Raw genomic sequence first — 70,849 nt, 5'->3', positions numbered from 1 at the left:
GCAGTTGGTAACAGCATCGTCCTACTGCAGGCTCCAGGCCAGGGAGTGCAATGGATCTCATCCTGGTTCCACAGGCAGGAAGGATGATGCCCACACACGCACATGCCAAGCATGGCCAGTGAGAAAGCACTGAGGGAACCTGGACTGTGTGGTATAAGGAGTGAAGACCATGGCCATGAAATTGCTAAAAATCTCTTCCAAAAACCAGAGGTGAGCTGCCTCACAGAATGGAGCAAACTGCTTCCTCTGCACTGTGAACGGGAAAGCGAGGGGACCTGCAAGGCAGGTGAGGCAACAACATAGATGAATGCTAAAATTAGTTGCTGGGGGAGGATTTGGACTCTTTATTGCTGAGATTTAAGCTGGACACAGATGTAAGAGGAACTCACTGGGTCATTTCTGGTCCTGACAGGCCCCTCACCATCTGAATGCTGTACTCGATGAACATCTGAGGCAGGTGGGGAGTTCATACCCTTGGTTGCCCGGGCCCTCTCTGAGCCATCACCCTCTGCATGTCTCCAGGGCCGGGGGATTTGGTTTTTCTTTGTATCTCTCAGTTCTCAAATAGTTTTGTTATAAGGCTCAGTAGAACGACAGCATAGTGTTCTTATGCCTCCTCTTCCATCCACAAGTGTCAGTAATGCCTACTACCGGGAGCAGAGATGGTGTAGTTGGAAACACGATCTCCCACAGCTTGCTTACAAAGCTGCAGTCTGTCCACGACCATGGAAACCAGCCACTCAGGATGAGGCCAAGGGTGAAGACGGGGGATGCAAAAGCTGATTTTTAGGCACAGGATTTTAACCTCCAGTGTAAAATTCGGATTGCTTAAGGATATTCCTCCTCTCAAAACATAATTTTCTCACTTATAGCAGTGAAATGGGACAGCTGTACAAAGGCCTCACTCTCCTGTACTGTGCAAATATGTGGAAATGCTTCAGATGCAGTTTTTGGGATGCAAGGTCTTCCTGGAACACTTACCTGACTGTCCAGCTACAGGTATCTGTGCTGTCCAATGCTCCTAAGGGGTATTTCTTTCTCAGGAAAATAAAGTGGTTGGAAGGAAACTCTTGCCTCAGAACAAATGAGGTACCAGATTAAGAGAACACAAAGGAGATGCTTTGAAGTGTAAAAGTCCCAACTTTGCTACTACACAGATTTTCTATGGAAGTAAGGAGAGTTACTGCAGCTGTACAGAGAACAAGGACTGATGTTTAAGCCATGAAAAAAACAAAAATAACCTGAGAATCTGTACTTGGGATATCAATCCACTCACTGCTGAAGGAAAAACAACAGTTCACTGTGTTTACTTTGAATCAGTCATGTCCACAGAGAGGCTGGACTGTTACAGTAAGAAATCCAAGCCCACTTGCTCTCAAACTGCCCTGGATTTACTTGCCATGGGATGATTACCAAATAAAGGAAACCATCAGCCAAGCCAAGACACTATACAAATACATTTTATTTAGAGATACCCATAGTAAGATGCACAAATACTTTCTGTTCACCAATTTTCAGATCACGCAACTTCAAGAAGTGGAAAAAAACAAACTGCAGTGAATTACAATTATCTATATAACAGGGCAGTAGTAAAAGATCCATTTGTCAGACTACAGCGTGGTTAACAATACTCAGATGAGAATGTACAGACCAGGTATTTAAAAAGTGCATGGGGCATTGCCACATACACTAACATGCTTTTTCAAAGAGCAACATCTTTCTGGCATGTGAACACAGTAACCCGGTTATGCAAGAGGGAAAATTAGGCTCATAATTTGATCTGGAAACTTATCTATTAACAGTTTTCCTCCAAACAGCAAATTAAGAATTATTTGTGACTGACACATGGAAAAAAAATCACTGTTATATTGTCCATGTAGTCAAGCAACACACAGATGACCTAAAATTATCAGTTCCAGTCTACACCTTCACAGCTTTTCCACAGTCCTCTTCAGAAGAGTCCGGAATACTTAACTGCATGTAACAACCTGGCAGAAGAGCTGTAATCTGAGATCTAAGCTCTTACACCCAGGACAAGTTCTTCCACAAGAGAAATCTCAGTCTTCAAATTTAACAGAAAGTCCATGTTTCACCTGCAAGTACATCAACTGGATCAGGTATTGCTCGGTTTACTTTTAAATTCCCATCTAAATGGAGGGAAAGGCAGGAAGCGGTGCTGGTCTGAGAGAATAGCTGCACTGCTTTAAAGTTCTGTTAAAACACATGGAACCTGGACTCTTCTCTCCAGTGTCTCTCTCAAACCAAGGAAGTTTATCAGGTTACACTGCTCAACACAACACCTATTTTGCTTTCAAATAGGGATAGTGCTGAATAGTGCTTGGGAAAGACCAGCAAGGACTGTTGTATGGAGGATTACACATAAGAGCAAGAAACACATTAAATCAGTCTTCAGTTAAATTTCTATCACTGCAAACAGAGAATGACAGAGACTGACTTCGCATTCTACTTAAGAGGCACATTTTGCATTGATGAAAAAAACAACCCAGTTTACATTGCAGCTTTCTCTGGATTAAAACACCACCTAATTTCCCGTTAAAGGAATTTTTACAAAAGAAACAAAACCCAAATCAATTGCAGTTCTTATACTTAAAATTCTTAAACTGCTCCCTCGCCTATTCTACCCAGAGATACCTTTCTACTTATGTGTATGCAGCTGCTTTTCCTTCTTAAAACTTGTCTAAGAGACCCTTGTTTCTGTGCATTTTGGGAGTAGAAAAATAATTCTGATGCCTCACAGGTTGGCCCCTGTACTATGTTCAGGAGTTGAGGAAGTCAGAATGGTTTTGTACATTTGTAGTGAACTCAAGAATAAAAACATGAAAAATAAAAGCCACCAAATTGCAATAACCAGCAGTACAGGAATCAACTCCTTCATGGACCACGAATGACCTTGAAGCAAACTCTTTCAGACTGAATGGGGAATGGAAGTCCAAGAAGATATCTAGGGCTGAGTAAAATAAATAGGGAGATTGTGAGCAAGGTCCCAGTTCAGTGAGCCTAAGCAAGTGTAGAAGTTTCAGACTGTAGCAGGGCTCTAACAGGTGCCCCCAGGCTGTCCCCATGAGAGGACAGGGAACTTGCTCAAGTCCCAAGCAGCAGAGTGCAGCAAGATGTGAGCGAGTCTGGGATGACAGGCCAAGACTGGAGACAGCATTTTGAACAACACTGACAGAGCCCACCAGAAGTTACTTATCCAGTCCTTTTCATAATAGCCCCACTATTACACTGTGAAAGATGCCCAGAGCAACCAGCTGAAGCCGTAAATCCCAGCCGGCCTGTTACAACCCTGCACTGTCAACAACCAGCCAGATGGAGGATGACGCAGACAAGGCCCTTCCACTCCATCATCCCAGCACAAAGCATATGGAGGTGGCTGGTGGCAGCTGTAAAGCACATTAGTCACAGTCAGTCATGAAAACAAAGACACAAGTGCACTGGTAAACTTGAGTGTTGAGGGGAAGACTGAGTGACCACTGGGAGAACAGGTTCTTCCCCATGCCATCTTCACTCCTCACATCAAGAGGGATGAACATGAGTTTCGAAAGCTCTGGGAGCAACTAATCTGCAGTGATCTAAGGCACGGAGCAAACCCTCAAGGCCTACCCTTCAAACAGTCCATTGCCAGCTCATCTCTTGACTGTAGCCAGCCTTTGTCATTACTGCTGGCCAAAGTTCACTAGAATAACTTTGAGCACAGGGTTATTGTTTAGCTGATATCCCTACTCTTTTTTAATCCACCAACTATGCAAAAGACAAAAAGCCAAAAATCTGTGGAGAAAGCCTTTAAATGGTATCAAGTCAGCAATTCACCCTCCTGGCTTTACCCTCACTGAAACCTTTAGTTCTTTGAGTAGCAGCCAAAGGTGCCAGTTCTCTGGCTAAACCACCACAGATCAGTCTGATAAACTCACTTGGGGGCCAATGCAGGGCACCTCCACTTCCTGATCCACCGAACTATATGGATGCAAGGGAATTTCAGCTTCTGCAGCCTGTGCAGCAGTGGAGTCTCCACTTGCAAGGCAGGCAGCCAGCTGCAAAAGTTTATGGTAAAAGCACACAGTGATCCTTCCACGTTGGGTTATAGGTTTTCTTTTTATTATGGACTTGATAATTTTCAGAGTAGGCAGACAGCTTTGAACAGATTGTTACAGGTGAACTAGGAAAAAATGGGAGAAGAGGAAGATGCTTAAAATAGAAAACAAAGTTAAATCCATTTGTTCTACTCTGAAAAGTTACCGTCATGAAAACAATTTAAAGGAACTCTGAAGTCAGCAAGAGGTAAAAAGAGAACTCCAGAGTAAGTCTGCTCTGGGTTACAGAGAGAACAGATGCAGTCAGCACAGGAAATACACATACCTTGGAGCTCCATGACCCTGTATTAATGTCAATGCATCAATGAGCAATCGTGCTGATTCTAAATAGAAAGGTATCCTCACGTATCAAGAGTGCAGTACTGTAATTCAGTTAATTATGGATAGGCATGCCCATGGAAGGCCACAGTGAGGATGTGTTCCTGTTTCCATGCTTTTATGAGACATCATGTATCAACTGCACCATCTGCATAAGACATGGAAACTCAGCCCAAATTCCAGATGTTGGTTTGAGGCTTTAAACAAAGATACTCTTGGAAAAGTAAGCCAAAAGTGTAATGTCTTTCTATCAAAAAAAAAATAAAAATCACTTTTCAGAGAGAAGAAACAATTTGCAAAGTAACAGAACACTAAGCCCGATGTGCAGACAGGTTGGTTGCACATGCTATCTGCAATTTCCCACTGTTCCATTTGCAAGCTGCGTCATAACTTCTAAGTTTCATCTTAGAGTTAAAAATGTGCACTGTAATATTTGAAGAGAGCTGTTACTACTGCACTTGACAGCTTCTGTGATAGTTTAGGATCCAGTGCCATTTCTGACACAGCTCAATACAGAAACAAGCTGAGAAAGGCTCTGTTAGATGGGTTGACTTGCAGGAGTTGTTAACAAACATCAGACCCTGGTTTCAGAACAAAAGCCAGCAAGTATCAGCAAGTCTTGATTTTTTTCCCCCCTCTCAAGGCTTTGGATCTTATTAAATATATTTGGGAAAAAAAACCCCAAACATTAAAAACAGTTTACTTTACAAAATCCAACCCTCAGGCAACAAGTTAAAACACCTTGTGTATTTTGTGCACCATATGCACCACAGGCAGTGAGGAAGATCCAGCACCAGTGTACACATGAACACACAAGCAAGCACTGACAGATGTCACTGGTAAGACTGATATGAGACCAACCAGTGCATTGATTTGTGTCTACACATCCTAAGACAAATGGAACAAGTCACAAGTAACAGTACAAACCTGTTGCAGTTTCAACACACACATCTTAGAAAAAGACAATGCATGTACCCAGCCCTAGGACATGTACCCAGGGCTGCATGTACAATGCATGTACCCAGCCCTAGAAGGGAAAAGTTTGTGAGATAACTTCACAAAGATCAAGGTACCAGAAGAGGAAGGCACATTAACCTCTGGTTGGTCCGTTTAGGTACTATTTGGATGAGTTATAGTGATTTATATACCCTGAGACTGTGGGAGGCCTTGGAAATGAAGAGAGACCACGTAGATGGGCAAATAAAAAGTACAAGTTTAATGAGATAAGAATTCAGCACCTGAATTTTCCCTTTTAGTAAGGGAATCTAGAAAAGCAGTTCCTAAGAAATCAATGTATTGACCCCTAGATTTTTGTTCTGAAGGCAAAAGAACCAACATCTAGGACTAGAGACATTGCACTGTGTTGCAAGGGTTTGTATACACCCTCTCAGTTTCAGTCCAACGACCGCAATTTGTACACAATCAAGTGTTGGTGGTTTTTTTGGGAACACAAACAGTCAGGCAGCCCACATTTTCCCAACTCTGCCAACTCTGGCACCCTGTTTCAAATCTGTGTGCACTTTCTTAGACTATACTGCTCCCAGCAGGATACCAGTGGGAAAGGCTGTTATGAAATGGGAAGATTCCTTTCTGCAAGAGCATTCTTTCAATTAGCCAAGTACCATATGGTTTTCCTAAAGAAACACAGCAATCACAAGCAAAAAGATACATCCTAATTTTATCACTGAAACAAGAATGACAGGGATATATATTTGATCTCTCTGAAGATGTTTCTGATTGACCCCTTTCAGGTATCCCCTCTATGTTTTTAAATTCCTGTGGAGTCCCAGGAGCCATATCAAAGTTTGCCTTTCACTGCTTCTCTGGTGCCCCTTGCCCATCCTCACCACACAAAGTGCTCACCTGGAGGGGCAAAGGAGAGCACGCGCAGGCAGAGATTCCTTCACACAAGATGTGGCTGTATTCTCCTTTCCACTCTACCTTGTTCCGGGTGCCTGTGCTTCAGAGACTTTCAAATAAGTTACTGAGGACACTGCAACAGTCAGAAAGGCATTTTAAGTTGAGGTCACACCACAGGCTCAGACTGTGGGATGGCCAGTGGGGCACACGGGGATTTTCACTTGGCTTTAAGGTAGAAAGTGTGTGCCTGGCACGGACAGGAGTCTCAGACTCAGCACAGGCTGGTCAGAGGATCAGCTCCACCTGCATCCCACACAGCTCTGCAAGTGTTCCTTAAGAACAAGCTGTACCCCAGTCCAGTATTTCAGTCATAGCAGCAATTGCAAAAGAATTAAGAACATATCAGACACCTTGGAAAATTGGGTTTATGGAAAATAAGGGTATCAGACCACCACAAACAGACCTCAGAGCTCCCACCTGGCTACTTTTCCAAGATGCAACTGACAGCCCACCTGTTCTTGGTTTCTTGCAAACAAAGCAAACAAGTGACCTCTGTGAAGGGGTCACCTTCAAGCCTGCTTTGTTTCACACCTGCACCAGGTGAGGGACAACACTTCACAAGGTCTGTAAGTGCCTCTCAACCGAGGGACAGAAATTAAGACACCAAAGCACCACTCGACATAGGTGGATGATAACTTTTAATCTGTTAACTCTGCAGCTGCAAGCTATATACAGAGCAAGCGCTCTGGTGAAGGAAGAGGATGAAATTCTGGAGGAGAACGATCCCCAACTATCTTAATCCTTGAGATATAAAAAGCTGCCAAAGACCTGAAATGGAGGCAGCAAATATAAACCCTACAATGCAGTTCAGGAGCTCCCCTCATGAAGAGAGTCACAAGAGTCATCCACAGTGTCATGTGGACCGACTACGTTCAGAAAGCCCACTGGGCACTCTACCAATGACCTTAAAAATGGATCTATGAGAAAAGTTAACAACTGAGACTAGGAACAAACACCTACTAACTATTCTTTGGTAATTTACTCACCTTGAGCTAACACACCAGCAGCACTGTGATGAGGGAACCAAATAAACGAACTCACTTCTTTACTGCAATCCCAGAAAGTGCCAGAGGAGAGCACCAGCAGTTCTCCCTACCAGACTTGACTGTACAAGGGAGAAAGCTGGAGGAATTACAGGAATAAGGTGTTTGGTGAAGAGGGAGAGCACCACCCTCATTGCAGCTTCTGATTCCTCAGGAATGTCCCATCACATAACACCCAGCTATTACTGAGAAGTTGCTACCCAGTGCTCACAAGCCAGGTATTACCAAACCCATAATTTAGTCACTGGTTTGATTACCTGTTATTATGAATACTGAAAATACAGTACCCAAAGATACCCAAATTAACATGGTAGTCTATTGAAAAAAGCTGAGCAGCAGCAGGTTTGAAGGCATGTTATGATTTAAGTTCTTTTCTTTCCTTCAAGTGAGATAAACCAGAGTGTCTTCCCTCCAAGGAACAGATTGTTACTGTGTAATCCTGTCAGTCAAAGAAATACAAGGACAATTGCCCAGTTCCCGAGTCTGACCCAGCCTCCAACTTCTACCCAGTTTAAGCAAATTGAAGGTCTTGAGTACATCGCTTTTCTCTGCCTCAATTTCTAACACTGATTGGAACAAAATATGTGACCAACCACAAAATATTCTGAAACTCAACAACTGTATTGCTACAAGCATTTAAAACCACTGAAACAGGCTAGAAATTAAGTTTTCTCAGGCCCAATTTGCTTGTGTGCTTCCAGCACTACCTACTTTGTTTCCCTTTTTGGGGGGTATTCATACAGCAACAAAGATGGCTCCCTTCCCATGAGAAATTACCTTTGCAAGAAAGCACCCTGAAAGCAGAAGCATGTGAGACTAGAGGAATTTTACATCATTGTCCAGATCTATCTGAGAATTGTCCAGGGCTTCCCATGTAGAAAAAAAAAGGAGGAAGAGGGCACTCACAATACCAGGCTTTAAGACCACCTATCGAGGTACTTGTGGAGATCAGAGTCAGCAAGGACTGACAATTTCCAGTGGCGCCTCTTTAGTAACTTATAATAATAATAATAATGGCCAGTCTTCGCAAGCGAAGATTTGGGAAAGGTCATTAACCCTTCGAGCCTGCGCAGTGGATTTTTTAGGTGAGACACAGCGTGCGCTGAACTGAGCCCACCCTTTAATCCTGAGGTTCATCTGCCGGGGCCGAGCAAGCTTGGACAGTGGCAGTGAGGTCCCCAGGATGTAGGTTTGTTTAGAGTGACCTTCTCTTAGATGGATTGCCTTACAGGGCTGACGAGCTCCATCTGCCCGGGGGGCTGGGAATCGAACCCGGGTCGCAGCGGTGAGAGTGCTGCACCCTAACCACTAGACCACCAGAGGCCCCTTAGTAACTTAGAGACTGCAGAAAAAGCAGCCTCCATGTTTGAAGGCTGAAGCTCTGTCCATTCAAATACCCTTTTTTCCCTCCTCATCATGACCTGCTTCAATCAATAGATCAACATCAGGGCTAGAATTTCCAGACCAGGAGTTGTCCTTTGGCACTGTAGACACAAAGTGCCTATCTATTATCTGCTGTTGTTTTCTGGAGGATGCTCAAGTAGAGTCAACTGTCTAGCTTCTTCAGAAAAACAAAACAAACTTCAAACCAAGCTCGAATAAAAAAAGCAGAACATGTGCCCTGTAAGAGTGATCTTACACAGTAGCTGCAGGAGTAATCCAAGAAATACAAACCCTGCCATACTTGACCAAGACTTGTTTTTCTTTGTATACTTCCACTTTTCTAAATCAAAAAATATCCAAAGCAGTAAGTTGCCGTCAAAGAACAACACAGGCACCATTATGACAGCTTTAAAATGAAACGATGAACAACTCTAAATAAAATGTGCAACCCTAACTCTCCACTACCCCATGGTATAAAATTTGCCCTTTTCAGAGAAAAGCCTGGCTAGCTGTACACACAGCATCGTGGACTGCTGCAGTTTAAGCAGCCCACAAGGGAAGTACAATTATAAAACACTGGAAGATGATGTGTTTGTGAAGCACCTGTGTCAGTGCAAATTATACTTCTGGGACAGGTGCACATCTGGGAGAGAGCTCTTCTCTTGCCAGAATTTCCACTCGGACAGGAGGGAACTGCATTCTTTGGAGGATTTCCATGCAGGTCTCCTTGCCAACTGGAAATTAAGCCTGAGGCTCACTGCTTGGAATTATTGAAGAAGACACTGAGTATGAAGACAAGAGGGACTGCAAAGGCAGGTACAGACTCGCTCTGGGCTGTCAGCAGGAACTGCAGCAGTAGCTGTGATCTCCACAGAGACAGGAGAGCAGAGCGTGTCCCAGCCTTGTCTTCTTCCTCAGCTTCAACCAACTCCGTCTTTGTCACCAAAGCAGTGAGGTCCAGGCACACTTTGTTCCACTAGTGTCAGGGGAAAGGCATTCATCCCAGCAGAAGAGAGAGGCATCAGCAACAAGCTGAGAGTTTGGTGCCTGCCAAAAGGAGGAGCACTGGAGACCTGCATTTTAGCTGGGTATGGAGTAAGACCACCACCCTGGGATGCACATGCTTCATAGCTGCACCTGAAGGACACTGCACCTGTTCTCCCCTCCCAGTCCCAGGTGAAGTTCACAGGAGCCTGGAAGCAGAAGGCATCAGGGGATTGGGGGAAAGTCTGAGTCTCTCCTACAGCATATGTGGCACAACGTGAGCTGACACCGAGCTATCCTCCTATATGGAAAGCTTCTCACTTGCATTAGTTAAGTCCAAGATGCACTCTTTAATCTCGTAGAAAAAAAAATAGTTTATTTATTCCATTGGCTTATTAGAGGAGATGGCCAACCAGAACAGCAAAAATGGGAAAAATTTCCAGAACCCAGCATAAAAAAGGTCCTGGGTTTTAGGCAGTTTAGGAAAATCTCATGAGCTACCCCGACAGCATACTCAGAAACCATGGTTCATCTGGAAAACAGATAAGATTTAGTTCATTTTGAATAACCAGCCCCCATTTCCCCTCAGCACCTCTGCAGCCCTCAATGTAATGTCACCCTGCAACAGCCATGCTGCAGAACAGCCTTTGCAAACTCCACCTGTGCAAAAGTTGGTACCTGGGATGGGCAGTGAAGAAACAAAAGATCAATTTTTACTCCTGGCACTGCTGAAAACTACCATTCAAATACAAATGCAATTTTTAGAACTCCTGCACTTTGGACTTGATGGGCAATACCCTGGGGGAATCTGTGCCTGGGCTCCAGTGAGCAGAGCCTAAAATAACCATAATCCCTCTATGTAAAAACAGTGTCATTAGACTTGTACTTTTAAAAATAAGATCAACCCAGGCCAGGGCCAGGCTCTGCAGATAAAGTAGTAGCTTATCTCTTATAAATACTTTTAATATTTTTTAATTACAAGTAGTCCTCACTCCAGGTAATGTAACTGACACAAAGTACCTGCACACATGCAGCCCCAAGACTTTCACAGAAAGCCCAGGAGCAACCACTCTATAAGAAAGGAATCCCACCTCACAGCAAAGTAGGGGAGGGGGCACATGGCCAAGACAGCCTAAATGGGGGGGGAAAGAGTCATTTGGAGTAAATACAATAAAAAAGGATTTCAAAACCCCTTCATATAAAGGATCAAGGAGGTTAAAGGAAAAAACTGGTTCAAAAAGATGTACAAAAACTGTTGGAGACCAACAGAAAACTCTGCCAAAAAATAACTTGCGCTTAAATCAGGAATCAATGGCATCACACAATTTTGTTGTTAAAAAAGGAAAAGAAAAGTGGAAATCTGTGTAAAGATCAGCATTTATGAAGAGTTATCATTAGCTCCAGAGACCAGCGTAATTCCCATGAAGTCCTGATGGAAGGGGGCCTCCTGCCACAAAGAGTTTCGTTCCAGACGAGTCGTAGCAGTGGGTGTAAACAGCATTTGGGAAGTAATTTATATCAGAAAAATAATTCCTCCAGGTTTCATCATGGTTCTGTTAAAGGAAAGTTTAGATCATTATTGTTGCCAACCAAACCCAAAACCCTGTTTCACAAAAGCAGAAAGTATCTTCCAGAGCTTAAAAAGAGTTGTTTCCTCTGAATGCTCCTGAAACTTCATACAGATCAACTAAAAGATATCAGCTCTGAAGCTTTTTCTGTGGACATTTAGGCCAAACATTGGAACGGGGAGGTGAAGGGTAGGGACATCACAGTGATATAAATGGTAATGGAGCTAAGTTAAACAAAGCCATTAACTTGTTTATGATAACATACAGGAAACTGAACACAAGTGCCTGCCATAGCATTACCTCAGGAAGCCACAATTTCTAAAACTGCACACAATTAAATTAAATCTCTCTTGCTCTGAGTATCACATTAGAGTAGCATGGCTCTAAAGGAATACTATTTCTGTTTGAGTTTCGGAAAACTAGGAGTTAGATTACATTTGAAAATATAAAAATATACAATCTAGTTCACCTATGAATCAGTGCATAAGAACAGTAGTCAGTATGCCTCACACTCGGGCAGCTAACCTTCGGTACCCTTTCTAAAGCTTTTGTAGAAAGCAATTCTGCAGCACTTCTTGCTTCTCACTGTTAGTTGTCAGTACATGATCCCTGTTTGACTGGGGCACATTTCACACAACAGCTCCCATTACCACAAGAAGAACCAGCTCAAGCCCTACAGTATTCCTGTGTAAAGGGTCTCCTACAGTTACAACCTACTCACCAGCCAGCCTTTCCCAGTTGTCAGCTTCAAAATTTCACCTCCTCCTAATTTTTGCTTTGGGCCATAGCAGGCATGGGGGGGCTTTTCATCCAGGAACCTCTGGGCTCTGATATCGTAGAACAACAGGGAACCTTGCCCTGTTCCCACGGTGATGATGTGCTCATAGAAGCTCACTGACCGGATACCTGTCAAGCAGAGAAGGGATAGACAGAGCAGTAAGGAAGAGGGATGCTTTGTCTCTGCAGGGCTGTTATTTCATGTCTAACACTACCTTCTAGTGTTCTCCACAACTGCTACAGAGCAGTGCAGACAGATCCCACTGATGCTGCTGAAACAGCAGCTTCGATGACACACACTAATGCCCTGCTCCTCTGAGGCCATCGGCTACACCGCGGGGGCACAGTAAGAAGCCTCATCTTCAACAGGGCCCAGCTCTGCCAGATAAGCCATTTAGGGTCAAGAGCACCTTTGTTCTGTATGTAGGAATCTGCAATTTGCAAATTCTCTATTTATTGTGCAAAAGGTTTGTTCTGTGCAAGCACTCTACTCCAAACAACTCTTCAGTGCAGATTAAACTCCACCAAATCTGTGATCCTCCTTCCTGCACAGCGTAATGCCAGGTTATAAAACCTAGGCCTTTTTAAGCCCTCTTTGAAGTACCACTGAATTACAGCCTAAACAAGCATACAAACAGGAGGGGAAAAGAGTGAGTTCTGCCAGCTACATCCACGTGCCAAATGCTGTTACTGTACCAAGTGGGGCTGAACTTCTAACGTCCTGGAATACACCAGTACGCACATGGGACAGACAACACCTGGGAGCTGCAGGTACAGTCAGGGAGCTCCCCTTTCCCCTCTGCAGAGAGTCCTAACTAGAAACGCATCCTCATCCTTCTGCCTCCCCAGCCTGATGTTATATCCACAGCCACCAGCATCCATGACACACACTTGGAACAGGTAAGGCCACACTGCCCTGCTCCAGATGTGAGGTGAAGTCTTGACTGCAGGTTTAATAGGTGGGAAACCACTGTGCAAGTCACACCTGCTGAAGGAAATTTACCAGATTCATGTAAGAATCTCCACTTTAACTCACAATTACAAACGCACCTGAGCAAGCTGCAGACTTACTCCCCCCACCCCCAGCACATGGGCCTAGCTCTGGCACACACACTTCAAGCCCTCTGCAATCAGCAAAAGCAGTCACTTATCTAAGAGGAGAAAGGCACAAGAGTGGACCTCCTCTTGTTTTTGCTCCAGAAGTGCTCTTGACAAGCAATTCAGAAGAATACTTACTTCACAGAAACAGGTGATGGAGTATGAAGGCAGATGGCATACGCTTTTCAATGGAATTTGTTAATAAAAAGCTATAAAATGAAGAATATCTGTGGATATCTCTCTAACCAAAAAAAATTAAGTGATGCACCCACACTACTAACAGGATATTTAGAACAGGCTTTCAAAAACAGCTCTTCAAACTGGCTCCTAAAGGGCTGAAGTACCCCAGATTAACCATTCCTATCAAACTAAAAGCACAACCTGTGCCTAGAACTGATCACAGTAAGCTATCCTACATTCCCAGCACTCTACCTACCACCTGTGGACCTGGACAGCAAATTGAGCGCCACTCCTAAGTGGCAGATCCCAGAAGGAAATGCAGATGCAGTGGTGTGTCCTACACAGGGAGCAGACACAGAGTCTGTGCTGCATTAGCACTGCTGCCTGCAGGACACCAAGTCAAGGGCACACGACACTGCTCTGCCACGTGAACAGAGAGCAGCTGCTTTTGTGGATCAAGACCTACAGTCCAGGGCCTGCACTTCCCTGTACAGCTCTAAGAAAAGCAACACTTATAAGATGCATTAAAAAGCATTCACTGCCTTCTCATGTAGAGCAGACAGGGTTCAACCGGGGGAAAATCAGCCCCAGTTCCAGTCTTGCTAAGCCACAACCTTTCTCTGACCTGCTTTTGTGTACAACACGAGTGAACTGAATGGACTTACCACATTCACCAGGTGCACTTGGAAACTTAAAGCACATTCAGCTACTACTTCAAAGCACTTGAAGTCAGATTTTATTCCACAAATCAATAAGGAGCCTGCTTTCTAGAGGTGCTGCACCATTCCAAGCCCCAGGGAGATCAACAGAAAGTTGAAACACTCAGTATCTTGGGAATTACTGTTATTTACGTGCCTCCATCACCAAGCCAAATAAAAAGATCCAGCTACTATGCAGCACAGAAAACAGCACTAAACAAAGGCTTTCACCAGATGTGAAATGGAGATGCCCTGCAGATACTCCCCACACACAGATTATCCCCCCAGCAGGGATGGTCACATACTCGAGGCAGAATCTTTCAGCCACCATTGGAGCAAGTCAGGACAAGGCGTGTTGCTGGTAAGATGTTGAGGTGACCTTCCCTGACACAACAGATACTTCTCCCGTACATGAAAGAAGCAGACCCTGACATTGATCTAGACAAGATTGTTCTGTAACTACATAAATAAAGTTTTCCTAAATCCTTGCCTACATACATCCTCTTCTGGTAACTTGCCCGATGAAGAGATGGATGCCCAAAGCCAAGCTAAATAAGGACTGCAATTTATTAGTCTGGGGTTAATATGGCACAGGGCCTTCTCATGCCTGATAATAAAGGGTAAGTAAGAAGTTTATGGAACCATGGACCCTGCAAGCCCTCAGGCCCGGCCTGGTGAGAGGTTCAATTGCACATATTGCATTCATGTGAGAAAAGGAAACAGCAGTCAAATCACACTGAAAATCAGGAGTCTCACTCATGGCTTTAAAATTACAAAGCAAGCACAGACTCCCAGTATGATAGCAGAGAGCAGACAACATGCCTTCTTTCCTAATTCCCAGAGAAAAATGCAAGAACAGTATAAAGAGTGGCAAAACGACTAGATTTGGTCCGAGAGGAATTAAAATAGAATAAGACACAGTAAAAAATATGCTGAAGTAAAATGCACACTTTTAAAAGTCCAGTAATATTCGAATGGGTTACAATTTAGTTGATCATAAAGGCACTGATATTGCCCTTCACTAGATTTCAGAGCTGCTGTCACATTTGGTGTTGGTTGCTCACGGAATGCTGTCATAAAAGCAAAACCTATATATACACACTATTAATTATTTAGTCTATCACAGGAAAAACCCTTCCTGTTAATTAAAAGCTTGACTTACTGCAGTCTTAACAGCTACTTCTGCAAGAAAATCATTTGAAGCACCTTTTGACAGGTTTCTTACCACTGCCTCGTTCTTTGGAACAGACGGATTTAACATTGTGGGAAGGCTGCCTTGGGTCCAGGAAGGAGACGTGTGCCTGTGATCCTACTGCATACACTGACCACTCCTGACCATAAGCCAAACACACGTTCTCCCTGCAGTATGGCAACTTTGTGGAAAGTAACTGGAAAGAGAAAACATAAAAATCAATCCTTTACAAGAGTAGGATGTTAATAGAACAGTTCTGTAAGGTATGTTCAAGGAAGTTGCAGTGAAAAAAACCCAAAATGCAGCTGAAAAATAAGTTGACTGCAAAAATATAACCTGACCCAAAGAAAAACTGAAAGCAATGGGGTGCCTTATCTGAACAAACAGAAAAGCACCTTTGATAGTGTGAGCTCTGCCTTCCAAAGATGAAAATACCCATCCAGGGACACTGCTCCCAGCTCCTATTAAAAGGAGAAATAAAAAAAAAAAAAAAGAGTTAGTTTCTGTATTATAGATGTCCTTACAAACTCACTCTAAACTAGGCAAGTGGCACACTCTGGATTGAACTCATCCACAATCCTGTACAGGCTTTATCAGGATACATTTTCTTTTTACAGTGTTCTTCATAGAATACAATACGGTACAAAGATGGCAGGTAGAACAACAGTTAATAAAAGAGTAAATAAGAAATAATAACTTTTGAAACCATAAATGTTGTTAGGCAATTAAATAGTGAATTATTAGACAGTACAAGCTAGAGTTGACATGTCCCTTCAGCAGGTCCCACATTGATTCTAACCCTGAAGCACTATAGGCACTATACTGAAAAAGCTACATGAAATGTCCATCCTAGAGTAGTAACTAACTAAAGTAGCTATTGTGAAAAATACAGCCTACAGGAGCACTGTGCTTCTGAGAGCACACCACCTTTGCTTCAGACCTTCTCTGTTCTTTGAGGGCAGGAAAAACAAAAGTAATGGAGGATGAACTGCTACTCCCATTAGTAATAACGGGAGATCAGCATGGGGGAGGTTAGCATTTAGCATTGGCCAAATACCAACAAAATGACACCAAAGCAAGCACTGGTGCCTGCCCTGTGAGTCAGGCACCTCACCTGCTGAGCAATCCAGAAAGGATTCAAGCATCAAAACAGGAACTGCTAAGAGTAAGCTGGTCTTCGCAAAGGGGGAAGGAAAGTAGCAAGAGCATTCAAGAATTGAGGATTCAAGCTGCAAGAGATGTTTTGGTGTTTTATTTGCTTCTTGCAAATACTCCTTGTCTCCCCTGCTTAGGATGCAAGTCTAAAATCAAACCCACAGGAAAACTGTGCCTTCTGAAAACATCTCTTTTTTTTTTTTTTCTCCTGGATTCTCCCATTCACTTGGGCAGAAGCAAACACAGCAAGTGAAGACAAGGACGCAAAAGAATCAGAGAAAAAAAATATTAGCTTGCTTCTCCAGTATGTTCAGTTTAGATTATTTTGTTCTTTTTCTAATACATAGGGACAGTTTTGGGACTTCTCAACTGCCTTACTCATCTTACTCACCTTGTTCTTATTGTTGAAGGCCAATGCTCGGACTTTGCAGTTGTCAGGGTTGGTGTTCTCCTTGGGGATGTCCTTCAGAGCGCTGTGTGTTATGTGGGCATAGACAGGAACTTGAGAGAGGTTATGCCTAGCATCACTTTTGGACAACACATCCTCTGTGACTTCCCAGAGACCCATTGAACCATCCCGGGAACCTGATCAAATAGTCCATAAATAAACAGTCCATTTCACATACATGTAACTCCCCTCTTTAAAAAGGAAGAAACAGTAGGGTCTGAAAGAAAGGATACTATTAATTTAATCTAACTGAACACACTGTTGGTGCCCACGTATTAATTAACAAAAATGTGATTTTACTGAGCTCTGAAGTTCATAATGTTTGAACTCATTATCAGCTGTTTGTCTACAGAGTTTCCAAGCAGCTGGATCACCTCATCTGTTTTCAAACTGATTAGGATGCATCAAAAACCACAACCCTGTACAAGAATCACCATTAGAGATTCGCACACAGAACGACTTGACTCAGAAGTGACTGAATAGCCTTTGGGTTCAGCCTGAGCCTGGCTTACCAAGGCTGAGATGACAGCTTGTTAAACCAATGCAAAAAAAACCTCCAAAACTCAGTTGGATTTATGCCTATTTGGGTTCATTTGATTTCTATCTGTATGCTTATGGATAAGCACACAGTCATTCGTGAGCTGAACAGAAACAGCTATTTCAGAGCACAGTTTGTACCACTTTGAATGAAATCTATTTAAAAAATTATTTCGCTAAAATGGGCCACTTCTTAAAAGAATGTAACATAGGAACTGAGGTTAAACAAGCAAGAACTCATTTTACTTTTTTCTTACCGAATTTGATGACATTAATCCAAAACATGAATCGCTAACAGTAATAATACTGGATGAAGAAAGCTGAATGTCTTTGGTTTACAGATCAACACAGTCTTCATCCAAGGCCTTATACCCATCACTTCTGGTGTTCAGGCAACTCACTTTCATATAAGTCAGATCTGACAGATTTGACAGGTACCTCAATTTCTTCTCTACATAATGTGAAAAATATATGCCTCCTTCTGTCAAACAGAATTCATAATTAAGATGTCAGAAAAGACTAAGTATTTACACCAGACTATTAAATTTACTGTCTCTTAAGCAGAACACTGTTGCAATATGGGTTGTTTGGCACAGGAGAAGTGGCTTTGCTCCCTCATGGATGGATTCGGGTATTTGGCACTATCACCTACTACAGACAAATACAAAAGGAGCATCCTAATGCAGCAGGCAGCAGGTGACACAACATCTTGCCACTCCATTATATGCCATTGGTTTTAATGGCAGCTAATCTTGTTTGTTATGGAGGCTGAATACTCGGCAGTAGAATTTCTGAAGGTCTTGATGTACCTTAGGAAGAAGCTGTCCCTGTTAATAGCCCTGTCAGTTTCCCCTGGCAGGGGAAAAGGCCCATGTATGTTGTTCAACTGGTTAGCCCTGAAGCCAAGCAGAGTATCATTTGCTTCCCTAAGCTCATGACATCCTGGGGATTACTCATCTCATCCAGAGCTTTTGCCATGGAAATCTTTTTGCCCAGCCAGCACAGCTGAGTGGACTGTTGTATTCTTCCTCAGCTTTGGCTGCTTAGTCAAGAGTTTGACTTACAGACTAGACTTAGGGACTACTGAAATACACTGCAGAAGGTTTTAGAGTCCTGCCTCGTTCTTGTTGAAGTTAAAACAAGCACAAGGAATAATAAGCCCCTAGTCCTCTTTCAACAGCTTTGACTGCAGTGAGAAAGGCGTTGCCCAATCTCTTAACCAGATGGGTGTGATCTGCCATGGGACCAAAGGACTTTTTTCTTCCTGGGGCACTTAACTTGCCTCAAGAAAGTAACAAAAAATTTGCATCTAGTTTTTTAAATCAGATAAAAGTATTTGCCGTATCCTGGATGTCTGAAGTTCAAGTATTTCTACTCTGCACTTTCAGATACAGATGGAGTTGAAATCTATAAGATTAAAACCATGTCAGAAGTTCACTGTCTTTTTTATCTCTTAATTAGGATTGTCTGTGAGCTCTGAAGAGATCAGTTTAGCAACCAGTCTTGCTTAATTGCTTTCAACAAGTTTTCCCTGGTGTCTCAGGTCTGGAGACTGGAAGCTACATCTTGCCTGCTGTAAGGACCACAGAGCAGAGAACACAGCAGCCTTCTACTCACACATCCACCCCTGACCTTTGCAAAACATTGGGAGCTGTGCATTCCACTGGATCCTTATCCTTCCCTTGGATATCAGTAATCATCCTCTAGCTGATAGTGCAGGGGTTTTTATGTAGATATTTGGGGCAGAGACTTGCAAGGATCAACTTTCATGTTAAATTAAAAAATCAAATTCCAGGATTAACTTTTTGATTTTGGAAAACAAAACTTCCACTGAACTACACTAACAATTCAAGGACTTGACTTTTATATAAGACTGCTATGATCTTCTGTCACCTGCAGTTCAACAACTCTGTGTGCAGAACACTACTACACCCTGTCAGCACAGAAAGGCAGTGAACTACTAAATTAATGCAACAGCCTATTATTACTGCTGCCTTTATCTAACTTTATGAAGTTACACTGATTATCCAATTAGTTACTAAACAGTCAGTAACTGAGTTTTTCTATTACAGCCTTCTGGAATAATTGCCTTAGTGTAAGTGCACATGTACATACACATATATACACACACACAACTGTACTGACAGCTTGACAAAAGAGAGTTTAATTAGTCTTTCACACGACTTCAGGAAACTGATGTTGCTCTGCAGTATTCCAAAGTTATCAAATGATAATTAAAACTCCTCTTGAAATTATTCCTCTTATGTGGAACCATTTACTGTAACTCATTGTGTTTAAAGATCTCCTCATGGCAACACCTACTAGAAACACAGGAATATTCTCTCTGATACTAAAAAAATCAAAGATCTAGATCAAGTGTTTAAATAGCCTCAGTAGTTCTAAGTGGTTTCAACTGCCGTGATAGAGGTGCTTTCTGAAGACTCATAAAATGTTGTAATTCAGCATAAAATTCTGGAGAGGAGGAAAGTTTAAAACAAAAAAGGAAAGGCAAAACCCCCACCAACCAACCAGAAAAACAGAAGAAAAAGTTTGACTTTACCAGAAACAGCCATAGTATCACTGATCCATGCAATTGAAAATATCCAATCCTTATGTCCATCCTAAAAGAAGAAAGACAGATTTTTCTGTGCCATAATACTCCAGAGTAGTCTCAAAGCAGACAAATGCTCTCCACTTGGATTTTTAGTACAAACTCAGAAGGACAGACCTACACTGAAAAAAGGTTCCAGTATCAAGCTGGAGCAGTTTAAGTACCCATTAGTAACTTTCACTTTTTGGGTTTTGAACTGTATAACTAATGGAGAGAAATTAGGTGTTGGAAAAACAGGCCTTTGACCAAGGATAAATTGACCCCAGTTCTAAGGACTCCGATTTTCCATTTTGAAAGCAGCATTCTGTACTTCTGCAAGTGCACATCCTAATATAAAAAGTAACCAAAATCTTGTGTTTATGATACATGACCTACAGATTAATATTTCAAGCCTATTATTTCAAGAATCTCTTCTTTAGGAAATGAAAAACCTGTGTGTGTGGGGAAAAAAGACCATAAGGCTCTAGTTCTGTTTGAAAAGATAAAAGGTCACGTAAATGAAGAGCAAGTCATGCAAATCTTCAGAGTCAGGTCTTGCTGTAGCTGGTTATCTGCTGCTGCAGAACTCTGACCCGACCTCTGTTGTTGTAGCTAACGCCCATATGAAGTCCTGAATAAAAAGGAGAAATGAGAGAGAAGCACTCATGGGACACCACTATACTAATTTCAGATTTTTTTAAAAGACTGGATGTTTTAAAAAGGCCTCAGGACATTTCAGAAATAAAACCAGTATGAGAGTCTATCTAACTGCCAGCAGCCACTGGGTCAGAACTAACCTTCAAAGCCAAGTTTCACCTCTGGAATAATACATCTGTAAACTGCACTGGATAAGCGGAAAATCGGAACAACTTGCATCACCTTTTAAATTTCCCAAAAGAGCTTTTTCACTGTTAGTAGCTTGAGAAGTCATCACCACAATTGGACTTTAACATTCAGGATTTTGTCACATTTTCAGTGCTCAAAGGTGATCTGAAATAGATCTGAATGAGGGTGAGGAAGAAGTCTGACTCAGAATCCTGAGAATCCATTCACATGTTTATGTACTCACTCGGCTACCACGTCAAAAATGACAACTCAACTGGGAATGTTTTCAGGCTTTCAGCAATTCACTCTCCATTACAAGACTCCCAAATCTTAACCTTGCTCTGACCTTACACACTTCAAAGTAGTAGTTCTTGTAAGCGACAGAATAAACCTTCCCCAGGTTCTCCCACTTACATCTCCCACACAGACAGGATCGAGTGTAGGCAGGCGATAAATTGCAAGACTGTTGGGGTTGTCTCCACCTGTGGCCAGGAGGGTCCTCGAGGGGTTGAGCTCGATGGCATGAATGCCACATCCCTGCTGGTTCACCATGCCCGGTTCACGATCCTTCAGAATAGGAATCTTGGTAATTTGACCAGTCTGGACATCTACTACAAATAACTGGGGAAAAAAAAACAGACAAGTAAGTCGTCATGGAACAGACAAGAAAAACAAGACGGTCAAATATCCTCCTTATTTTGAACTGACATTCTTTTCTAGTTGAAATATATAAATACTTCCATTATGGCACAAATTCCTTCTCAAACCCAGTAAACTAACAATGACAGTGGGTTTTATTTCAATCAACCCATTTGGTTTTCACAGCAATGAGAGAAATCTGTCATGAGAGGCTTCCTATTTAACAAAACCCTTGAATATAAATTTTTTCCCTGTTGAGTATGAGAAAAGAGTATTTTTTTCAGGTTCTCTGTGCCACAGTGAGAAAGAGACCCACCTCAAAAGAGCCGGTAAGTCCCACAGAGCTCAGCACAAGTCTCCTGCCTCCCAGAGAAGAGATTTACTGCGAAATATTAGCTTTGGCAGACTGACACTTTATAAATCTATGTAACTGGAGTTTGTTTTCTGATGATACATGGGAAATAGTAACTAAATACAGTTCTGCCAGCATAAACACCTGAAAAAAAACGTATCTAGCTACATAACTCATCCTGTAAAAAGTCTAGAAATTGGAGCAGTATGTCACTGGCCCCTTGTCAGAAAACTCTTTTTTATAAAGCCTTACAAGTCTTCAAACAGACATTATAGCCAGAGCTATGTCAGTTCAAATATATACAACCACGGGGTTGCAGTTTAAGCCAGAACAAAGGTTTACATTGCCTGCCAAAGGGCACTTTCGTCTGGGAGGCTCTTGGGCTGGGTCATTTCACAGATGGTGTTCAGAGGGCAGCTGCACCAACAGTCAAACAGAGGACACAAAGACTGTGAGGGAACACAAGTGAAGCAAGGAAATGGTGGATCTGAAGCTGACTTGGCACTAAGGAAAGTGATGTAGAATCACAGCCCAGGATTATAATTAAATTTCACATCACCTTAAGTCTGTTCCTTCTATAACCAAAGAATGTTGTCTCAAAGCCTCTGGAAGTGAACCGAAGACAACAATAACAACAAAAAAAATCTCAATACCGTTTAAAAGATAAACATCTCCAGGAAATCATTCTGCAATTGTCAGGCATTTCTAAAAGGACAGAACAGAAATCCAGGGGTTCTCAGAGGTAAGTAATACATAACAAGCTGCTTTTGGTGAACTCTTACAGACTGTAGATCTATTCTTTAATAGAAGCATAAGAAAAAAAAAATTAGAATCATATTTATTACTTAATGTACTGAACTAGCAGAATATTAATGTCAAATAAAAGCCTAATTAAGTATGGTATGTTAAACACATTCGACAGACAAAGATTAAAATCTGTTAATTGCTATTTGTGTGTTGTGTCTAGAACTGTGCATCACCTTCAACTCACAGTGATCTGCTGTCAGCAGCAGCCTTGCACAGACTGATCCTACAGGGACTGCATTTTCATGGTTACTTCTTTACTTTGCATGCAGAAGTGGGGTATGACAGCAGGTGAGATGCAGCTGAGTTGGAAGGAGGCACTCCTCACTTTTCTCAAGCCTCACAATGCAGTTCACAGCCTGAGACAGCTGGTAAAAGGTCTGAGCAGTAACTGCTCCCCAGCTTGATAAGGGACTTGGTAAGGAACTCTGGGTAGTTTAAAAACAACCACCACCTTCCTAGAGTAAAACAAGCAAGCACTGTCTGTACCTGCGGAGACTGTTCCATCACCTGGGTCAGGACAGGAAGCCAGAAGCTCACACTTGAAAGCTGCACCACTGCCTGCCTAGAAATCTTCCCTGTAAATCCAGCACAAGAAGCCAAGAGAATCCAAACAGTTGTTAGACACTTCTAAAGCCATAAAGGCAGAAATGCTAAGAAACAAGAGAGGCACCCAGTTAAGAGTGCAGAAAATTTGAATACTGTTTCAAGAGTTTTAAAGACTCTAGAGTAAATAAAATACAAAATATTTGCTAGTCTTGAAATAAGTACATCTGCAAACAACTCCAAAGCAGCCTGGACACGATGGCTTGACAAAGTCCTGATAACCGGCAGTAATTTTCTGTGTTATCTCAAGCAGGTATAAGAACTTTTTTCACTGCTACTCATTATACAGAAACTAAAAACCAGCCCCCAAAGTCTTTCCTGGATGTAATAAACCCCCATCAACCTCCAAACACTGAACTGTGCATATTTGTCTATTGATTTCAAGCTTTGCACAAAATTCAGTTCTTCCTCCTAGTAAAACATATGCATGTTTTAAATGTTTGGCACATTAGCGTGCCAAATAACATCCAGGATTTCCCAAATCTGGATTGCTTTGGCCATCTGCCAGAAGTCCAAGGACCACACCTCATCTGGGAGAAACATCAGATTCACTATGGTGTTCTCTGCTGGACAACCTTGTTCTAACAAGGAAACAGGCTGGATGACACGGCAGAGAGAAATCCATCTTCCCTCTTTGTGTTTTTTAAAGCAGTTTAGACGCACAGCTTGCAACAGTGCTATCACTCGAGGATCAGGGTAGACAGGCATGGCCAGGTACTGCAGTTGTCAGAGCCATGCATCTTCATGATCTGGCCCTACTTTGCACACCCCTTGAGATTAATAGCTCCATGCTTACTTTTCTTTCAGCTTGCAGAAGTGGCGAGAAGTCACTTTGGCAAATGGCTCCCCTACAATTACTACATGGCTTTCCTCTTCTCAACCTGCTTATTAACAAGTTAATCAAGAGACTGCCCCACTTCATTGACTAAGGAACTTCATGAATCAGCTTGCCAAAAGTAAAGGCAGTGGCAGGGAACAGAGTATCAGAGGACCAGAGCCTGAACTGCAAAATCCACCTGTCTCTTATACTGATAGCAGAATAGTTTGATGGTTTTTCCATATTTCCATTTTTTGACTTGCCTTTTGGGGACAATAATTTAGGGGGGCAAAAAACCACCCAGAAAGCTAACAATTCATTAAAAATAAATTCCCTTCCTGTGTATCTTCAACTGAAAGCACTGACTTCAAACAGCAAGATTAAAAAAAGAGGGCTATGAAATGCCATTTCAAGGCAGCACATAGATTCTCTCATGTCTTCTGCTGCTGCCCCTGCACAAAGAACAGCAGACGAACAGGCAGCCCTATCCTATCTTTTAGTTGATTCTACAAGTTAATTGGAACAAAAATAAGGGGTGCCACCCTGTTTTTATGATTACACAGAATCACAGGATATGCAGAGTTGGAAAGGACCCACGAGCATCATCGAGTCCAATTCCTGGCCCTGAACAGGGCACCCCAAGAATCCCATTCATGTGCCTGAGAGCTTCTTGAGCTCTGTCAGCCTTGGTGCTGTGACCACTGCCCTAGAGAGCCTGATCCAGTGCCCAACCATCCTCTGGATGAAGAATATTTTTCTAATGTCCAATCTAAACCTCCCCCGACACAACTTTAGACCATTCAGACCATTCTATAGCTGGTCACCAGTGATACAGAGATCAGTGCCTGTCCCTCCTCTTCTCCTCACAAGGAAGTTGTAACTGCAATGAGGTCTCCCGTCAGTCTCCTCTTCTCCAGGCTGAACAGAACAAGGGCCCTCAGCCGCTCCTCATACGGCGTCCCCTCAAGGCCCTTTACCATCTTCATTACCCTCCTTTGGACACTCTGTAAGAGCTTAATATCTTTCTCATATTGCAGTGCCCAAAACTGCCACAATATTCCAGATGAGGCCGCCCCAGGGCAGAGCAAAGCAGGACAATCCCCTCCCTCGACTGGCTGGCGATGCTTTGCCTGATGCCCCCCTGGACACGGTTGGCCCTCCTGGCTGCCAGGGCACTGCTGATTCATGGCCGAGTGGTCATTGACCAGGATCCCCAGGTCCCTTTCCCAGCACTGCTTTCCAGCATCTCTTTCCCCAGCCTGTGTGAACATCCAGGGTTGCCCCACCTCAGGTGCAGAATCTGGCACTTTCCCTTTTCGAACTCAAGCAGGATGAATGGAGAGTTACAAGGCACAGAGAACATTCATGGAAGAGCCTTGCTCATTCTTCATCCAAGAAGTGCTCTTCACACACTGCTCACAGAAGTCACAGGCACATTCTTGTCATTCATACTAATGTCATTCACACATTTGAAAGAAACCCAAGATAAGCACACTGTCCTGCTAAAAATAGTCACTAAGAGAGAATCAATCATGGTCAAGTTTCACAATTGGCTTAAGCCAATCTTTGAAAATTCAAGTGCCTCCTCCTCACCCACCCAAACAGTCTGATCACCCTTTTGACAGCAACTAATGCTCAGGTAGCTGCAGGGTCAGCTGGATCATATCTCCACCTCTGGTGAAACTAACCCTACAGGAGAACCTGTCTGCTCACAAAGTAGCAAGCTGACCCAGCTGACTCCCCTGCCACAGGCACATCAGTGCCAGCCAGAACGAGCAGGTGGGAACACCCAGCGCTGCAACAGGACAACTCTGGACCAGCTGAAGCTGCTCACAGAAAGACCTCACCCCCAGCCAAGTTGGAAAATTAGTATTTGTCCTCCTTCAAATAAATTTTTTGCTAACAAAACAACAAAAGCAAGACAATGCTTATCGTGTCATTGTATTGATGCTAAAGCTGGTCACATCTGAGTAGCACTGATCGGTTTTTCCCATTTCTCAGCCTTAACTCTTATTCAGAGTGTAAACATCTCTCCTTTCTGTTCATAAAATACTTGGTATCAGGTTCCTCTGTTTTGTGGCAATACAGACTTTCTAATATATGCCAAGTCCCAAAGAAACACGGACTCTTTAAAGACTAAACTATCAAACTGGTATCATATGTCTGCTTTCTGGTGAAGATCAAAACATAGAACCATAGGATGGTTTAGGTTGAGAGGGATCTTTAAAGGTCATCTTGACCAAGCACTCAGCAGTGAGCAGGGACATCTTCACCTAGAGCAGGTTGCTCAGAGCCCCATCTAACCTGGCCCTGAATGTTTTCATGGATGGGGCATCCAGCAGCACTGTGGACAACTCATTCCATTGTGCCACCAGCCTCATGGTAAAGAACGACTTTCTTGTATCTAGTGAGAATCTGCCTTCTTTTAGCTGAAAATCATTACCTCTTGTCCTGCTGCTACAGGCTCTGTTCAATTTGTCTGTCCCCATCCTTTTTACATCCCCCTTTAAGTACTGGAAGGTGCTATAATGTCTCCCTAGAGCCTTCTCCAGGCTGAACAACCCCAACAACAGTCTTTCAGCCTCTACCCACAGAAGAGCTGCTCCATCCCTCTGATCATCCTGGTGCCTCCTCTGGACTCACTCCAACAGGTCCATGTCCTTCCTGTGCTGGGGACCCCAGAGCTGGATGCAGCACTGCAGGTGGGGTCTCACCAGGCAGAATCCCCTCCCTCACCTACTTCCCACCCTGCTTTGGATGCAGCCCAGGACAGGATTGGTTTCTGGCTGTGAGTGCACATGGCTGGGTCATGTCCAGCCTCTCACCCACCAGCACCCACAAGTCCTTCTTGGCAGGGCTGCTTTTGATCTGTTCATCCCCCAGCCTGGAATGTTACCGGGAGTTGCTCTGACCCAAGTGTAGCACCTTGCGCTTGGTCTTATTAAACCTTGTGAGGTTCCCATGGGCCCACTCTTTGAGCCTGTCCAGGTCCATCTGGATGGGATCCCATCCTTCAGGTGTGTCAACAGCACCACCCAGCTTGGTGTCATCTGCAAATCTGCTGAGTGTGCACTTCATCCCTTTGTCTATGTCATTAATGAAGATATTAAATAACACTTGGTCCCAATATGGACCTCTGAGGAGCTCCACTTGTCACTGATGTCCATTGGGACCACTACCCTCTGGATGCAACCTTCCAACCAATTCCTAATTCACCCGTCGAATCCATCATTCTCCAATTTGGAAAGAGGGATGTAGTGGGGGAACATGTCAAAGGCTTTACAGAAGTCCAGATAAGTGACATATGTAACCTTGTCCACTGATATAGTCACTCCATCACAGAAGGCCACCGGTCAGCCAGGACTTGCTCCTGGTCAAGCCGTGCTGGTTGTCTCAAATCACCTCCCTGTCCTCCATGTGCCTTAGCAGAGTTTCTAGGAGGATCTGTTCCATGACCTTCCCAGGCACAGAGGTGAGGCTGACAGGTCAGTAGTTCCCAGGTTCTTTCTTCTACCCTTTTTAAATATAGGTACCTTATTTCTCTATTTCTGGTCATCTGGGACTTCTCCTGACTGCCATGACTGTTCAAATATCATGGAGAGTGGCTTGGCAACTTATCAGGACACTAACATGCACTCATCTTAGCACAAAACTTACAGGCTGTGCAGCAGATGCAACTCAAGTGTGTAATGGCCTTGCACATCCTCCTTGAAAGGGTCCAAAGTGACATAATCCACAATGTAAAGAAACCACCTGAGAAGTGAGGAGAGGTAAAAGCACCCTGCAAGCTGGTTGACCCCGAATTCACATTTCCAAGACAAGAACGTGCCATCAGGCACTCTGCCTTGCTGTGAACCTCTGAAGCACGACTAGCTAATGGACACAGACTTCGATATCATTGGATTTGTGCATTTGTCAGTTTTTGTTTGTGTCTTGCCCTCTGTGTGTCACTTCAGGAGGCTGGCAGACAATTAACATATGCTGGCAGATAGCAAAAGAAGGAGAAGTGAGAGACTTCGTCTGCTAAAGGGCATCACACTATACCTGGCACAGAAACTACCAGGCTCTGAAGACAGACATGAGTATCACATGCAGTTGACAGAAAACCAAATACTCAATACAAGAAACAACACCTGGCTATTTACTCTGAAAGAAAGGTGAACAAAGTGATCAACTACAGGCACTAGAGGGTTATTTATGCTGAGTTTTGGTCACTGTTCATTGGACTTTGGGTAGAGCTACAGACTGCAGGAGCAGGACTTGTTATTTCCGCTCTGTAATCAGAAATGAGCTGTTGTCTTGATCCTTTATCACATGTGCAAAGCTAGGAGACACATTAACTTGGAAAGCAAGGGGAAATCATTTTTCCCATGGCCAGTTCATATTTACAGAGGGAGAAGTAACTGAGTGTTGTGTTCTCCCCACCATAATCCCAGGACTACAACACTGGGCCAATTTTATGAGATGCACAGAACAGACATGGGACCTCTTGAACAAATTTAAAGTTTCTACTAAGAAAAAAGAGCTGGTGATTTACAGCAGGGCACCCAAAGTAACACAGGAGTCTACTGAAGAGAAAAAAAGGTATCAGCCAGCATTCAGAAACCAACCCCTGCATACCTTGGAAATGCCATCTGGGCATTCAGTAAGTTAAGCACAAACACATCTATCAGGCCTGCCCAGAAAAAGAAAAAAACCCACAAACTGAATTCCAGGCACTAATAAGCTTCACAGCTGGGAAAAGAATTATATCCTGAACACATATGCATAACTAAAGGAACAAAAGAAGCTGCAAAATGATTACTGAAACTGCTTTTTAGACTTTATCTACTTTATTCTTTGTAATTTCCTGAAATAGTAAGGAGGAAAAAAACCTCCACAGGCCTCTTATGTTCAGTGTTTTTGTTTGCCATAAGCTTGTCTTCTACCAAAGTCTCAGCGTTTCTCCAAGAAGCTCGAACAGAAGATGCAGATTACAGACAGTATCTTCTTCTGAGACTTCGTGGCATCAGTGTTTGGTAATTCAGATGCCTATCAGGACACAGCCTAAAAATCTGCACCTCTCCTGAGCTTCCCTATTCAGTCATTTGAATTGGAAAACACTGAGAAGCCCATGCATGCAAGGTCTAAGAGATTTTTGCAAAGAGGAATCCTGTCTCAGCAAAGCCCAAGTGATTGCATACAGGTCCCATAATTCTAAATCTATCAGAAAAAGGATGCACTTTTAAGAAACTCAAATATTTGATTTACAGCCGCTCAACTGTGAGCGCCAGGATCCAGTGGAGAAAAATAAAGATATTTCATATGCAGAATCATACCCTAGGATAGTTTTCAAGGATAAAAAGTTACCCAGCATCACTAAACAAATCATAATCTTCATTAAAAATGTGCAATTGATGGAGAGCTCCATATTCCCATCAGTCTTTGTAGTGACTAGAACTGCCAAGTGACTAAACCCAATCCTCCTCCTTTATGACAGAAGTGTATTTTTGTTTTGTTATTAAGAATAGTGAATCCTTCTGGCACTGCACAGCCAAGGGCAATTTATAAATTATGTGCTAAAAGCGCTCAGTGCCACAGTCAAGCTCTGATTAAAATAACTGCTACAGTTTATATTTTTCTGTTGCATTAACTTTAATTAAGTGCAACTCCAATGCAGCAAACCCCATTGAAGTCAACCACGGTGTTTTAGATTTATTCCCAACTTCAGCACATGACAATCAGCAAAGGAATTTTTTCTTTATTATGTCGCTCACGAAGGAGATGAGAGAGAGGAATTTCATAATTAAGAGTGAGGAGTTTAACGCTCTACTTGCTCAAATGTGGATCCAAAGCAAACAAAGTACAGCTACTACAGTGCTTGTAACTCACACACCATATTTCACAAAGCTGCAGTGACTTCTTTTGAAATCACCGTGTTTTGCTCAACGACAGACGAGGTCTGTCTGCAATGTTAAGTCTGGCTGCGGAAGCACACACTTGGTTGCAGCACGTGCAGAGGGAACAACAATACTGCTGAATCCCTCTCCAGCTTCACGATTGTTTGGTCCCAAACAATTTTCTGCAAGGTTGCATTAACAACCCACTTGTCCATTTATCTTCGCCGCAGCTGCGCTGGAGCTGCAAAAGTTACAGAACGCAGCGAAATCACTGCAGCTCCATAAAACAGGCAGTCATCTTGCTAGAGTAAGCAAGATTTTTGGGAGCTTGTGTTTCAGCAGGAGTTTGTCTCCTGTAAGCTGCTCCACGACCAGTGCTGGCTGCTGACTGGCTGAGGAGATGAACACACGTGGAGAAAGTAGGCAGAGAGGTTCTATTTCGGGCTCATTGCTGCTAAAAGGTTGCTTTGTTTTTACAGTTAGGCCTTACTTCTTAAGAGCTACCGCATGAGAGCCTCCTGCTGTGTAACTACGAACATCTGAAATGGAAAAAAACCAACCCACTGTCCTTTGCTGGTCAGAGCACTGAGTGTGGCTCCGGGACAAAAAAGGGATCTGAAGGCAAAGAAGCAACTGCAGCAACGGATACACTTTGAGGTTTAAGAGCTGCTTGATCTGTGCATTCCTTGAAAAGTCTGGTTCATGTCTGTAGCACTAAACAACCCGCAAAGGACCAGTCTGGGATTTTGCAGTAATTCACACATGAATTTGCTTGGGCTACCAACTGTGGTGGGGAAAGTATCATCTAAGGAGTATGTCTCCTCCACTTATTAATCCCACAGGATACTGTTTTAATATTCCCCTAAAATGTTTCAAAGCATCACTTCAGGAGCCTGAGGAGTTTTTAGTTCTTGCAGAAGTATATATAGATAAATGAAGAAGAAAAGCTATTTGAACACTGCAGTTTTAGAGTGAAGAATCACCAAGTCAACAAACAAAAGATAAGCCCAAAAATCTGAAATTCTTTTTTTTATGTTTAGAACATTTCTGGCTACTCTTTTCAAAAATCTGGAGTTTAAGCACAGTTTTATAACAACTTTTAAAAGTCATCAGCACAAAACTGTGTGTAAAATCAAACCGCGTAAGACTGAGCATAAATGAAAAAAAGGGCTCTTAGCAGCCAGTTCTGCCAGGCACTGACAGCCGTCACTTAGAAACGCTAAAGCCCATCCATTAACTTCCCACCTGCAGGACTAGAGAAAAGATCCAACCCCAGTGCTGCTCTCCATCCTGCAAAGGGACGTAAATCACTCTGGAGAGATCAGACAGATGCTGTGTGCAGCGCCTGCCACACTTTCAGACGAGAACAGCTCGTCCCTGAGCACCGCCTTCACTCAAAGTTAATTTTACACGATTCTGACTCCGCTCTGAACTACTTCCTAAAGTTTTCCTTGGCAGTTCACACACTTGGACTGCAGTAAGCACCATCGGGGGGGGGGGTTGGGGGTGGAGTAATTATCAGAGGGAAAAGGAAACCGCGGGAGGTGGCACTCACCGTGTTGCATTTCGTCCCGCACACCACTTGCCGGTGGTTCAGCCACTGGGAGGCAAACACTTTATTGAGGGTTCCGAGGTGGAATTCTCTCTCCTTCAGGAGGCTGGGGAGCTGCTGGGCTGCGTATCCGTGCAACAGGCGGTGGTAGCTGGACTCATTCTGCATCCGGAGCTCCCTCCCTTTCAGGTAGTACACCAGGGACCTCTTCACCGGGGGGAGCCGTTTCCTTTTGTGCACCGAGTGATCCCACACATACTGTGAAAAATAAAGATGGAAATCGGATAAAGCAACTGGAACAAACTTTAGGCATCACCCTCCAAAATTCAACGATATTCCCGGCGGAAAACCTGCAGCCTTCCAAACCACCCACGGAACACCGTGCGTGGAGATGAGCCCCGAAACGCTGAAAGGGCCTTTAGTAGCGTGGAATTAAACATATAAATATTTGCTAAAGGAGCAGTAACGCTGCGATGATATTAACGACAGCCCGCGGCCGTTCGGCACCGTTGGGGCGACGTTTGCTCGTGGAAACGGGAAGGGCGCTCGGACCGGCAGAGGGGCAGGTTTAGAAACCGGAGGCCGGCAGGTTTGGGGGTCACACTCCGGGGATGACACCAACCGCGGGGCCCAGCGGCCTCCTCCGGCCGGGCCAGAGCTGCCCCGGCACCATCGCTCTGCCGGGCCGGGGCCGGCGCATCGCGAACGGCCGAGCCCAACGGGGCTCCGCGAGCCCGGCGGGGGGGGGGGGGTTACACCAGGACCAGGGCTGTCCTGCCTGAGTTAAACCAGGGCCAGGAGCTGCTCCTCCCCCGGTGACAGCGGGACCCGGGGCTGCCCCTCCCCTGGATCCCCCCGGTGACAGCAGGACCCGGGGCCGCCCCTCTCGGGTGACACTGCGGGCCCCGAAGGTGTCACTGGGACCCGAGGATGCCCCTCCCCGGTACCCCTGCCCACCCCGGACACCTCCCCAAGCGACACCGGGACCGGGGTCTGCCGCTCTCCAGCACCCCCTGCCCCCCCTCCCGGCACCCTCCCCAAATGACACCCGCCCCCCCGGCACCAGGACACCACCGCCCCTGGCCAGGGTCACCCCTCCCTCCCTCCCTCCCCAACTCCCTCCCTTTCTCCCTCTCTCACTCTCTCTTTCCCTTCCCCCCGGGAACCGGGGCTTATCCCCCTTCACACCGCCGAGAACAAGCGCTTCTCTCCCTCCTCCGCTTACCTGCTCCCCCTGGAGCCCCCCAGGCCCCGCGGCGGCGGCTGCCGCCGCTTTCCGCTTCCTGCTAACTGTTTTCCGGGCCATAGTAGAAGGATGAGGCTGCGGCAGCGGCTGCGGGCGAGGAGCGGCCCCACATGGAGCGGTTCGGAGCGGTTCGGGGCATATGGAGCGGGACCGGCCCGGGCTCTGTCCCTCAGGCCCCGCCGGCCGCGCCTCACGGCATTTTACGGCACCCCGAGGTTTTTTCGACTCTTGTTTTTACGACAGTCTCGTCGCAGCTTTGCGGCGGCGGCTCCGCCACGCCCGCAGCACCGTTGCCCGGCAATGGGGCGGCAGGGCTGACCACGCCCTCTCGCCGTTGCCATGGCAGCGCGGCATTCACGCGGCGGGGTGGCGCCCCTGGCGGCGGGGAGGGCTCAGTGCAAGGCAGGGACTTGGCATTCCCTCAGGAAAAGGAGGGATTTTTCCCAAAACCCCAGGAAAGGGTCCCATAACGGGAACAGGGTCACAGAACCACAGAATGAATTAGGCTGTAAAAGACCTTTGAGATCATTGAGTCCAACCTGTGACTGATCTAGCACCACGGCAACTAGACCGCGGCACCAAGTGCCACGTCCATGTTTTCCTTAAACACCTCCAGGGATGGTGGCTCCACTGCCCTCCTGGCCAGCCCATTCCAGTATCTAATCAGCCTTTCTGTGAAAAAATTCCTCCTCATGTCCAGCTCTCCACTGAACCATCCACTGGAGGGCAGTTCGACTGACTTGTTCAGGGTCACACACAAACACGAAGATTTGCTCGAGGGTCTCCACACCTTTAACTGGTCTGTCGGCACCCCAGGGAAGATCCAGGGATGCACACATGCCAACAACATAAGAGAGACCCTCTAGCAGGCCTCCGCAGCCGAGTGCGTTACCCCCTGCACTCCACTGCCAGTACCCTTGGAGGACTCACACCAACAGTTTATGCAATAACACTCTTTATTAATCTAATAGAAAATTGGGACAGGTTAAGGTTCAAAGATTGCTGGTGATAGTATCTGGCTGGAAAAACATATCCAAAGCATTCTACGGACAAGCTCTGATAATTAAAGAAGGCTGGCTTGAGATAATCAATCACCCCACACAGAGTCTGTTCCTTACCCAACAGGCCCCATGGGGGAGAAGACAGGTTCAGCCTGTCAGCTGATTCCAGAAGTTAGGATGGAGTCTTCACTAACTGTTCCCCATTTTTAACTTACTTTTACGCTATTTTTGCATTCAGATGCAGCCTGAGCAACTCCAGTCATACATCATGTGCAATGCGGGGTGATCGTACCTTGGAGGTGGGTAACATCTGTTACACCTCAGTAACCTTTGGGATGAAGGCGGGTGCCAGTATTGCATCAGTGTTCTCGCCACAATTACTGGTTCAGCAGCAAGACATCTTCTATTTTTCTCCCTTGATTGACAGCTGTATGGCTTTTCAGCTACAAACTACCATCGACTGTCTCCACTTCACTCCACTCTCCATTTAGTCCCCTTCAGCATGGATTGTGTGTGGGAAGCCAGGCATGCTGACCGCATTCCATCCAGGGAGCAGCACCTGCACTTCACCCTATCATTTCCATACTGTCACAATTTCTGTCAAATTGTTAATATAACTTCCCAGTTTTCTCTAATTTTACACACAGTCATTTTCCCACACCATTCCATCTGGGAAATCCCTTATTTCTGGGGAATTAAAGGGATATAGCGTATTTGCTTTTCGTTACACCCCCATGTGGGTGGATGAGTGATTTTTCTGATGTTCACACAGCTCATACGCACTTTTTTCTATGATTATGGAGTCAAAACTGTGGGTCATCCAAACCCAGTGACTGCCACTTGCCGGTGGCATTGTAGAGAAGAGAAACAGGATGAGGAGAAACAAGAAAAACATTTTAGGCCTAGGCAGGCTGGAAAAAAATGGCAGTTCCTGACCACCTGAAACCTAATGGTGCCTCAAGTCATAGGAATCAGTAAACATTTTCCTGATATGACATCGTTTTTATGACTTTTTTGTGTTTTCCTTTAACTAGCCTCAAAGACAAGGGTGCTGTCAGAGGCCAAAGTGAAATAGAACCTCTCAGGCTTCCCAGCTTCCCCTCAGGATAGAAAGGATAATTCTAGTTTGGCAGTTTTCAGTCTTGATTTCTCACTATTAATTCCCTTCTCCATATCCTCCCTCACATGCACAACTGCCACCCGTAGCTGGGACAAAACCCCTCCATTTTGGAACAAGGACCAATCAAAAGGCTGAAAACCCACTGGCTGTGTCCCCTCAGCCCCTCAGGGGAAGGGACAAGGGAGGTGGAGTGGGTGCTGTGGATGCTGAGGAAAGGGGCTGAGAGGTGAAATGGCCTCCCTGGGCCCTGCTCCCCACCTTCATCCAGCCCTTTAGGGATGATCTCATGGAGCCCATCTGGGAGAGGGGCAGGAGGTGTCGCAGGAGTCCCTGGGTAGGGTAGGAGATGGGGACAGGCCCGTGGCTGGCACAGGGACAGAGACAGGGAATGGGATAGGGACAGGGACAAGGGCAGGCACAGGGAATGACACAGGCAATGGGACACGACAAGGAACGGGACAGGGACACTCCCTGGCCCCGCCCCGCCCCCCGCGGAAAGGGGCGTGGCCCATTTTTCTCCTCGCCCCATCCCCGCCGGGTGACGTCACCTCAGTCCGCTCCCGATTGGCCCGGCGGGGAGCGTGACGTCACGGCGTGACGCCATCCCGCCGGCGGGGCCCAGACAAGATGGCGTCGCCCGAGTCCGGCGGCGCCGAGCGGGGCCCGTAGGGACGGACGGGCAGGGACCGCGGGACAGCGGCGGCACAGCGGGGCCGGCGGCCGCAGGTACCGGGCGGGGACAGGGGGGCTGGGGACCGCAGGTGCCGGGGACCGCAGGTGCCGGGCAGGGACAGCGGGGCCGGGGGCCGCAGGTACCGGGCGGGGACAGCGGGGCCGGGGGCCGCAGATGCCGGGCGGGACAGCGAGGAGGGGCAGACGGTTCTGGCGGTACCGGTCCCCTCGCAGCAGGGCCTGGACGTGGGGACCGCAGCCGGACCGCGCTCCTTCTCCCCCTCCTCCGGGGTCAGGGACCGTCCGCCCCCGCCCGGCTCAGCAGGACAGGGGCAGGTCTGGCCCGGGAGTGACGCTCCTGCTTTCCAGCAGTTTCCGGGATTGTCGGAGTCCGGGGAATGTCTCTCTGCTTAATAACCGCTGATGAGTTCGCCCTTGCTGAGTTTGTGAGTTTGCCCGGCTGCTGTTGAAATCGGAGTGAGCGTTTGGTGTCCGTGGCGCTGGGAGGTGCCCCCTCGCAGTAACTTAAAACCGTCAAGAGCAAAAACATCCGATTTTTGTTTGGGGGTGTGGTGCTTGTCGAGGCTGCCTCCAGGTAACTTGTTAGTTTCTGTCGCTTGAGCACTGTGAGTTTTCACAGCACATCTTCCCTGTGACGCTTGTGACTTCAGACTTCTTCTAAACCACTGCTAAATCACAGAGTGATCACTCTTTGGTTGCATCTCCTTTAAGGATGAGGAGCCAGTTGTCTTCACTTCATGGGTCGTAGGCCTACACTTTCTTCTCTATGCTCATCACCTATTTCTGGGTCTTTTCTTCTGTTCTGCTTTTGAATGTCTCTCTCTCTCTGCATTTGAGATGCAGACATCCCGTGGTTATATGCATTGGTGTAAAAATACTTCAGTTTTGTAGTTTCTGACTTCCCAGTAGTGCTTCATGTTCTGTTTAGCTCAGTGCTTACCAAAAGTTAAACATTTAACACTTTTATGAAGCTATTCTGTGTAATTCAAGGGCTGTCTCCCTGTGTTTTGATAGCTCAAAATTTATCATTTTTAAAGGCAAAGTTATCTTTCTTTGGGGTTTTCTTTAATTAGTAAAAGAAATTACAGTAGTTGGAAATGAGTAATCACCTTCTCAACTGTTTTTACTCTTCACATCATCAAAAATTCCAAACAAGTGAAAAAAAACCCCAGTCTTACAGAAGTCTTATGACGTGTCCTCTGTCTCATTAGAATAGAGATAACCAGGTGGACTCTGGCACTTGGCTGTGGAACTAACATTGCTGCTATCTCGGACTCAGTGAAATGTTTCTGTGTTGGATTTAAGCATATGAGTGTTGCCAAGCTAAGGAGCTGGGCTGTGAGTGGTGAAGTCACTTCAGTGGCTGTGCTCCCGATGGAAGGAAGGCATGCTGCATCCCACAGCCTGTCACGGGGTTAAGAGGCTTCTGTGGGAGCTTGGTGAGGGGAATCTTACTCCAGCTGTGGCCCAGGGTGTTAGGGAAAAAGAGGAATTGCTGCAGTTGGCCAGACCTCTTCCTCACCTTCCTTCCCTTACCAACCTTGGAGTGTTTCTGCAACTCCTGCAGCTGCTTGTTTCCTGACATTTTTCAAGGGAGAGGAGGGGGGAAAAAACTGGTTTGGCCTCCTGCTGCCATTTTCTCCGTAGGGAACAGCGATCTGTGTGGAGCTCTGTCGTAGCCAGGGCAGTGGGATGGGCTGAGCTGTCCCCTGTGGCAGCAGCAGGGCCGGGCTGGGCCGATGTGTTCGAGGCTGTGAGTGGTGTGGTGTTGGATTGCAGCACCGCGCAGAGCTGCTGCTTAATGACCTCAGTTTCCTGTGCTCACAGAGCTGCGATTCAAAGGGAGCAGTGCTGCTTTAGGGTGACTTAAACCTTTTAGGCAACGACCTTAATTCTAAGGGTAGGGGAACAGAAAGCAGGCAATTTTTAAACAGCTTTTGCAACTTGTGGGTTTAGTCTCAGAAGCAAAACTGAAAGTGGTTGTCCTTTCCTTCCTTCACTGTTTGTGTGTGGCCTCCACTGTTTGATACCTTCTTTTGTTTGTTTGGTTGGTTTTTTTCCTCGTATGGGTGCACTGTGGAGTCAGAGGAGAAGCTGCAGCTTCTAAGGTCAGACACTGCATAAGTCAAGTGTGAGCAGAAACAAAAGCACATGAAACTTCAAAAGGAAAACCAGGGAAATCTCAGGTAGAAGATATGTGAATCAGTAAGTGTTAGTTTCTCTTTAATGAGTAGAATTTAATTTTCAGAATATTCAAAGAGTATACTGATCATCTCAGAGACTTACTGTATAGTTTGTGTTGATGGAGCTCTTCCACGTGTTCGTGACTGTTTTTCACCCTTATGATTTTTCTATCCATCTCTGTTACTCACGTGGTGTTTTGCAGTGCCCAGTGCTTGCTATCCTAGAGATAAAAATCTGTAACTAACAGAAGAGGAATCAGGTTTCTGGACCAATCCGGCATCATCCAACTGTCATGCTCGCAGCTGAAGCTGTTTTGGTTGGTGCTGGTGGCAAAAGTGCTATAATGACACAGAAAGTATCACCTTACTCGTTCTTCTTTTTAATTGTATAAGATAATGGTTTTCTGTTGCTTCCACAAGCTGTAGGAATTGATAATTCAGACATGCAGTATTGTTGTCCATGTCCAGTCTCTGTATAATAAGTTTTTACAGCAGCCTGTTCCTGTATTTTATAATTGATGCTGGGTTGAATGTTTTGATAAATTGGTCTGTGAGAAATTTAGTTTTACTTATTAGAAAGAACTTCTCTCCAGCCTTTCTGGCATTTTGTTTCTAGCGTAATCACTCCCAGTCTTTTCAATCATGGATTCAAGAGCTTCAGCTGTCATTTTGCAAGGATCTCTACCTAGAGGCATGTCTATCTATTTAAAATTGACCAGTACAATTCAGATCAATGTCAGTGTAAAGAGGGTCTAGTGGAGCTGTAATTGGAAAGCTCTGAAGATGTTTTGGAAAACAGTTTTTTGAAGAAAAGGCAAGGAGGGGTTGTTTACAAATTATAAATAGTTTTCTTGTTTGAAAAAGTAGGTCTTCTAGGATGCATCAAAGGTTGGTTTTTCTTCACGGCATTGTGTGTGCTTGCTGTGATAACTGGGAAGGCAACACTATTGATCTCGCAGCACTTACCACTCTGCAATCGATCCTTGGGATTATTGCAGCTGATTGATACAAGCCTGAACTCACAGTTGTGTGTTAACTGCTTAGGTAGGTAATCCTCTCTGGTATGCAAGTGCATTGCTTAATGCTTTGACCCTCTGACTTGGTTTGAATAAGCTCATGTTCTGTGTCCCTAATGACCTTTTCCAGTCAGTATAGTCCTGTGTTGAGATCTCCATCAGAAACTGAGCTGAGGAGGGGCTTTCCTTCTTTCCCTCTCTTAAATCATTAGGTTTATTCCAAATCCTTTCTTGTGCAGGGAAGGCATTTCCTAAAATGCTAAGAAATAGTTTTTCCTGTGGTTGGGAAACTTAAAGGACAGCTCGCATGTCTAGAATTGGTTGTGCATTTATTTGTTGTTGTTGTTGGGGTTTTTTTGTGTGTGTGTTTCTTTTTTTTATTTTTTTTAATTTATTTTTATTTTTGAAAGCAACAAGGTCTTTCCAGAATCCTTTAAGCTTGTAGTGTACATGAAACACAGAATTATGTCAAAAGGGGAATGCAATGTCATTGCTCTGATTTAGGCTTAAATGTTTATTTCTAGGAGGAAAGCAGATTGGTTCAAAATGCCACATTGCATCAGTAGTATTACAGTTTCTAACTAACTGGGCTCCTATTTTCTCGGCTTCATTTTGTTACTCTTACACAAGAGTAACACTTTAAATTGGAAGAATGTGAATCCTATCCAAGGAGTAGTCAGTTCTTCATTTGGAAGATGGTCTAAATATGAATACACTTAATCTACTTAGCTACTGATTGCTGGTATAATGGAAAGTAGTAGTAAAGGGTTGCAAGCTCCTGTCTGGTCTGTGTTGCTGGAGTTCTTGGGAACTATGTACTGGATTATGTGAGAGATTTTATTTAAGCCCCTTCCTAATGTATATGTTTGTGCTTTGACATATCTAGGGTAGCAGCAGAGGAAGCCCTGACTGAAATGCCTGTTGAAATTTAAGCCCTGGTTTTGGGAAGGTGGATTTCTGACAGTGCCTGTTACAAGTTGTGCTGTGTCACAGTTTAGCCCCGTGCTTAATCTGGGCACAGAGATGTGCTTATGTGTTCAATTTGATTTGCCTCATCAACTCTGAACTTTAAAATAAAGCTAGATTCCTATCTTATTAACACTCTATAAAGTAATTGTAAGAACATTAAGTATTTCCTTTTGTGATACAGCAAAGCCACACTGGGATCCACCCTAATGACTAATACCATCATGTGGTGTCCTTGCATAGTAGTGTGTAATGATTTGACTTAGAAATATAGGAGGCATATGTACCAGGGAAAGGACTTTATGTGAATAAAATCACCTTTAATTATCTGGAATAAAATTGTGTTTGGTGGAAAAGGACAGAAAAGCTTTATACTGCGTAGCCTCTGAGAAAAGAATGTGCTCTTAATCTTTTAATTAAGTATTATGTCACCACAAGCAGCTTGTTGCCAGTCTGTTTGACTTCTTGGTAGAAAATAGGTGAAAGATTATTGGGTTTCATTTTGGTTGCTGTCTTTGTAACAGTATAAAAAAAGCTTTTTCAGAAAGTACCTTTGTATTCTTTGTTGGGAAGAGGGGAGTGAGTGAAAAACCTTCCTGCAGTTACAGGCTTTATTCTTGTTTGTAGGAGGGAGTTTAATACATGTTTTCTCTTTGCTCAACTGGAAATCTTATGCCTTCCTAGATCACTGAATGCCTGTGCTTAGTAATGTCATGTCCCCTTTGCAAAGAAAATTCAAGAAAAGATGGTAAAAAGCTTTTTGCTTTTAAGTAACGCTGTCGAATATTTCTTAATTTGTGTGCAAAAGGAAAGCTAGTAATTTCAAGTGTGAACATAAAAATAATACTGTTATGGCCTGTAATCTCAGCTGCATGAAGATCTTCAACTAGAAAAGCAGTTAATAAATGCAGCTTCCAGAATCCACTGTCGAATTATAAGATGAAAGATAGATAAAGGAAGAGGTTGAGTTTGACATGAATGGCCAGACTACTCTAAGATGCTTTTGGAGCCGGGGGTGGGCTCTAGAAACAGACATTTGTTTGGCAGAATGGCCATCCAGGCTGGTTTTGTGACATGGTAGTGTCATCCTGTTCATACTGACCTTCTGTGTTGCATACAGGAGTAGTACCCAGTTCTGAAGGGCTGCCTGTCTCTGGGGGTGTTCTGTGTGTTTTACAACAGTAGAGATGAACACTTGAAATATAACCATATTTAGTGAAGAGATCTGGCTGTACTCTGGCTAAATTGATTGGAGCTCCAAGTAGTGTAAAGGTCTTCTCACTTTCCCTTTAATTTGGGAGAAAAGTTGTGTATCCGTTTTATGACAAGCTTCCTTCAAGGCATATTTCTCATGTAATTTAATGTTCCTGCAGGAATCTAAATGTATTGCTCATGTGCTGTCATTCGGCAGCACTTTAGGGATTAATTCCCTAGAGTAAGCTGGATTGAATCAGACATATGGGTTATGAGAGAGGCAGGCTGGGACTGATTCTCAGGTTACAGGAGAATATCTGGTATCTCAGCTGGGGAGTGGCCAGCCCATACTCTTTCCACTTTCCTTCTAAAAAGCCAAAAAATCGTCTTGCTGCCTTGTCACAGTTATAATGGTCCACTGAGAAAGATCTCTGTGCTGTCAGCAGCCCCGTGTTGTTGCCAGTCTGTTGAAGGTTTGGAGAGGAGAAGCCATGACTGTGGGGTGGTCATGGGGCAGTCTCATCCATCAGCCTATTTTGGTCTAGTTATAAAATAGAAGTAAGGCTGGATTGCTGAAGCTGAGTCAAATCTGTCAAAATGTCCTGAGGAAATGAAGCTAATGCGTCTCTGAGGGTTTGTTTTGCACATAAAATGAGCCGTTTCTGTTTAGTTATTCATTGCTTTAAGTGTTCTGGGGGCTGCATTCATTACTGTAGCTGCTGAAGAAATTTCTGATGTGCAGGGAAAAAGTTTATACCACTAAGTGAGAGTGGATATACAGTATATAGACTTAAATTAAAGTGGTAATTTAGAAATAAAGTTTGGACTAAACCGAAATTCATGTTCAAATCCAGAAGAGCATCCTTAAGGCTTTAATAGTAAAATAAGAAAAGACTAAATAGGAGTGATTTGATAGAGAAGATTGGGGTGACAAAGATACTGGTGCAAATGAAAGAATGTAGTGAGATTCTTGGGGTAGCTGTGGGTTTGGGATTTGGGAAACACAGGTTTTGTTCTGACTTTACTGGCTGAGCTGGATGACAAACAGCTTCAGGTTTGTGCTTTATTCCTCATACCTGCAAAAGAGGAATAATTTTACTGCTGGTTAAGTGCCTTGACAGGTATTTTGAAGTCATGTATGAGAACTGAGGCAGTGCTGAGGGTGTAAGGGGATTTCAGTAAAACTGCTTTCCACTCAGGGGAAAGGTAATGAATGAAAAGTATGTGTATGTGTGTAATTCCTGGCATTATAAATATCATGTAGCTTTCTAGATTTCATCTGAAAGCAGTCTTTCTGTGGCTTTGGTTTTCTTTTCTATTTTCAGTTCCACTTGAGCACCAAGGGCTCAGTCTCCATACGCCCTTATAGTTGGGAGGCTTGGAATTGTGTATGTTGTGTCTGTTGCTCCCAGCACCTTGGGAGTCTCTGGATTTTGCTCTGTGCATTTGTGATAGAAGGTTCACTCTGTGTTTTTAGTGAAGTGCAGACTTCTAGTCTACATCAGTCCTTAAACTTATTTGCTCAAAGATTAACTGCAAATATAGGATTGCAGTGCTGGGAGGACAAACTGAATTGTTTTACACAGAAAGCAGACCTCTTCAGTTGTTGTTTTCTTACTTTTTTGTTTTGTTTTGTTTTTTTTTAAGTGAGGAAATTGAAATCTTTAAACTCATTTTATGTGGAAACAGTTGAAATTAAGGTAGGTGGGTAAGGAGGTTAATTTACCATGCTTAGGGATCTACTAAGAATCTTGTCTGACTGTGGAAGGGAGGGAGAAATGATACCTGTGCTATGGAAAGGCTTTCTGAAGCAGTGTATAAAGATGAGTGTAGCAGCTGGAGCATCCTTGAAAGTTACACCCCAGGAGCTGGGTAATTGCTCTTCTTTCCTTCTGAGGGTGAGGATTGTCTGCATGTTTGTGTATCTTCCTTGCTGATAACCTCAGCTGCAGCAGTTGCACACGTAGAGTAAACCTGCTTTAACAGGTGTACTGACTTTTCCCCTCCTGTTTGTCTTCCATTCCTGAGCTTTTCCATCTGCTGTTGGATTATAGGCTGAACCATATTCCTGTTTAAGCACTTGTATTTTAATAGAGGGGTCTTTCTTGTTGGAGAACTCCAAAATCAGGAGATTGCAGGGAAGATGTTTCTGCTCAGGACTGACTATGGTGCCTTCAGGTAGCGTAGGACACTGAGATTTTCTAATGTACAACATGACAAGTGGCTCATTTACTTATCATATTCTTGTAATACATCCACTGTAGCTGGGGTCAACCACAGTTTAACTTTGCTGCTCAAAGGTAAATTTTTACTTTTCTACACTAGACAGTCTTGCTCAAAAAGTTACCTTCCTGTGCTCCCCAAGAGCTCAGTTCCAGGAGTGTACTCAGTGTGGATACCCTCAGTTTGCAAGAGTCTGTTCAAGTTCTGCTGCTGTTGTTATGTGTCAGAGCATTTATTTTTTTGATAGCTGGTAATGATGGTTCTGTTTCCGTGTGTTTTTAAAGAGCTGAACATAATCTTTACTACCAGCTCTGGCCTTCTCTAAAGTGAACAAGCCTTTTCAAGAAATAATTAAGAAATTACTATTCACTTTAAAATAATTTCCTGTTCTTAATGCTCTGTTAGGCACCATTTCCATGTTTAATTAAAACTAGTTAAACTTACTCATTTAGAATACGACTTCTGCTGCTGGAATTTAATTTGGTGTTGTCTACCAATAGTATTTCCCATGTATGTTGTCTGTTTAATGCAGTCATTCAGTCCTGTTTGGATTGAGTAGAAAACCATGGAAGCAGGCTCGACTGGTACTGTGTTTGGAGACATAGTTTGTTGTTTGTTGTTTAGGCATTACTGCAATAGGACCATCTTTTAATTTGCTTGATGCACTTTTTTAATATTTTAGTTTGATTCCTTTGCTCTGTTGAGTTAATCTGGGGAGGAGTATGTCCTTGCTGAGGCCTCAGCTCAGCAAATTTTTTACAGGAGCTAGAGTGAGTGTTCACCTTCTGTAGTGGTGAGGATTTTTTTTTTCCTGGTCTGTTAGTTTTATCCTTCAGTGCAGCAAAACCTGTTTTTGTTTTTTTTTTTTTTTCCAGATGTGTACTTCTGTTTGTGCTTATTTTCTTGTCTCAGTCTTGATAAAATGGGTTGGATGAAGACAGATGCCTGTTGGCTCTATAGGAGTGACACATGAATGGAGGACAAAATGAGCTGACATTGAAAGCTGAGACTGTGCCAGTGACGTGTTGATGCATGAAACTGCATAAAAAAGTCAAGTAAAGAAAAGTCAAGTAAGAAAAAGTCAAGTAATAATGTGAGGGCTGTCACATCTGTAGCACCTGGGATGTAGTTCACATTTCTCACACCAGTGCTGTCAAAGCAAAGGCGAACCAAGCTCACGAGGTATGTTTTGATAATTAGGGAGGTTTGAGATGGTTTGAGCTTATGTTGTCATGTCACAGAAGAGCATTTTGGAGACCACACTTTTCCAGGTATGCTGTGATCAGCTCTTTGGTGCTTCAGAAGGAGGAAGTGTTTAGGACCTCTGTTTCCACATATCTCAAAGTGTGTATTTGGAGAAAGAGTAACTGATGGTGAATAAGGGTGTTTCCTGAAAAATGGCAACACTGAGAGATGAAACTGAAAAGAGGGAAGATTGAACATCAGGGAGAAACAAGGGTGGTGAGACACTGGAAAAGGTTGTCCAGGGAACTTGTGGATGCTCCATCCCTGTAAGTGTTCAAGGCCAGGTTGGATGGGGCTTTGAGCAACCTGGTCAAGGGAGAAAGTGACAGAGTGGGTGGAGTTAGATGATCTTTGAAGGGCCCTTCCAACCCGAAACATTCAGTGATTGGTGGCTTCTAAATCAAGTGAATCTGCAGGGAATTTATATTCTCAGAATGTGCCTCTTTTAGCCACAGTTGTTGAGAGAAATGAGATGTATTAGTGAGACACAGGGACATCAGATGGCTGGAGTACTGCAGCAGTTTTAACCACATGATGGAAAAGATCCTGTGGGGAGTGGGAGAAGACCGTTGTTGGCCTCGTGTATTTGAACTGAGGGTGCAATCAGGACATGAAGCAGTGGCTCCCATGCTGGATGTCAAGGTTTTAGCCTGCTTGCTGCAGGGCAGGCACCGTTGTTTGGAGGTGAAATAGTTATTTTTTTCCTCTCATTACCACACTGAGTCCTTTTGGGAAAGTATTAAATGTGTGATGAGAGTGGGTAGCTCATGTGACCCAAGTATAAAAGGAAAAGTTGATGCATCTATAGTAGTCTAACACTGACCCCATTATTCTTGTACAGTGCAATAGGCACATATTTTGGCTGAGATCAAATACATGAAATTGCAAGTGATGTTTGACCTGCTGGCGGATTTTATTTTTCAAGCTTGATTTCTTGCTTGATACTTTTTGTCTGCTTTGTTAAAGTAATTCCATAAGCATTAGTATTTCACCAATTTTCTAACCAAAACCATAATTACCAACAAATTACATAATTTCTCTTCTGAAATGAAACAGGGAAAATGTGACAGTTGTATAGCTTTCTTTGGAATGGATTTTTTTAAGTAGTCATTTAATTGCTTAACATGTTTAAATGCATTAAGTTCTGGTTAATAAATATATATCAAAAGAATATGAATAAATACTAATTGCTTTCTGCAGTAAAATAACTTGAGTTCTTATGTTGGTATTGGGAGTAGGTTCTGGTGTGTCCAATGGAGTTCAGCTTGTTTCTAAGTAATATCAGATCAGCCACCTGTCCTCTCTTGGTTAAAGAGTATAAGAAGAAAAAGCTTGAAACTGCACAGATGCTATTAATTTTGTATTAAGAAGGGTATGTTCTGATTAATGGCAAAAGCTGTTTTGCTGTGTGTTGGCAGCATTTTGGGAGTGTCTGCCTATCTCTCCTCATTCACAACTGGGACAAGTTTGAAGTATTAATAATATTCAAGTACTTCAGAAACAGCTTGTTGCATATTGAAGTACCACTGCAACAAACAGCAGCATTTTAATTAGCTGATGATGCTGTGGGTTCCGGGCATACATTTTAAGTGTGCAGATATTCCACTGCTTTCTCACACACTGTTACGGAAAGAACGGAATAAGTGGGCAGTTCTGTTGTTGAAGGCAGCAATTAGCAGACTCTCTCCTTCAAGAAGATTTGTGCTGAAGTATTAGCTTTCTTTTAAAGTGCTGGCATTAACTAGGGAAGTTGGTGCACCGGCCTGGCTCTGGCCAGTTATAAGGTTGCTGTTTAAGATTTGCCTCTTTTGTAGTAGTGTGAAATCTCATGCTCATTAAGCTGAAGTAGCTAAAATTGTTAATAGATGCTTCCCATCTGACTATTTTAAACTCTTGGAACTGGCAGGTATTTCCTATCCAAACTTTAGATACAGGAAAATAGCAGTTAAAAGTAGTTGCTCTGCTCGTCAAATTTTGACTTGTTTCATTTATGCATTGTGAGATTACTGCAGCCCTCACTGGTGGTAGGAGTGCTGGATCATGTTTTCTCACCTTTTTCTGAGAATGTAGGAACTGCATGGCACATTTATATTTTATGCTATGATTTATCACTCACATTTCTATCTTGCTTCATTTGTGTCTCAAGGAGGGGAAGATAGTCCCTCTATTTCCAGTTTGCCATCCTTTTTGGTGATTTTTTTTAGCTTCTAAATTAGTGAAGCTGAACTTGAGAAGAAAAAAAAAGATGTAATCACATCTATTTTCTCCCTCAGCTTTTCTGTTTAGATGATCTGTAAATAATTAATTATTGCACTCTAAAATCCAAATCTGCTCTTGGAGTTGACAGAACCTGGGCTATCCTCTTGTTTGCTGAGTTTGGACGTCAGATCAGTCTTAGATGTTAGTTGCAGGTGGTTTTCTCTTGTGACAGGACTGAATGTTCTGGAAAGAGTCCTTTCTAAAAGGGTCACCCATTTGCTGCAGCAGTTAAATGTGAATTAAGAGTAGGTGCATCTTCCATGCTGTTGCTTGACGTGTCAGTGCCTGGCCAAAGGAAAAGCCTACACTCTTTCTGCTTTGACCACAGGGCTGCCTATAAGTGATTTTCTGTTTCCTTATGCTCTTGCTTGTGGAACTTGTATTTTTAGAGGTTTGTGTGGTGTGTAAGCTTCAACTGCATTGGAAACCTGTATGACTGGTAAGTCACTGAGTGACTAAAAGACTGGTACATTAGTGTGCTGCCATTGTAGGGTTATCCCTGATTTCTGGGTGAAGGGTATGGCAAATTACCTCATGTCCCAAGTATACAGTCAGGATCTTAAGAAGGAATAGAGGTGTCTGTTTTCAGTTAAGAGAAAACTGAAACAATCCTTAACCAGCCCAAACAGTATGTGCTTTTAACAAATGCAGTGTCTCTGATGAGCAAAGTGGGAGGTGACATGAGGGTAACTGTAACTAAAGGTGTCTGATATTAATGCTGTGAATCCATATGGAACCACAGAGAGATGCCGTGATTCTCTGAGAGCTTGTGGAGCTGACTTCCACTTGAACTTCCCACCATCTGAGAGGTCCCGAAGCAGAAGGTCTAATTGCCCACAGTGCCACATGAAGCCATGGCACAATCTGAAGAATCAATGTCTCCTAATGTTTTTCACTGCTAGGAAGATGCTATCGAACGTGTAAAGCCCCATAATGCATGCTATTGCCATCACTGGTGTTGTCTTATAATCCAGTAATGTGGTCTGTACACAGACCTGCTCTTAAGGGGTCTTTTCTCCTTGCCCTTCCTAGTCACATATTCTGAAAGTGTTTTTTAAAAGTTCCCATTTTCTTGGTTCCTGTCCCTCTGCCCCTCAGTCACTGCACTAGTAATAACAAACTGCATCAGTGTAATGTTACAGGCTGCTCTTCAGAGTTAGATCTCTCATCGCAGCTGCTTGGATTGTTGATCCATGGGGTTTGTAAGCAGCAGGGATACCTCACACTTTCCTCCCTCAGCCTCCTGTTGTCAGTGTAAGCCCTACTTTGCATTTGGTGAAGTGCAGGGTGACCACTTGGACTCGTATCCTGTAAGATGAAGATGTCATTAGATTTGTTTTAACCAGTGGCCGTTGAATGTTGGATGGCAACTCCACACCAGTGTTTGCTTGAAGGAGGGTCTGATTTGTTCTCATTGATCTTAAAATGGACCAAGAACCTTCATGTAACTTATCTCCTGGATTGTGGAAGCACTTAACAAGAATTACTGTAGTTACAGTTAAAACTTATTTTTCTGTTAGGACTAGTGAAAGAGATGGGTTTTTTCTTTTCTTTGTGGGTTTTTAGTTTTCGAGGACTTTTTTTTTGGTCGATTTGGGTATGTAGTTACAACACTGTCACATCAAGTTTTACAATAACTTTATCCGAACAGTTGTTACCAGAGGACCAACATCATCATCCTTTATGCGAGGGAGTATTTTCATGTGCTTGTTGTTTGCAGAACTGTTAGAGGTACGAAGCAGAAGCAGTTGCCACAGATTTTGGGGGGATGTCATCTATTTGGATACTGCAGTTAATGAACATAGTATCTGTTTTGTACTGTAGTAAACTGATCGGCTCTTTACTGTCAGTCTACATAAGAGATCTCAGTTGTGTAGCAATGGCTGAACACTTAGGGAGGTGGGAAGCTTTGATATGAGAATCTTAACTTTTGTCTTAGCAACAGGCACTGTTGACTTCTTCTTTTGCTGTTTGAAGCTATATACAGAATCCTGATGTTGGTTATAGCTTTTCACTTGCACTGAAACAAGTAGTGTGGTGAAAACTGAAACTACTGTCTAAATTTTGAACACCTGTGACCCTTAGAATCAAACTGCTTTCACTTTTTCTCTTTTCTTTCCTGTAAAATCAGCAGTAGTTCTTGAATGTAATATAGACAGGAAAAAAAAATCTTTTCTTTTTGACTTCTTCAGTCTTTTTGTAGCTTTTAGAGTGAATGATGCATCCTTAGTAGTGTGTAGACTACATGACGTATATTAGCAGGTAAAATGGAAATTGCAAGATCAAGTTTCTCTTCTCTGAAAATCATAGAGGTGGCTGATTTCATTATGGTTGATAACTTGAGGCATTTTGGTTTTCTCTGACCCATAAGGAGTGCATTTTCCATTTATCTTAGTCTTAGGGGAGAGTTACTTCAGAGAATTCACATAGTCTGGAATCAGGACATATTTGCAATCCAGAATCAGGGATCTAGCAACAAGAGTCCATTTCTTGGCAAATAGTCAAATTGGCCTGAGTTATCACAGATAAAGCAGTTACAGGTATCATTCTATAGGTAGGATTCTTCCAAGTTGTCCAGTCAGAGCTCTTTCAGAAGAAAAGGAATGTAGATATAAGCTTCAGGGAAAACACCAATAGAAGAAACATTGAGCTAAGAATTAAAAACCACCCCAACTTCCCAGCAGCTCCCCATGAGTCACTCTTTATAATAATTTCTTTGCTCTGGTCTGTTGATGACACTCTCCCTTTGGCATTGCTTCCCTGCACCAAGTCATGCTTCTCTTTGTTCTCCTTGTCTGGCAGCACAGCGAAATGTCATTGAGGTTTAAGTGATGACGTGTCCAGTGGATTGCCCTGGTCACCTCTGTGCCGTCCCTTCAAGCCTTTCCAGCTTGTCACCTCTCTTTGTGCTAATTATTTCTGTCATCGGTTTTGCCTTGTCACTTCTCCTATTTCTGCATCTTTTTGTTGTTTTTGTTATTGTTGTGGTGGTGGTGGTTTTCTCCCTGTCCTCCCTGTACTTCTATCATGGCTACTCTGAGGTCCTCTGTCCTCATCCTGGGCTCTGCTACACTGCATTCCTTGGGCTGGCTGGTTTCTAGGAATGTTGACCTGCTACCTCACTGTTACTGTCAGAAAAATAATACAGATGGGAAGGGGAGAGTTCACATCAGGCTGCTTCAGTTGCTTATAACTTTTAGGCACTTATAGCCATGATCTTCTCTTTAGAGGGTTGGCCAGAACCAAGAATAAGGAAATGTGGCTAAGGAGAGCCACAGAGCCAGAAGAGAGGTGGCAGTAAGAACACCTCTAGTATTACACAACTGTTTTCCCTAGGCCAGGAAAAGTGTTGAGAAAGGTTACATGCAGTAGAGTGGGTCCTTTGCCAATTTACAGTGTGCAGTAAAGCATCAGGCCAAAATTTGTGCCACCACATGCTGTTACCATGGGTACCTTTGAGCATCCTGTTCAGGAGACTGGAGATGAAAGGGAAGATTGATAGGGCTGCAGTTGTCCATCATCTGGTTTGGAGTAAGGCTTTGGAAGCAGGTTCTTTAAATTTCTACATGAGTGGTACCAAAAGTAATCAAACTTTTACTGCACGATGTAATGGATATTCAGGTAATGCCCAGAAGCATAGTAACAACATCAGTAACATTCTAACGGGCTGCAAGTACTTTTTTCCCAAGCAGGAGGACAGAGCAACAGTAAGATGCTTGTAACAGTGGTCCCTGAATAGTCTATCAAATCTGATTAGTCACAAGACACTATTTTAATTAAACCTTCTTTGAGAAGGGGGTGATGAAATGTGGCTGGCAGCCTATTTCTGTGTTACTGTGTGTGGTGCTTAACAATTCTGTTTGCCGACAAGTGCCTTCTGCAGTAATGGTGTCTGAAGTGCACACTCACAGTGCATCAGCAAGAACTGGTGTGATATCATCTCTAATGGTACCTCAGTCTAAAGGGTGACTGTCTCTGGAAATGGTCCATTTCATGACTAGCTTGCTGTTGATGTGCCTTAGCTAGTTCTGTAGTTAAATAAGGGGTTACATATGGCAGGGGAATCATTTTCCCCACTGCACCCTGAAATTAATGCAAATGCCAAGTCTGCACTAGATTTTACTACAGGATTGACAACAAAAGCAAGATATATATTGCTTATGTGAGGTATTTTGACACTGAGATTTGATGCAATTCCAGATGGATATGCTACTGCAAAACTCCCTAAAAGTTAGATGTGCAGTTTTGGCTCAGTGGGATTTGTACACCAGTGTCCCTGGAGCAGTAAGCTGTAGTAACTGGTGCTGCACTGAGAACTCCTGTGTCAGTTAAGTTGGGAAAGTGAGGAGTTTACTTCCTCTCGTTGGAAGTTCTTAAATTCTATGGAGAAGGGACCACTTGCTCTTCAGTCTGAGGTAGTAACTAGAAGAAAGAACTTGGAGAAACTAAAAGAAGTGTGTGTAGGCTTTGTCCCAAGTTCAGTGGATGGTGGACAGCCACAGTATGGGATTGCAGGCAGTGCCACAAGTGTCCGGCGGCAAACAGAGGACTGGTGAGGCACCTGAAGGCTGTACATTTTCACTTGTCTTTTTCAGTAATAACAAACCCAGCTGATGTCTTAATTGCTACTCTCACATAGAGAAACCAGCAACACAGCAGCTTGTCTGGCAGCGTGATCAGGGTCTGAAAGTACAGCTATTTCACGTGCTGTTGTCTGCAGTCTGGTCTCCTCTGCGGCTCTGGGACCAGTAAAGCTCGTTCAGCTCCAGTGGCTGACATGCAGCTCTGCTGCATGGTCTGGTGGCTTTGCCCTTGACATGCTTCCTGAGATGGTAGGCTTGGCACTACTTCATCTCCTTTTCCTTCCATCTTTGAATCCTTAATGTTTTGTTTGCTTCTGAGAAGCAGTTGCCAGCAGGTGCCAAAACGGGTTTTCTGGTTTAGTGGAATAGTTTTGGATGTAATACCAGTGCTGAGAAGAGGCTGGTAAACATTGAGCAGGATGACACACAGGTTATATATCCAAGGTGCAGCTGGACTTGCCCAGCATGACTCACTTCCCCATGGGCTGTTGTCTCTTGAAGTCTGGTTGCACCCGGGTGATCCTTGTACACTTTGGCTTTAGCCCTGTGCTGAATTCCCGTTAGCCAGTAGGGCTGGTTCACCTGTTGCTTTCAACATAATCTTGAAAGGGACCTTTGCACAGCAAAAGGGACTTTGCTGAAGTGCTTGTAACTGGTCCTCCTTGTTCCCAGTCCTGTCAGCAGCAGCAAGGAAGAATAGCTAAGCTGTCTGTGTAATCCTCACCTTATGACTCCCTTCCTTTAAGGTAATGTTTGCAGTTGGAACCTGCGGTGGAAACAGTGAGTCTAAGAGTCCTTGACTAGGGAATGATCTGCCCCACGTGCTCTGCTGCCCCTGGGGATGTACCAGAGAGCTCCATGTTTTTGAAGACCAGCTGTTGGACATTTCAGTCTATGAGCTGGAGGGCTTCAGGAACAAAGGGCAGCTCTGATTCCTTTTAATGCATAATGTCACAAGGATCACTTAAAAATTCAGTTATTCAAAGAATTATGCTGTGTTGTCTTGAGATAGATCTTGTGATTTCCTTCTAATCCAGCAAAAGAATCAGTTATGTTATTGAATATACCATAAGCATCCTGGAGCAGGGATTTAGCTGACAACTAATTAGACAGATAATTCTATCTTGAGCAACTCTTTTCTCGGGGCAGGACTACTCTCTGTTTACAAGCTGTCTAGACACTCTGTGTTTAACATCTTGCATCTAAATTTTATAAGTTTTTAGTAAATTCTGTGGGCAGTGGATGAGACCTCTTTTTTACCTGTGTTTTCTTGTGTGTATCCAAAAGTATCTTACTAATGGTACCATTTATTGTGTACCTGTGTTGTGCATTACCCAGTGTGTCTAGACAAGTGCCTCACTGGCTAACTGACTGTGTGCCCAGTATGGTAGTATCCCCTTTTAGAGCAGCAGGGATTAAACTGAAGAGGATCAATGTGGTATTTCCAGTAGGAAGAGCTATTCTTAATGCCAAGGGAAGCAGGGTGTGCTCCATGGGGCTGGGAGAGAGAGGCCTCCGAGTGCTGTCATCTGGAACTCTTGTCTTCCTGATCAACCAGGTTGTGTCTGGTTGATTTGTTTGGGTTTTTGTGGTTTGGTTAGTTGTTTTTGCCGTTTAGATTGGCAGATCCTGGGCTAAGTTATTTGTCTGCTCAGTTGGTTCTCGAGGTTGTAAAATAAGTTTGCTTGTCTATCTCGGGAACAGGCACATCAAGTGTCTGCAACGTGTTCCCTAACCTAGAGGTAGGACTCTGGAACAGCGTAGACTTGATCTGTGCTACATATATGAAGTTGTTAAAGCTGTTTTAAAATGTTTTTCAGGTTCTAAATGGCTTCTAAGAAGTTGGGATCCGACTCTCATGGTAAGTGAAATTTGGCATCCTTGTCTTTTCAACAGGATAAATTCTACTATTGCTGCTGACTGATGTCCCAGCCTAGACAGTCCATATAGACTAATCTATTTAGCCACAGAGTAGTTTTTTCATTAGGAATGAACTGCCTTGGCTTCCTTCTGGAATAGTTGCTTGCTGGTGCTGTGTGGTGCTTGTTCTCTGATTGAACTGAAATTCAGCCTGTGACTATTCCCTACTCTGTCATGGCAGAGTTATATCTTCCCCTTATCCCACTTACTCCCTTCAAAATCAAAGCTGAACTGCAGTTGTGAGACTGCTCTGATGTTTGCTGAAGTGGATGCTGGAGCTGTAGCATCTTCCTATGGAAGTCATATGAGAAGTTGAAATGAAAGTGAAGCTTTCGATATAACATTGAACTGTGCTTGGTCTTTGTTCAACCATGAATTTCTTTCTTAAAATGGACTAATCTGGTTCAGAAGGCAGATGAAAAACAGACTATATTTTTTTATCTTCTGCATATGAGATGTGTAAAGTCATGCAGATGATTTGTATCATAAAAGTTATTTGCCTGTGTATATGCATAGTTTTTAGAAAGTAAGTTGTAACTTGAGTGTGAATAATATTTCTGTGGAACATTAAAGTTCAGCTTCTTATATGTGATGTGGCTTCCTCAAATCGGTAATCATGGCTTTTCATGCTGTCAAAAGTTCTGCTTTTAGAAATTCAGCCATGATCTTTATTGTTAATTTTTCAGATAAGAAAGTCCTGGAAAATTCCAGTTGTCCTTGAGCTTTTTATTTAGTCCTGCAAGTGTAAAGTTAAAGTACAAAATAAGAAATGCCTCACTGAAGTCCATGGTTAAGGATTAATAAAAAGAGCCTATCAAAACTTAATTTTTAGATGGTCTCCTTTGCTGTGGCCCAATGATCCTGCTGCAAGACAACTAATTTCCTCATTAGGTAGCTGCCAGCCCTTCAGCAGTTGCTTCTTTATCTGTAAACAGTCTCTAACTGCTTGTCTTCTATGTCTGTTTTAATTTTTCTCTCCTGTTTGCCCAACTGGACGAGCAAAGACGCTGCCCACAGCTAGAATTCAACGTGTCTTAAAAATTTCCCAAAACAGTACAGTGTGCTGGAACATGCTTCTGGCTTCAAAATAACAAGGCCCAGACAAATGGTGCTGTGAGCTGCCTTGTTAACTTGTCTGCTCTTCTGCGTGCCCTCTGTTCCTAATGACCAGCGACACTGTCACAGTACTGTTTCTGAGGAGCAGTGGAGCAACTTCCTTGGATTAATGGTGTCCGAAGAAATCAGCAGGACAGTTGTTTCAGTCTTCTCCGGGGTTGTTAAGAATAGTCCTAGTAACTGAGTTTTGGCTTACTGTAAAGCATCCTGTCCAACAGCTGCCTGCAGCTCGGTGTCTGGCAGGTTGATGAAATCGGTCAATATAGTTGATGTATCTCTTGTGATTATTGCTGAGCTACTTATTAGAGGTTAGAGGAGTGATGTTGAATCACAGAATGGTTGAGGCTGGCAGGGACATCTGCAGATTATGTCCAAACCCCCTGCTTAAGCTCAGGTTTCTCAGGACCACGTTCAAATGGAGATGAAGATGGGACCACAAAGTATGAGTGGAGAGAAAAGGAGCCCTTTTCATGTCTTTAAGGGTGTTCTTAGCATACACCTGTAGCTGTTCCTAACCATGTAACTTCAAGTCCTCTTCTGTCATTTGAATAATTGGAAGTTCAAGCTTAAGTTGTAGGAATTAGTGGCATGTAGAAATGCAGCTTTCATCTGTTGTGCAAAAAGTGTGGGTTATGCCAAGTGCAGCATGATAATGTTTGTGTTATCGTTGTCAGTATAGAATTTAAAACCTTTTAACTCTGATTTCTGACAATTGCATAAGCGTGGTTCGTGTGACCATGAAAACTCAGTTCCACATGCTTTCAAAACTGTTCCCCATTCATAACTAGTAACTGTGGGATTTTTTTTTCTGAAGTGTTTGTATTTTGCTACCAGACTGGAGGACATTTCTGTGGGTTGACCAGTGACTTCTGCATTACACTATAGTGGAGAGGAATCTTTGTTAGGCAGGAGTGTAATACAGAGCACAGTGTCAGAGATCAGGCTGGCAGGTACACTTTTGCCAGAGCTATTCTCAGAAATTCCTCAGTGTGCTTTTAACTGATAAAAGGATGAAGTGGCCAACAGGCATATTAAATAACAGTTTCAAAAAAACTTAAGTTGTTTCACTTGAACATGTGACTTTGAAACAGCGTCACCAAACTAGTACCGTTCTGACTGGGCTGGAACAAACTGAATGCTATGTGCATCAGTGTTTTGCCTCAGAAAGACTTTTTATCATCAACTGTCCTGAAACACTTGGTGTGTTCCTAATACGTGTTTGTGTTTTGTAGCAGAGTCATATTCAAGATGAGGTTATAGCAGTGGTTATTAAAATATCAGTATACTGGGGAGAAACTAGAAAGCTTTTACTCCTTAGTCAAGCTTTTCAGGTTAAGCTGGCATCTGTAAGTGCAGCCCATCTAGGTGTGTTTCATTTTATTTTCTGAGCAAAATAGGAGTTACTATGTAAATACCACAGTCTGGGCTTGTAGCCCCTGCGCTGGTATCTCTTTCAGGTGCACTTGTGCAAGGAGAGGTGTCTGCCACTTACCGTGTTAATAGGTTTAATGAGACAAGTATTTGAACACTGAGCTAATTGGCCGGCGAGATCCACGCGGAGAAGCATTCCTGCTGCACCTGGGTCATCTGGCTTGGAACAGGACTTGTGCGAGTGGGACTATGCAGAACATAGTAGCAACAGTCCGGGCTCTGGTTGTCCGTGACTTGGCCACGATTTACTGCTCCTGGTGCAGAGGCTGCCACAGTTGCTATTTCTGTATAAGCAAATGCTTTGGTTCTCAAATTGCCGGCTCAAATACAATTTGGATGACATGGTGCAGTTAAACATGTTATTCCCACTAAGGATCAGTGAAAATGCTATTATATTCTACTTGGAGTGTGTTCTCATCCTGGAGGTGCAGGTGGTGTTCATCCTGATGGTTTCAAAGTGCAGGAGACAGCACCTGTGTCTTAACAAAACTCTGTGACCAGCACCTCCAGTGCGTGGAATGAGAGCTCAAGTGATGACAGCCCACAAACCGGTAACTCCAAATTGACAGGATGTTCCTGTTTTTGAAATCTGCTCGGCCTCTGGGAGCTGTGGCTGCCTTGTAGATGAGTTGACAGTGAGGGAACACAAACAGTACTTAAGCTGCCATCTGAGTATGAAAATGGGTCAGATAAAAATGGCAAGTCACAGTTCACTGAGCGAGGGGTTGGGCTCTGAACACCCTCTCAGTTGTTGCCACTGATGTCTCTCTTTATCTGCATCACTCAAAGAGGAGTTTCAAGGAAGGCCTAGAGGCACTTTTGATACACACACCAGAAACTTTGCCTGTAATTCCCAAAGCTTAGACCAGCAATCCAAGAGATCACTTTCAGTTAATCAAAAAAATGAGTGCAATTTGTATTGTGGGTTTTCCCGTACTTCTTCACAGTAGCTCAAGGAAAACACGGCAATAGTCTGGTGGAGGTGGCTGAGCTTAAGTGGTTTTTGCCTTGTGAGTTTGTAGGATGCCTGAAAAGTGTCACCCTAAAACATTTTTTAAATATCAGGTGTAAGTGATAGATACAAAGGACAGATGTAGGACCTGATCAAGTTTGATCGCCTTGTTTCAAGAATCAGAACTGCTGTGCTAAATAGTCGTGATATTTCACTGTGTTTTGGTTAAAGTGGAATGTTTGTGGGTGGTCACTTTGCCCTTGTGACCACTTCTTTCTGAATGTTACCTCCTACTTGCATGTCAAAACGTGGATTTTAGTTCGTCTTAGCTGCTCTAAAGCTGCTATCAAAACCTCTTTTGAATATGGTAAAAAGTGATGGATCTGTTTATAGAGATATAAGAGAATACAACGTTCAGGAGACCTTCAGCATCCAGTTGTGTAGGAATAGTCTTATCACACAGGAAAGTAGGATATGGGGTGCAGAGACTTCAAAATATGATGGATTGTTATGTTGTGAGGGGCGTTGCCTTTTTTTTTAACAGTTGTGGGCTAGAAACATCTAAACAAACCGAAAAAACTCCACAAACAAAACTGAGGCATCAAATTCCAAACAACTTCAAACTTCGTTTGTACTGTCACCTGACATAGTTGTGGCAGCAGAGATAAAATAGCTCCCAAATACAGCAAAGTGAGCCTTAATTGAAAGCGTTCAACTTGCGAGTTGTGGGGATTTTTTTAATATAATTTCTGCTTCTGATTTTAGGGCCTTTCAGTTACCTTGATGATGTCCCTTTTAAGATAGGAGACAAGTTCAAAACCCCAGCGAAGGTTGGATTACCGATTGGTTTCTGTCTGCCTGATTCTTCTCAGCTTGTCAGAGAAGCCCAGGTGAGTGATGTGTTTTGCCTTTCTGCTCTCTTCTCCCCTGGCCCCCACATGTGGTGCTGTAAATTGCAGTTAATCACAGTTCACTCAGAGTCATGTCAGTCCTGTGGTGTCATTTCATGTACCAGGCAGTATTTGCAGAATGTCTGTTGTTAGACTTTATAGAAGGATAGAAATATGATGGGTCATGCAAAAAGCTTCTACTTGTTGTTTCCTTAGAAAGCCACTAGGCTTTTATTTTTAAGCATTTATTTTAGTGTATCTACTTTGAAGAAGCACGGTGTTTTTGTGCAATGGTTACAGTTTTAAATGTTACCCTGGCTAAGTTTGAATATAATTTTTAAGAGCAAAAATGCTAAGAACTGATACACCTGTGCAATGGCATAATTTCCAGTTCTTTTTTTCTGTGTAGTTCTGAGAGGGAATTCTGTGGGGCAAACAAGTTACAGCTTGGTACCTTGGTGGCTCCCCTGTCTTGAGGAGCATGTTTCTGTTAAAATAAGCTGTTAGTAGCATAAAATCAATTGCTTTAGCCTAGTTGTTGAAAACCTAATCTCCAAATGTGGGTTGTGATACAGGAAACCTAATTGAACTATGTTTTCTCATTTAGATCCATGATTTTCCTTGACCAGTCCCAGTTGATGATTGTTTTCACTTTGTCTGTGACAGATCGCTTTAGGCTTTTTCCTTATAACCATTAAATGATTACCTGATTGTCCTAGTAGACCTGTTTCCACTCATTTAAGCTGATGTGGGAGAGCTACATACAGACACACACAAAGTTATGATAGCTCTGCTCACATACCAAAGAGTGTGTAGTAGTGGTGCTCAATGCTTCTGCCTGTGTGTTGTTTTCCAAAATCTCTGTGCTGATAAATTACATATCACACCTCTTGGAGTCTTAGAGCTCAGGGAAGGGAAACTGGAGCCCGCTACAGGATGGGATGTGGCACAACACATAGTGAGTAGAGGCCCATGAATCCTCGCTGGCTTGTTGCCCTTTAGAATTAGGAATTTATGACTTGGCAATCCAGTGGCAAAGTACTCCTGTTCAGGTATGTGCCATTGTCCTGTCGAGGCTGTCTTAACACTTCTTGTGAGTCTGAGGTCTAAACTCCCTGTGGACTTGACTCCTAGGCTGTGTTCTCTGAACATTTTGTGGTTATTTAAAGATTAAGGCTGTGCAGAATTTTGTCCTTTACAACCAAGCCACTGAGTGGTCAGTACACTGGTAGTGAGTAGCTTACAGATGCGTCTCTGTGCTAACCTGGCTCTGAACGACCTGATATTAAGTGGAAAAAGCTTAAGGGATCCTGTCCTGTCAGTTACTACAGCAAAACCTGCTGCCAAAGGAGGGTGTTGTCATTGTTGTAGCCATTGTATCTACTTTGGCTGGCAAGGCAGTAGAGTGAAAATACAAACACCTCTTAAACTAGTGGGTGTGAAACTAATATCGAATGCCTTAGGAATCTTTTAGGGCAAACTGAGTAATACTGTATTGGCCTTCGGATGCATGGTTACTCTTCTGCAATCTTGAATAACATGTGGAACTAGTGGGTGGGAGGTAGTTCAGTGGTGCCAGGTTGGGGAATGATTGTCCATCTAGTAACATGTTACACTTTCCCTTGCTACATCTGTAGTCCTGGGAGAAGAACGCAGAAGACTTGTGAAACTCATTTTTGGTATGATCAGTAGCTCTAAAGCAAAACTAAATGCAGAAAGGAGACAAAATATGGTATTCTAATCCAAGCTGCAGCCAGGTTTTGTGCACAGAGGCAAAATTACCTACTTGTAGTGTCTGCCAGCTTTGTTAATCTGTAGGCTGGGAAAAGGTGATGACTGTCCATGGTAACTCAGGTAGCTCTTCTTCTTTGGTAACTCACGTTGCTGTTAGAAGTAGCAATTACGATCCTTACAAATTAATTTTTTTCCCCTTCTCTCCTTTCCCCTCCACCCCCATCCAGTATGACTTCTCGCTGGAAAAGAAAACAATCGAGTGGGCTGAAGACATCAAAAAAATCCAGGCTGCCCAGAGGGAAGCTGAACGCAAGGCAGAAGAAGCACTAGCTAACTCCAAAGCAGCTCCAGAGGACAGCACCAGGATGGGGTTCTCAGAGGGACCTTGCCCTGAAGCCATGCCTCCTCCTATCAACCCCATCCTCGCTAGCCTGCAGCACAATAATATCCTTACTCCCACGCCAGCCAACAGCAGCTCTGTGAAGCAAAAGGTCCTCAGCCCACCTCGTCCGAAAGCAGATTTTAACCCAGCTGATTTTGAACGCGAAGAAGACCCGTTTGACAAACTGGAATTAAAAACTATTGATGATAAGGAGGAATTAAAAAATATTCTTGAAATTCACGTTGGTACTACTGGGCCTATTGTTGCCCAGCTGTTAGATAATACTTTGCCCAAAGGAGGGTCTGAGTCTGTGTTGCAAGATGAAGAAGTTCTGGCATCCATAGAAAGGGCCACGTTGGACTTCAAACCCCTTCATAAACCCAATGGCTTTATCACTTTACCACAGCTGGGAAACTGTGAAAAGATGTCCTTGTCTTCCAAAGTGTCCCTTTCTCCTATCACTTCAGTGAGCAATATCAAATCCCTGTCCTTTCCTAAGCTTGACTCCGATGAGAGTGATCAAAAGTCATCAAAGCTCACGAGCACTTTCCACAGCACTACCTGTCTCCGCAACGGCACTTTGCTCAGCTCTTTGCAGGCCTGTGCTCAGAGTAAAGGCAGTGAACTGAATGGACTCCACATGGTTGGTGTTTCTGCTCTAAATGAGGACAGTGCCAGGGAGACGTCGACATCACCCTTCTCATCCAGGCTGTCTTCCCTGGCTGCGCCGACTGTTTGTACGGAAGACGAATCATCTCAAAGCACATCGACTACGGTAAATGTGCAGTGGATTGGAGCTGGGGCTGCTGGGGAGAGGTGGAGGTGCAGAGGCAAATCCTCCCTCTGGACTGTCCTATGGCTTTGGCTATAGCTTCATTTATTAGGAGTGACATGTAGATCCTCTTGAGTTACGTGGCAAATTGATCAATCCAACAGGCCTTCATGCTGGCAGTTCTGAACCTCAGATGATTACTCTGCAGTTTTTCCCAAAAATTTGGTAATTTTAGGCTAACTGTAGTGATTTTTCTTTCAGCTTCTCAACTCTCGTTTGTTGTTGATAGTTGCACACCTTTGAACTAAGTATATAAGGCATCTTTTGTGTATGGTCCGGCCTCTTGTCCTATCCGGCTGACATGTATCAGATTCTGAAGTGCTGTTAGGCTTCAAGTCAGATCTCTTCCAGATTTCTTCCTCAGTTTGCTTTTTTTATTTGCTGGAAAAAAACGAGAAATGCAGACTTCTCAAGGAATAGCAGTAATAACAAATTGAAAAACACAGATGTGCTGTGTCATTCAGGGAAGAAAAAAGTGCTTGTGGTTGACCTGCATTGAAATAAGTGTGGTTTTTTATTTTTAATTTGCTTCCTGAGATCCTTTTAAAATTCAGTCTTTGAAAGGAAGACAGTTATGGTGGTTTGAAATCTGGTATCCACCCTACCTCGTGAAGGAGGGTGGAAGGGTTGCTTGGTGGAGACCAAAACCAGTCTTGAAGATCATCTTGTATTTTTAACATCACCGTTGGTTGCTGCCCAGCTCTGAGACAGGAGATTGAATCTTCATTTCCTCAGTCTTGTTGCAAGTTCTAAAGTGACCCTGAGGACACTAGCTTCACACCAGCTGTTGTTTTTGTCTCTTTGTGAATAAGAGCAGAGATTAGAGTAAGTTTGTGGACTTTTTTTTGTAAAGAACCTCAGATCTGGACATGAAGCCTAGTGAAAACTGTGTAGTCAAACCCTCTAGCTGTTTCTAAAATAATCTGCATTTTTTTCTGTCCAGTATAAGGGGCCTCTGGTGGTCTAGTGGTTAGGGTGCAGGACTCTCACCGCTGCGACCCGGGTTCGATTCCCGGCCCCCCGGGCAGATGGAACTCGTTAGCCCTGTGAGGCAATCCATCTAAGAGAAGGTCACTCTAAACAAACCTACGTTCTGAGACCCTCACTGCCACTGTCCGAGTTTCACTCGGCCCCGGCAGATGAACCTCAGGATTAAAGGGTGGGCTCAGTTCAGCGCACGCTGGGTCTCACCTAAAAAATCCACTGCGCAGGCTCGAAGGGTTAATGACCTTTCCCAAATCTTCGCTCGCGAAGACTGGCCATTATTATTATTATAAGCAGTGTTTCAGTGGTTCTGTGGTTTTACTGGCACACTGTAGGTTTTTGTGATACCATATGCTCTGTAACAAATGATGCTGCTCCTCTCCTGTTGTTCTCCCACCTCTTTTCAGGCTTAGGTGAATGCACTAACAATTGTGAAATACAGTATTCTGGGAAATGGTGCGTTTGTCACCAGAACAGCTGTTTATTGGTGACCAGAACAAATTTAATACTGTGAACTTTGGCAGGAGGAGCAGTGTGCTGAGCACCTGCTCACTGCTGCAAGTCACAGGGGTGAGAGGTGATTGTGTGGTCGTGGGTAGCTCAGAGGTGAAACCTCAGTTACAAAACACATAGCATCTCTGGGGACCAAGATGAAAAATCACAACTAGATAGATGGAAATTAAGATGGCCAGATTTTCCCTCTTAACTATTCAAAATCTCTCTGCTGGATTAAAATTTGTTAAAGACCAAGAGGGAAGGTGTATCCTCAAGAATGCTGTAAGGGAGGATTGAAAATGACAAAGAAAGAGACTTGGTAGTAGAAGTAATAAAGGTCTTAATTTGAAACTATTTCTCCTTTGGAAGCAGCAAATCAAGAAAGAGGTATGCTGACAGAACTAGTTCTTTCTGTTTGAATTCCAAGACTTCAGGTTATACTTGTTTCATGTTTCCACAGGAAAGTCCCAGTGACTGGAAAATGACAGCTGAGAGGCAAGAAATTGAAGTAAATGCAACAAAAGAATTTAAGTAAATGTAACAGAAGTCCTCAGCAGGAAAACAACAGAAGGAAGCCAGAGTCAAATGTAGAATAAACCTGTCCTTTTTCACAGAATCATTATAGTAGTTTGGGTTGGAAGGGACCTTAAAGGTCATCTCGTTCCAGTCCTCTGCCATGGGCAGGGACACCTTCCCCTAGACCTGGCCTTGAGCACTCCCAAGGATGGGACATCCACAACTTCTCTGGGCAGCCTGTGACAGGGCCTCACCACCTTCACAGGGAAGAATTTCTTCCTAATATCCCATTTAACCCTGCCCTCTGTCAGTTTAAAGCTATTCCCCTTTTCCTGTCACTACACGCTCTTGTCCGAAGTCCCTCTCCTTGGAGGGAGGGACTTGGAGCCCCTTTAGGTACTGGGAGGTGCTCTAAGGTCACCCCAGAGCCTTCTTCAGGCTGAACAAACCCAGCTCTCTCAGCCTGTCTCCATAGCAGAGGTACTCCAGCCCTTTGAGCATCTCTGTGGCCCCAGCCTTTTAGGAAGCCTCAGGACAATTGTGTGTCCACAGTGATTTTATAATTTTTTTCCTCACGAGACTAGAAATTGTAACTTTGAATTTGCAGTTACCAGTAAAAGTTTTGCTTTACCAGTGAATAGGATGTTGGAAATTTTGGATGGAAACAAATCTGTGGTTTCTCCATTTCTCTGAGGCTGCACAGGTTCTGTGGTGGTCCCCTCTCCTCACTTTTTGGTATGATTTTCAGAGCTTTCAGGCAGAAGGAGAAAAGACTAGTGAAGACAACAGTTTGAAATTAAACTCAAGTAGATTGAGGAGCAGGAGTTGGTTTTCCCAGACTCTTGAATCTCTGGTGTCAGAAGCAGTTTTGGTTTTCCTGGCTACAGCATCAATAACAAAGCATCATCCTTCAGTCAGACAACCAGCTGATTTCAGGGCTTCTCCAGACCCACATTTCACCGTATCCCATATCCTAGTGCTTTTTGCCCTGGGTATTCGGAGTGAATATGATGTCTTAGACTTTGTCTTATAGAAGAAAAATTCTTACCCTTGAGATTAAAATGGTCAGAAGTGGAGAAGAAAACCTTGGTGGTGGTTTGGCATCTTTTTGCAAATAAATGGAATTTGTCAAAATCTTGGTAGATTTTGTCAGAACTGGTTTTCTGTATAGGCCTTTTTGTTGTTCAGTTTGGGCCCAAGGAAGGCCTTTCTGAAGAATGTGGACAAGCTTTCAAGCAATCTGTGTTGGCATAATAACTGTTAAGAAATGCAAAAAGCTGTGGTTTTTGGTCCACAGTGATTTCCTGCAGTCTGTTCTAATTCTGTTTAAAATGCAGGAGTTCTAGATGTGTGAACTGAAATGTGCAGACTTGGTGGGGCCAAGGCCTCACTTTGCGCAGCTCTTATCTTGGGCAAAATCCTATAAAGTGGTGGGTTGGTTCTGCCCTGTGGCAGCCTGGTTTTGTGGAAAGGGAGCAGAAGGAACGTGACCCAGCCTTGTTGCTGTATCGGGAACGGGTCTGAGTGCTGAGCAGAAAAATCACATGCTCTTTTTAGCCAGTGTTCCACGTTGTTCCTATGCTGCTATGGAATTCAGTGCTTTGGGAGTAGAAAAGAGGTGTATTTTTCTCTTACCCCTTCTCATGTTCAGCAAGTCAAGAGAAGTCTCTAGGCAACAGTTTCAAAAGTACCACTGTTACTCAGGCTGTGCAGCGCTTGGTCAGGAGCTGAACTGGAGCCAGTGAGTTTCGCTGAGCTGTGTGAACACACAGCTGTTACAGTGACAGAATAAACAAGCTTACAATTATTATGAGAGTACACACATCCTGCTTGGAGTATAATCCGTTTGTAGAGTGCTGAGAGAAGAAATCCTCATGATGGCTATTCTGTAGCTACACACATATAAGTGGCTATTCTGTAGCTATTTCTGCATGTGAGATGTATGATGTCCACTTTTCATATGCAGAAGCGTGATCAGACCTTGAGTCTCCATGGTGTGGTGGAGTATTCTGTAAAACCCTCCTTCCCCAGCTATGGCAAATTCTGCTCACTGGTGCATAATGTTTATGGTTGTTTTATTTGTGTGTTGTCCAGCAGGTACACCCAGACTACAAGGAAACAGAAATCCCTGTGGTAAGTTTCCAAATACCTTGCATTGGATCATGTTTATGATAATCTCCAGATCTAGTGTTCCTATGAGTACAGAAAAATCATAGGTGGTGAGTAAACCTGTGGTGAGGGAAGCAATCTCTGTGCTTCCTCTGAGGTGTGGGGTTTGGCTGTATCATGACCCTCACTGTTGCAGGGGCTGGGTGTTCAAAGGTTTTGGTCACACCAGAAGGAGGGGGTTTATTGTGAAGAATCTGGGTTGTTGATTGCTGTTTTGGGCGTTAAAAGAGTGTGGTGGGAATCAGACGTTGTGCACCGCTCTGTTTCATCCTCACAGCGTGTAACTTCCCAAGGGCAGTCTAGAAACCCTCTTGTATTAATTACATGGGGTATCCTGGTTCTGCATTAGCCAGGAACAGGATGTGGGGATGCAGGAGATGACCATCACCTCAGCCTCTGTGTTTTCCCCTTCAGGTAACACACCAAAACTTCCCAGTGTCTAAAGTGCCCAGCAGCAGCAGCTGCACGATGGAGCTGCAGCAGGGCCTCTCCCCCAGCGAGAGGCAGTGCGTGGAGACCGTGGTCAACATGGGGTACTCACCAGAGAATGTCCTGAGAGCCATGAAGAAGAAGGGACAGAATATAGACCAGGTAAGAGCTTGTGCAGTACAAAGAAAGACTTCGTTGGACACTGGTTCTGCTGAGGAGCAATCCTGGGTTTGCAAGATGGATAGGGGGGGAAACTTCTAACAGCCTATAGTGACTGCCATCAGCTGCTGGAGGAGTTGCCACCTGGCAGTGGAGGCTCCCAAAAACAAAGAGAAGAGCGCTTGTGCTTGTTCCTGATGAGAGACTGCTCGAGCTGGCCACATCTGTGGGTGCTGTGTTGGAGCCGCGCTGAGCGTGGGATGGGCCTTGGCTCTGTGTGCAGCTGGGAGAGGAACTGGGTCTTCCCAGAAGCCACAAACCCATCCAAAGGAAGCTCAGCATGGCTCTGCACCATGCTTAGTGCCACGTGGCAGAAATACAGCCAACTTCCCTTGTTCTGAGCACGAGGGCTTACGATGCTGACGTCTCTTCTTGTAGAGAGATCGGCCCCTGCAGGCCTGAGACAGCCCTGAAAGGCTCCTGCAAGGCCCCACTGACCGACTTTAGTGTGCACCCTGGTGCTGGTGCTTTCTGCCTTGTGTGTGTTGCCTCAAATGACTGCTAAAACCAGGTCACTGAGCTTAAATCACTTCAGGGTGGAGGGTGGCTCTGGGTCTTGGATCCACTTCAAACACTTTCAAGTGGGGAGAGCACGGCCAGACTCTGTGCTGGCCCTGGGCAGGCTCTGTGCCACACAGGACTGTGCCTGTGCAGGAGGGTCCCAGGGGCTCTGGCTTGCTGGGCTGATCTCCTGCCCACTCCCTACACATTGAGAGTGGCTTAAGCTCTGCACTGGAGTGAACTATGGTATCAAATGGAAAAAAGTGTCCCTTAGGAGGGCGTTTTTAAATCCTGCTGTACTTGCAGGCCGTGTTCTTTTGCACACCTCGCACTGCCCACCTGACCCCTCCCTGTACCTCTCAAAGCTGAGGACGGGTAAGAAATGTGTCAGTGGTTTCTGTGCATGTGAGCTGGGATTTGCAGCTCGCTCACCAGTGTGCTGAGTTGATTTTCAAAGGCTGACTGCTTTCAGATTGCATCAGCTCTTGTGGCTGTCTGAGAGGAAGCTGAAAGCTGACATGTCTTGACTGCTGGACCTATAGTTTCATTTTTAAAATGTGTAGTATAAAAAGCACACCTAAACTTTGGCCTTCTGCTGCGCCGTAAGGCACAGAGGGCTGAAGGTACACTTCGGAGGGTGCTCTGACTGGCGTGGAGGATGTTCAGAGCTGGTTGGAGAGCACAGGAGGACAGAAGGGCTTGTCTGCTTTCTCTGCACTCTTGTATAAAGAGTGTCTCAACTCTACTAAGAAGGACTTTGTCTCTGAAGTGCCGGGTTGGAGTCACGCTCAGCCCCTCTGCACGTACAAAGGTGCCATTCAACCACGCGCTGCCAACGCCACACTGCAAACTTGGTTTCTTTTCTTCATTCCTTACAGGTGCTGGATTACCTGTTTGCACATGGACAGCTTTGTGAGAAGGGCTTTGATCCACTACTTGTTGAAGCAGCTTTGGAAATGCACCAGTGTTCAGAGGAGAAGGTGAGTGTGCATTGTGTGCAGGAACAGAGAATGTGCCATGACAGGGAATTCCAACAGCAGTTCCTCTGGCTGATGTAATTCTGGCTTTCATGGTAATGCTGCTTTTTTTCCAAAACTGACTGCCAAAGGGCATCTTTGTGTTGATAAAGCTAGAATTTGTTAAAGCATTAGAATTCTTCTGCATTGTTCTGTTACTCACTTTGCAAGCATTTTTATGAGGACAGGATTTTTTTGAAACCCTGCTTATTGTGGTCATAATGTTTTGAGTGCCCAGAGTTCTCTTGTGGGCAGGGTGCTTGGTACATAGACAGTTAACTTCAGCAGCAGCAAATTGTCTTTCAAACCCTGCCAGCCTGCCCTGGCCATGGATTTTCTCCCTTGTATGAATGCATCTGCCTGGCTGCTCAGCAAATTGGTTTAGGGCTCACTCTAGAAGAAGCTGGAAAATGAGTTTTGGTTCTGGTTCATTGTCTGGCTGCTTTACCAGCACCAAAGGTACAACAGGGGCAGGTAGCCAGGGCAGAGGACAGCAGGATCTTTTAAGTCTGCCAGCCTGTTGTGTGCCAGGTTATTACATGAAGTCTTTAAAGGTGCAACCCAGCCCCCACCCCAGACATATGTATGCCTTCCTACCTTTCTTGAACTAGTGATGAGCTTGCAAACAGAGGAACAGCAGTGTGAAGGTGGGAAGGAACTGAGTTCAGGAAACACATTTGCTACTGGCTCAACCCCAAAATTGGAAATGGTTAATCTCCTGATTGTCCATTTCAACCTGCTTGCTTGTTGGGGATTTCTCTTTCCCCTGGAGTGGAGCAGAGGCACTGTAAATGGCAGAGGGTTCATAAAAATCATCAGCTGACTCGCTTCTTGCCACTTTATTTTTTCAAAGCTCAGGGAGGATTTGCAGTTGACGTTGGTAGTATTGTATGTGCACAGTGGGGTTTGTGCTAATCCCCCAAGTTTGCCCTAGATCTGAGAAGCCAGTTGACAGCAAGGGCTACTGTGCTGTTCCCAAAGTCAAAGTAACTTTAAAAAAAATTCAGATGCAGCAACAGCTGCTGGATGGGGGAGCTGGGTCCCATTTATCAGCACTTTTGGGAGCCCAGATTGGGCCAGGCTGATAAATTTCCTCATGGGAGAGAGACAATCACATAGGCTAGGCTTTGGTGCCCCTGTTGAAGAGGATTTTGGAAATGAAGGACAAGAAACAGAGGGCACTGAAGGTGAGGTCCGTGGCCTCCTGCACCCAGAGCTCTGCTGTGAGCAGAGTTTCCCCAAAGAGAGCCAGAATAGGCTGTGCCTGGGGAGGAGGAATCTGCAACCATGGCAGGCCCAGTTGCTGAAGACAAGCTCTGTGCTAAACCTCCACCAAGCACTGATCCACTTGTCTCTTGCAAATAATGGGCTTGTCTGTCTTTCAGATCACAGAACTTCTCCAGCTAATGAGTCAATTTAAAGAAATGGGCTTTGAACTAAAAGACATTAAGGAGGTCTTATTATTACATAAGGACCGACACAACGCTTTGGAAGATCTAATGGCCCGTGCAGGAGCCAGCTGAAAACACATTCCTGGATTCTCGGCGTGCAATGGAGCAGGACCAGCCCCGCCACCTTCACACCCAGTGTGACTTGCTCTCAGCGGGAAGGAGTCCAGCTTTTTCCATACAAGGGAGAGTGACTGAGCAAGCCTGCCCACGTGCATCACTCCAGCATTTCTCTTTCCACTGAGGGCCAACTTTCTTTCTTAAATTAAATTTTTAAAGTGTCCTTTCCTAAGTTTCCTTTTTCCAGCTTGGCCATGGAGAGTTCAGACTGCCCAGCCTCTACTGGAATTGTACATAGGTAGAGATGGAGTGGTTCCCCCCTCACTGTTGCACTGGAGTTGGACAGAAGAATATTAAGTTGGTTCTGAAACTAGAATGCTTTGGTTCTTTGAAGCTGCTTTTATGGTGTCTTGTCTGCTTGTCCTGAATTACTTGACTGTGTCACAGTCCAGATTAACTGGTTAAAGTTGACCTTTAGTGCAATGGAGTTTTATTTTTTGGTTGAAAGCTAGTCTGTAACTTAGTAAAACACTGGTTCAGAAATTGTCACTATGCATAAAGACAGAACCTTGTTTAGTCCTCTTGGATTTTGTTTTTTACCCATGCATCCAACACTTCTGCCAGACATGGGTGTCCAATGCTCAGTGGTGTGTAAGTTCCCTTGAAGCAGGTAAGCTGTGAACTCTACCTGGACCTGCAACTTGTGTTGGTTCTTGTACGTGAAGGCAGAGAGCTGGGGCTCAGTATTCTTAATCCCCCAGGCTTGTAGGATATTTAAGACAATGCCCTGCTAGGAAATCAGTTATCTTTTTGTTTTAAATAATACTCAGTGTGATGCAGGAGGTTTCTTTCAAGCACCTTCTTTAAAACAAATATACTCACTGCATTAGTTCCATTTTTCACACTGCTATAGAATTACATAATAACATCTAGTACTACCAATCAGGTTTGGGGTTGTTTTTGATAGTTCAAAATATTATGTTGTACATTGTTCGAGTTCTAAATACATAAAATATCAGCAGTCTTGAGGAATCTCTGATTTGCTAAATATTTTGATTCTGCAGAAGAACAACTAATAAAACCCTCCAATATAACTCCCAGTGTCATGGTTCCCATCTCTCACGCTCTTTGGCTTCAGCAAAGAACTTGCTGGGTCCTGCTCCTGTGGGCACACGTGAACACTTGGGCAGAATATCCCGATGTCTTGGGGCCATGGCTGCAGTGGTGGAGTGTGCTGTGCTTCTCTGGGGCTTATTTTTGCTTTGTGGCAAAAACAGAGCCTAGGGATCCAAACTCTCATTAGAGCTGGAGCTTTGGACTTCCACAGGCAAGAACAGCCCAGCCCATTGCCTTGGTGTAGGTTTTTCAGTAGGAGGTTTTAGCTCATCAGGACTCTGAAGGGGGTGGCATTTATCTCCGTGGTGTTTGTTTAACTTTCTGTGACCAGAACATCTAATTTGAGCCCAGTGTGAACTCCTGGAATTCTCTGTGAGGTGCCCAAGTACATTAATTACATACCTTTACTTAAAATGCTGCCAAGGAGGGATGTAGCTGGCAAGTATCCACGAGATGTGGAGAGGGGATGAGGAGGAGGACCAGGGCAGATTGCCCTGCATGTATCCCATGGTGTTGAATGTCACCATCTTCTAGTGGTGGGGCTGAAATTAAAACTTGTCTGAGAAGGATGTGCAGCAGCTGATGAGAAATGTGACAGTTTGAAATGAGACAATAGGGTTCCTGATTAATTGGAAAACATGGCAAACAAAACTGAAACCGCTTTACCATCACTGCCAGGAGCAGTCGCTTGTATTGCTTGTTTGGCTTTCTCAACAACTCCCCATCCGGTACCAGACAGTCCTGAAGAGGCAAGAAGTCTTGCCAGTGAAACACCAACTGTTTAGACCAAACCTCTGAATAAAATAATCTCTTTGGTTCTGTTACTGTGTGTTGTTTTTTCACATTTTCCCTGTGGGGTCTGGTTCTTAACCCCACTACTCTGCCTGTGGAGGCTGTTGTAGAGGTGAGAGCAGGGAGGGGAAGGTGGTCTCCTCGTTCCAGGGAGCCAGACCCACCTGACTCTTCCCTTGTGATGTTGCTCGTGTTTTGGCAGTGAGGTTTCCAGACTTACATCACTGGGTGGCTGAAGGCATGAAGTGTATTCCTGGGGTGGCATCTTGGAGAAGAAAAGACCACGAAGTGTGAGGATTAACCTCGTGTTTTAAAGGAGGGGAAGGAATGTGTAATGAGAGACAATGTGATGAGACTTCAGTGTTCTGGGTGCTGTGCATCGCTAGTTACTCAGTACTGTTCTCTTCTGTCAAGGCACAGCTCAGCACAGATGTGGAGAGGTCCTGCTGGCTGGAGCAATGCTGGGCTCTCCCCTGCTGCTGGTTGGTGGGCAGATTGGCTGCACCCCTGGTCACGTTGGAGACCTCAGGGCTTTTCCTTGGGTTCTCAGGTCGGATTGATTTATGTACCTGGCACTTGTCACTGCTGTAACTTTGTCAGGGCTGGGCACTGAGGGCTGGGCTCCTGGTGGGAGGGCTTGT

General features: G+C 44.1%; 2 protein-coding genes across 8 annotated transcripts; one reads left to right on the top strand and one right to left on the bottom strand.

Moving 5' to 3' along the window:
* Positions 1-11,119: 11,119 nt before the first annotated feature.
* On the bottom strand, positions 11,120-32,977 carry DCAF12 (DDB1 and CUL4 associated factor 12). Of its 3 annotated transcripts, none has more exons than XM_017819027.1 (9): positions 32,703-32,977; positions 31,481-31,735; positions 21,243-21,449; positions 19,974-20,034; positions 16,820-17,013; positions 15,669-15,734; positions 15,307-15,469; positions 12,050-12,234; positions 11,120-11,313 (listed from the first exon to the last, which is right to left on the bottom strand). In XM_017819027.1, exons 1-9 carry the CDS (start codon positions 32,781-32,783, stop codon positions 11,155-11,157), a joined length of 1,371 nt encoding a protein of 456 aa, XP_017674516.1. In that variant the 5' UTR covers positions 32,784-32,977; the 3' UTR covers positions 11,120-11,154. The 3 variants fall into 3 exon arrangements, with proteins under 3 accessions (XP_017674516.1, XP_017674517.1, XP_017674515.1); XM_017819028.1 differs by lacking the exon at positions 32,703-32,977 and adding an exon at positions 32,100-32,202; XM_017819026.1 differs by lacking the exon at positions 32,703-32,977 and adding an exon at positions 31,828-31,983.
* A 1,007-nt stretch (positions 32,978-33,984) lies between these two features.
* Positions 33,985-70,240, top strand: UBAP1 (ubiquitin associated protein 1). 5 transcript variants are annotated; one of them, XM_017819022.1, is made up of 9 exons: positions 33,985-34,023; positions 53,027-53,067; positions 57,391-57,515; positions 59,477-60,406; positions 62,403-62,450; positions 64,553-64,591; positions 65,042-65,218; positions 66,655-66,756; positions 68,178-70,240. In XM_017819022.1, the coding sequence occupies exons 2-9, from the start codon at positions 53,034-53,036 to the stop codon at positions 68,313-68,315; spliced, it is 1,593 nt and encodes a 530-aa protein (XP_017674511.1). In that variant the 5' UTR covers positions 33,985-34,023; positions 53,027-53,033; the 3' UTR covers positions 68,316-70,240. The 5 variants fall into 5 exon arrangements, with proteins under 5 accessions (XP_017674511.1, XP_017674510.1, XP_017674514.1 ...); XM_017819021.1 differs by lacking the exon at positions 33,985-34,023 and adding an exon at positions 35,424-35,570; XM_017819023.1 differs by lacking the exon at positions 33,985-34,023 and adding an exon at positions 36,094-36,111.
* The last annotated feature ends 609 nt before the right edge of the window (positions 70,241-70,849 follow it).

This window comes from Lepidothrix coronata, unplaced genomic scaffold (assembly GCF_001604755.1).
Source record: "Lepidothrix coronata isolate B3197 unplaced genomic scaffold, Lepidothrix_coronata-1.0 Scaffold72, whole genome shotgun sequence".
NCBI classification, from domain to species: Eukaryota; Metazoa; Chordata; class Aves; order Passeriformes; family Pipridae; genus Lepidothrix; species Lepidothrix coronata.
This window is presented reverse-complemented; position numbering and strand designations above follow the sequence as displayed.

Bases quoted from the DNA above. Each gene is read 5' to 3' on its own strand.
- DCAF12 (XM_017819026.1), bottom strand. From the start codon at position 31,917: ATGTTTAATTCCACGCTACTAAAGGCCCTTTCAGCGTTTCGGGGCTCA. The intron at 15,470-15,668 runs GTGCTTTTCTGT...TTCTCTTTCCAG, and splicing joins CAGAGCTCACACTATCAAAG to TTACTTTCCACAAAGTTGCC. The intron at 11,314-12,049 runs GTGAGTAGGTTG...TTCCTTTAACAG, and splicing joins CAACTGGGAAAGGCTGGCTG to AACCATGATGAAACCTGGAG.
- UBAP1 (XM_017819022.1), top strand. From the start codon at position 53,034: ATGGCTTCTAAGAAGTTGGGATCCGACTCTCATG. The intron at 57,516-59,476 runs GTGAGTGATGTG...ACCCCCATCCAG, and splicing joins AGCTTGTCAGAGAAGCCCAG to TATGACTTCTCGCTGGAAAA. The intron at 66,757-68,177 runs GTGAGTGTGCAT...TCTGTCTTTCAG, and splicing joins ACCAGTGTTCAGAGGAGAAG to ATCACAGAACTTCTCCAGCT.